Genomic DNA, 72,089 nt, shown 5'->3' with positions numbered 1-72,089 from the left:
CACTCGCTTCCATCATCGACGTGAACCTTTCGCCGCGTTCTTCACCAGCAACGCTTCTGTTGCTGCTTTACCATGCTCTACGTAGCTGTACGTAGCTTTTCCCTGTATCTTCCCCCCCAGGTTGGTAAGGTCTTCCAAAAGGTGGGACAGGAAAACTGTTTCCCGATGTCACCGCGATCAGAGCGCACTCGGTTCGAAACGGGCGGCCGTTGCTAATCGACGGCGATCGCTCGGCGGCGTAACTCGAACAGGAATAATGATAATGTTGGTAAAATTAATGAAATGTAATTTTTATGAATTATAATAATATTCTTATTTATAAAAGTCATCTTAAACTATTATCATCATTAATTTAGAAATATTTGAAACACACGATCGAAGGCGCGCGTGCGCCTGTACGCGATCGCGCTCACCGTGGTCATCCATCGTACAACGCATTGAGCGGATGAGAGGTTCAGCCGTGGGAAATAAATCCATGCTAGGTGTGAAAGGTGCCATCCGAGAATCTTGATACTTCTCGCTGCTATCGCCTGTCGCTAAACGGACTGCTTAACGATGTGGGTTACCTTTCTGGCCCCCCTAGCGGTTGGCCCACCATCAAGCGATGACACATCAAGCTGGGGGTGGAAAAGGATTAAATATCATTAAGACGACTAAGTGAGTTCTACCCAGTATTGGAAAGTGGTCGGTCGGGGATTATGCAAGAATGCCTTCATATACCGCAACGAAACGAATAAATATATCTTGTTCCTCTCCAATTCTCCAGGATGAGCGATATGGCGTAGTTAATAATGTAAACATTAGGGATTGTTTTTAACGATCACTGTTCACTGACACTGCTGCGTTTACATGATTTTTGACCTGCCTGAAACGAGTACTAAGAGAAGTGATGTCATGGTGTCCCGATTGATAAAGAGCTCTTAAGATTTCGCTTCAAATATAATTCTCTGCACAGAGTATTTTCAAAATAAAATATAGAACTGTTGCCAATATCACATTGATTGTGCCTTTCTTCTCGGACAAGGGTCGCATTTTGAACGCTTTTAAACTTAAATAATCAACTCGATTTTATTACTGATTTCCTTGAAACCATACGGAAGAAAACTTCAACAACAACAACCAAACAGATATGCCAAGAAACCCGTTGCTGCACGCACATTTCTCGCCATTTGGCGATCGTGACATCCGGACGATCGATGAGCAATTGTTTTTGTTTGGTACAACTCCTATACGGACTTCGGTTGGCTTGTACTCACTCGACTGCGTCCTTCCACAGCCTCGCATGCTGTGGGACGCCCCGGCCATAGAACACTGCGGCCAGCCAGTGAAAGGCACACGGTGCATCATCTTCCCTCCCGGAGCTGCTGGCGGCCGGTTGAATGTGGTAGCAAAATTTGCATTTACAAGTGGCAAACGCTTCTCTTGGGGGCCACTGGTATCTTGGCGAACATTGGGGACCGGTGACCGGAGCGAAAGAGATTCTCTTATGATTCATCGGTTGATGGGATTAGCTGATGCGATTTCGGAAAACGGTCAGCCGGGCAGGCGCAAGCCACGCACGAATCGCTCAACCAAGCGTTTCCCAAGATCCCTTCGGATCCCGCTTGCGAAAAAGGTGAACGTTTTATTGTTATTAGATTTTCCAAGTGCTATTTGCGCTTGTCATCTTATGCTCTGACCGTGCTCGCGGCCCACCAACTTCTGTTGCGGCTACCGTACGGCCGGCATGCGACATGCGACTGCACGAACTTTGCGGCGATTGGCCGCAGTGCGCTTGGGTGGTCCCAAGTAGGATCGAGCGCTCAGGTGAAGCGGTTTGCGCTTCTTCTTCCGGGTAATATTGGGTCATTGAGTATGTGGACACATCTTCTGAACCCGTCAGCAAACAGTGAAGCGCACGGGGTGAACGCTTGAATTGTTTCACTGTCTATACCGGCTGGACGACTGGCTGGCTGCACGCGCGACTCCTGCATTTTGTTGCTCCCACTCACTCATGCTCAGGGATTTTACGAGATGATCCCTGCTTCAGACACACTTTATATCGCTTTCCTTCTTTGCTGCATGCTCCGCGGCGTTGTGTATCTAAACACGGCTCCAGTGCAGCCGATTCCGTGCTGCAAGAATGCTTCAACAAAGCGGAGTGGCTTATTTGCTAACATTGACCATGGCAAACCGGGAGAATGTGCCCCAAACACCAATTGAATCGCGACGATAGCCTTTTGGCGCCAGATGAAGCAAAGTTCATTGGTTCATCCACACTAGCCGATCGAAACTAACGTCTCGCTTAGCTGTGCTCACGGAGGAACTTTAACCCAGCCACTGTTGCTGGTGTGGTGCGCTATCGTTAATCCACTTTTGGCACGATATTGAACAGAACATGCACAATAAATGTTCTGCTGCTTGATCCCAGCATGCTCAAATTACTGCTACATCGCAGCTGCCCGTTCCAGCCGCCACCATCCACTGTCTGCGCCATTGACACGCCAGAACCGTAACGGAAGCTGGCGATTAAAAGCGGAGGCGCATGATCGGGCCACCAGATTCCAGCAAGAATTGGACGACATCGCCTGAGAAACTGCTACCGAAGTCCACGGGATGTCACTGATTGTCGTACTGTACCCTGCGTCTTCGGATCACCCCCGTCCCGCGACTCTTGGGCAATCGCGTAAGAACGGTCCATAAAATTCCCAACAGACGATGCTCACACGATACGGTAAGGCACACACATCCGCAGCATTCTGCCGGCATCCACTCGGTGCGCAACATGGCAACAAAAAAGTATCAACTCGATCTGCCCGAGCGCCAACGGCCTTCGAGCCACTGTCTGGTGCCTTCCGGGCAAACGGTGCACATTACCCGGTTTCGCTTATCGCAAACAATCTGCACAATCTACGAAATATTGGGCATCGGATTCAAATCGAGTCTAATTAAAATCTTATTAAATGTTGAACGAAAACGTGAGAAAAGTACGAAAGCGAGCATTCGAATTGGTTTGTTTGTATGGGCCCATCGGGGACCACGGGGACCTGAAATCTGACCTCGGGTGATCGAGGTACGATCTCGGTGTCAAAGAAGCCACTGTAAAACAATCAACCAACCCTTATAAACGAACCCGTCAGCACGGGAGCTAATGCTTGTTCCCAGATAAACGGTCCATGTTTCGTCTGCTACCACAGTGTCCTCTAATTTGTGTGTAGGGAGGGCGCGAGGGTACCGAGCCGCATGTATGGAGATAAACGATGGTTTCGATGGTAAGAAGTGTGGCCGTTTCTGTAGATTTTAGTTGCATTTCTCATTGAATTGCTTCGCTGGACGCTTCAGCGAATGTAAATAGGTGCTATTATCGATGTAAAACGATCTGTTTCAGTAGCACTTAGTAGCGAACTGCACTGTGTAGGTGTTGGACTCATTATCGGTTCTGTTGTGGTTTTTGTTACCTATATCTTAGGAGCTTTCTTTTGGTCTGCACGTTAGAATTGGTCTTTAAAATTAATCGTTCCTTAGAAAGCATATTTTTGATATGGGACTTGGCACAAATCCCAAACGAAACTAAAATTAAACTAATATCTTCATAGTAAAAAAAAGCTTACGGAGATTCACTCAAGCATTTTCGTATGCAATACATTTGATTTACTTCCTAATGTACTTGTTTACTTACTTAGTTACTCATCATAGCCTACAGCATTTTTGAAGTCTTTTTGTTATTCAGCGAGGACTCTCTACCCAGCGGAGCCTTTAAGTTTAATTCGATGTATGATCAATCCGATCGAGATCACCGTACAACGCATACACCCTGTGGCGGTTAAAATTCGAATTCGCTGAAGGGCCCTCCAAATGACTCAATTGACCACCGCATACATCTAATCAGAGAAATGACTCCTCCACCGTCCTTCCGCACATACACAGTCAAAAATTCTTCTGCGCGTGAGCATCGAAAACATTTGAGAGATATTTGTTCCATTTGGCTTCTACACATCAGAGGCGTGTGTATACTCATCAGGCGTGTGTGAGTGTTTTGACTATAAATGTTCTACATAGCGTACACAGCTGAGAAATCAGTTTCGCTAATAAACGTAATGTGTGTTTAAGGAATATCTTTAAACTGAGGATTGACTTTTCAAGAACATTCTTCTTCTTCTTCCTTGGCTTCCTTCCTTCACTGCAACCTCGAAAGGTCAGACCTGTCATTTCTGGCTTTCTGTGATTTGATTTTACCCGCGGCAAAGTAGCCAGCTCTGCGTACGGGGAGGCGATCTAGATGGGATTTGTTTCCGGTCCTGCCACGTGAAGACCGGCGCCGTTATCACTGTCCCAATAATTTCCAAAGCATTTCGTTTGCTAGGTTGTATTTCACGCATAGCCAAGGACCTTAAGAACCCTCGTAATACATTTTAAAGTCAAATTTAGTTTGGCCAACTTTAGAATTAGCTCGTTTCATGTGAACACTAACGCAACAGTTAAGAATTGATATGCTGGAATCAATTTCACGCCTGATATTTTCACGTCTCTTTGGTTCGATGTCGTGACGCTATATACCCCAGTTACCGGGGAAGGTGTCTGTTATACGGACTGGAATATCTCCAGTATAGAAAAGTAAGTGACAAGACATTGTAAATTCTTGAGAAAATAAACATCCAGGCACCCAGCAGGAACAAAAGGCCAAGACAGTTATTGAGTACTTGTTGATAATTGTTTATACCATGTTAGGAAACTACGCATGGTTACGCCATGCTAGATTACTTTTTATCAAAAAAAAAACGTTAAATAAATAAATATATTTGGATTCAAAAATAAATGAACTCTTTTAAGCTACCTGACAAATTGATCCGAAACGAGGCTACACTCTAATCAACCCAAATGATCACTTTAACAACCCCATTTTACGTTTCAACAAGTAAAAAAATCCTTGGAGAGTAACGGACAAGAAACGAATTTTCACAAAGTGAAAAAAGGGTAACGAGGTTCTTGGGAGTATGTGCACACGGAATCCAGCAAGCAAACCAACCAACACGACCAAACGCCGATACCAAAGTGTCAGCGATCTTTGAATCCCCTGGAGTGAGAATTCGCCTGCTTTACCTACGCTCGATCAGCTTCAAATGCATCCCACATGGTGTGCAACAGGATTTATGAATTTTCTAATCGATACCACTGATACGATTAACCGCACCGTGCATGACATCGAACTTCGAGGCCGTTCTGTTTGTTTTGCCTCTCTCTGACCAAAATGGTATCGATGAGTTATTGTATTACAAATCATTACGCGATAGGCTGACGGTGTTATTTAGTCTTTTATGTTCGCTAACAAATTACCACTTTGCTTTGCGTCCTGGCTCAGGAGCCGTCTTTCGATGGCAGATTGCAATGAAGTTGCAACAAACGTAACGCCAAAAAAATGGAACGGAGCGACGAGAAGGAAGATTCCAAATCTTCCAGAACTTGCCAAGGGAAGCTGGTGTGCCGTATGCGAAAATGGTTATTGCCTGCACAATGCGACTGCAACTTCACCTGAAAGCCCTGATTCGGGAAGCACTAGACCTGTATCTGTACCCGGTCATCGGTTAACCTGGTTCAAAGTTTGTTTATTTATTCGGAGACTCAGTGCACAATAACACACACACACACCAAAATAAAAAAAAAGAAAGAAAAGGAAAGAACCAAATGGTCCTTCTTGGTTTTGTATCAGATCGACGCATTTGAATCTTCCTTCGGCCGTTATGGGCTCCGGTGCCCAGGCGACAAGCTCGACGAACTCCGGTTGCTCACGGCACAGTCACGATGCGGCAGCAAAACATAACCCGAAAAAATGTTAAACGCAACGCAACACCGACACTGCCCGGCACAAAACCCCTTTCGCACTGCCAGGCGAAGCGAGAGGATTAGACATGTAAGCCTAATCTGAATAATTTCTACTTTTGTCACCTCCTGCTTTCCTGGAAAGGAAACCGGAACGGGATTCCCGGGGATGCCTCGGGATGCCTCGGGAGAAGATATCTCAGGCTGGAATAAGCCCGATAGATGCCCGTAAATACGAACTACAATAACACTGGCTCCTACGGCTCTCCTACGTGAAAGCATCGTCGGTCCGGTCGAGCTGTTTTTCCCCCGATTCCGGTAAGTTCCAGCGTGCATGCTGGACCGAAACCCGCCCGAGTGCACTGGGCCCGCCGCTGCAAAGGAAATGCCCGGTGAACTGTGAGTTATGGGGAAAGATTGAAATCGTCTTGTTTGCAGCCACATGGCAGCCCTGGCAGACCACCGGTGGCAGGAGCAGAGACAGAGCGAGAGAGAGACGGTGTCAGTGCTGCGCAGATAATTTCATGTTTATTTATTTTGCTTACTCATTGAAATGATAACTGCGTGTAAGCCGCCCAGGCAGGCGGATGATGGTGTGACTTTTACCTGATGCGGGAAAGTTTCAGATTAGTGCTGGGTTCCGGACCGTGATCGAGGTGCCTACTGCCCTCGGTTCGGTTGTGGATTAATCGACCGGCAGATGATCCGGAATGAGAATTCCAGCGAAGTGTATGGAAGGAGGTTGGCTTCACGGCCAAATGGAAACTGCACTTGCCTTGGGACGCTTCGTACATTAGTTTGCTGGTGCATTTCCCTGAACGATTTGTATGATGCATTGTTATGGATGACAGTAACATCAGTCAGCAATTTGTGGGCCCATGCAAACCTTATCAAACAAATGATGTTTTACAGCGGATATCATGTTGATCAGCGTTTGAACCGAACGGGCCTGGAGTGCTGGCTCGCTGCCACTTCAAGGCGACGAGTTCTAGGAACCGAAGAAAGAAGTGCCTCACTGCATCACGACCTGGAAGCAGTGTGCTTTATTTGCAAATCATAATGGCTTCCGTGAAATAGTATACTAATGAAACAATACACATTTGCACCTGTTGCCATATCATAATGATCCAACGTCCAGCACCGTGGAAGGATCTACAGCCCCGGACAGTAGCCTCTAGCTCTCGGTTAACAAAATATCACCATGAAACGTATTTTGACAAGACAACAAAACTGATTAACATCCAAATAAAATATTCATTTTGACACCCGTACGATAATTACATTATCCCGGGGAGCTTCAATCTTCTCGCTTCCTCCATTTTCGGTCGAACTGGTCGAGGAATCGAGGAGCCTTTCCCGTTCAATATTAACTGGATGGGGCTAGTTAATATTGACAATATCGGTCTTTTTTTTTTCTTCGTCTCGACAGCAGCGTCCGCCTCTGGGAAGGTCGTCATGCCATGGGGATGCTCTTGTGTGATGACGACGACGACAACGTTTGAACAGCAGAAGCAACACTTTTTCGGGGAGTGGAATGATTGGCTCGCTGTTGAAATACCAATTGACAGTAGCAACCAGCCACCAAAGGGTATCGTGAGAAATTCAAACAAAATCAAGTCACTCGTTCAACAGTTTGCAGCCCAAAAACGGGCATCTCACGGACGACTGGGTGGAACATCTCGTCGGGCTACAAAACCCGAGTCCCCCGAGCCTACCAGAGATGATACGGTATCTGCTGACCATATCTAATAATTATCACATTTTAATGGACAATCACTTACGAATAAATTATTTCACATCAATTTATTACTACCCATCGCTGGTCCCGGGTTTGGCGTGCTGTGTCGTCAGATAAGAATCGACCTGCCCCCGGTAACGGACTTGCGTAGCGCACAGCATCAGAAACGGGAACAAAAGCTCACCGGAACCGGATGATTACCTCCTACTGCGGGGCTGTATCGACTATCCGTAAACAAGTCCGATGCGTTTGTGGGGCTGTCCGTAGGATGGCAAGGATTTCTAAATAAAGCTGTTATTTATAGATAATTGTCTCACTGAAAATGTGTCGCAAATTTATGTTTCCCGTCTAATTGTTCATCAACTTAATGCGACAGTCTCAATGCTAGTCCAAATCCGCGTATGATTTGGATCCTATAAGGCATTGCTGACGTTCTTCAGTCATATAGGAATTATTGGGTGAACAAAATTATACGTAACTACTATGGGAAAGCTATTAAAATAATTCAAACAGTGTGGTTCAAGCAGCAAAACCTACCAGACATCGTGTCTCCAAAGGTGGCAGCAACCCAGTTCAATATTCCTGTTTGTGAATATCTGCCTCGAGCCAGCAAATACCAGTCAACAGAGAAATGAAAGCCACCCCCGGAATGCTGCCTTTGGGTATCAGCATCATCACCACCGGCTTCAATGACTCCTAAAGAAACGAGATTCCTGTCACAAGATTCAAAACATCTCCACCACAAACAAATACATCATTTGAGAATGAAGAAATGTTGACCTATTATGGCAAGTATAGCTTGACAATCCATGGAAGATGTTTGTAGGAAATACAGCAAGAAACTTTGTGTCTATACTTGCTACAATTTTATAGTGTAATAAGGACCAAAATACTGTCAAAATGTTGTTTATGCCGCATTTATTCTAAATTTTGCATTACGGTAGCCAAACGAATGCGCTGTGGGGCAAATCTCATCCAGACCGCCTCCCCGTACAAAAGGCTGAATACTAAAATAATTAAGTCACTGAAAGCCAGAAATGGCAGGCCGAGACCTCTCGACGTTGTAGTGCCAGGGAAGGAAGCCAAACGAAGACTCGATTTTGACAAAATTTCTTCCGTCAGCCCATAGCTCATTCATTCTCATTGTTTCACTCGACATCCAGGCTAGCGGACTTCATTTTTTTTGTGTATGGAACATTATCACATAGTTGGTTCCACATGCCATCAGATAAGAAAGAAGAATAAGAGGAAAACGTCTGAACGGATCCTATGGGGCTGTAATGCTTCACATGGCACAACGGGGGTTCAAATCCCATCTGGATCCAACTCTTCGTGCTATCATTAAGTCTAGTTAGCAATCAATGGTAGGTATAATCTAAGAGGTCGTTAGGCCAAGAAGTACTGAGACAGAGTTCTGTTGTAACTTTAGTTCAATTGGATTTCTATTTTAATTTAAGCCACGGTATAAATAGTAGAAGTTGAAGCTGCAATCACTCGTGTTAATATTTTTTGTACAACTTCATACAAGAATCATCACAGCTGTCATAGTGATTTGAGTGGTTTGTTCCGACTTAACGATAGTATGAGCTTGAAGAAATTTTGACTTTTTTAATTCGATATATCAAAAGACAAAATAAAAATATGTTAGAAAATCAACCTTAAAATAGCTACGGTTTCAGTCTTTCCAGATATTTAAACGAAATTTTCAAGCTACGCAATTCAATTTTATTTTGTATTCTTCATTTACAAACTTATTTACTCATACCGAAACTGGCGCGTTCAAATCATTTTTCTGTACTGCTTCGAATACCACACTCCTCCTAAACCAGGAACCATCCTAAACATACTTGCACAGCTATCGGGCTACCGGGCACAGTAAAAAAACACATTAACTTTTGAGCAATTAAAATTAGATTCCATTGTCGGTAACACCAGACATGTTGTTAAATCATGTCCAAACAATATTTGGGAGAAAAAGCGCTTTGGCTCGTCTGTTCCGCACCGCTAGCAAAAGCTTTCCGACACACCGTTAATTAGAACGTGTGTGAACCGCGGCGATTCTAACGAGAGTAAGTAATTAGTAAGTCACGAATGGCTGTGAACTGCTTCCTGATGCTGCTGCGTCAGGCACCTTGGAATAAGGTTTTATTCTAACAGATCATCAAGCCGGTAGTTTGGCGACCTCTCTTAAACATTTCTAGTGACGTAACGGTCATCGGAGGAGTCTAATGAAATACCCTACCAACGGGTACGGGTGTTTGGATCAAGAGCAGCACAAACGCATCCATATTGCCCGGCCGTATTGCGCCCGGGTCCCTGTTCCGAAAACCTGTCGTACCGTACCGTTCTTGGCAGCTGAGCCATTAGTTGATGGATGATAATTTGAAAGCACACAAATTGGTTTACGAGGATACAAATGCTGCCCATCGAACATTCAATATTGAACTTGTAGGTCTCGCTCTCCGCGATGCGGTATGACGCTGGACTAGGGCGGCGTTGTCGAACTAGTCGAACCAAACTGCAACAAAAAAAGAAGCATTTGCTCATACGTTTTACTCTCACGCGGGTGATTTTTGTTTGGTACTCTGTTTTCTTCAATTATTGGATTTAAGGACCAGGGGAAAAAAAGGGAAAAAATGGTTAACACACATCTCATTAATCATGTCCTCAAAGATTTGTGCGGCCCTACAACCGCACATCCAACACGGATGGAACGGAACCGTGGAGAGCGCGCCTCGGTATGTTGGCTTCGGTTTGCTCGATCGTTGGTTTCGATCGCCGGCCCGTGAGCTTCTCCAGCTCCATAGAGGAGCAAAAAAGGTGTAAATGGCAACAGAATCAGGAACAAATATTGATTTTCTGGGTTCGTTTAAAAGTGCGGTACATTTTTCATGTGTACTGCTGATCATTCGGCTCGCACGGCACTTTCGGCTGCGAGGTGGAGGCATTTTTCAAATTCAAACGCCGTTCGGTAACACGTCAAGGATTTGCGTCAAAAAGGTATCGTGGGAACATGAACTCTTTCGAGCGCTACGGATCGTAGTAGTTCAAGGTGAGTTTTATACATAGATAGGACACAGTTGGCGATCGCTCTACTATTAGGCTAGACACCGTGTACCGTGGAGCCATCTATCGTCCCTTTGATCAGACATTTAGTACAAGACATTCAACACCAGAAGGAGCAACAGCTGTCAACAGTTTGACGAAGTTTGACGCGGAACAATTCGATTTCTCACTTCAGTTTGAACACTACAAACATTTCACGCTGCTTCAAGTACTCTAATTTCCATACATTTGATATGGCCAGCGAACCATATGTTACAATTCTACCCACGATCGCGTCGTAAGCAGTTGTGTTGGCGTATAATGTGGAGCCATACAAAAATCACACCAGCCTCTTAAGGCTCCTCCAGTAAGTGTTTACTTACTGTTCGGGGCAAAAGGCTCGACTCGAAACCTTCATTCTCCAGCCCGAAGTCGGGGCCTGTACCCAAAAGCGCATATAGACTTCTAAAACCTGCCTGCTGGTGCGTGTATGCATAGGCTGGGGGCTCCCTGAAAACATCTGAAGAAACTGACACTCGAGCTATCACAACAGACGCAAACACTTGATCCGCCGAGAAGGTAGCTAGCGTAGCCGGGTTTGCCGTCGTTTGAACGGAACACCCGGGCCCCAGGGTCCCAAAAGAAATCCGTCTCAGTTGGGAGCTGAGGATACTCTACGCCCGGATCGTTCCACTTAATGTCAGACAATTGCAACGTAATGGTAGCACTTTATAGTGCTCAAGCCTTTACCAGTAATGCTCACCGTCCATGCCGGCTGGGAAGGGCGTCGTCCAGTCGCTCGATAGGGCACTGTTATGATTACTCCCGATCGAGAGCTTCCAGAACTGCTCTTTTAATTGCTTCGGCAAACAATACGTTTCCAAGGCGGTTCGTGCAGCGGTAGATTGATGAACGCGACGGTGGTCACCATATGGTGTGCCTCGGGTTCACCGGATTGTCTAAACACTTGCCCACCGTCAGCTACCGATTGCTTGTGCAAATAGAGAGCTTCTTGCATTGTTCGGGGGCCCCAAAAAACAAAACAGAAAGCCCGTACACTCGGTTTAGGGTAGTTTGTCAATGGGTTCGTTTATTTGGTTATCATTTTCTTCCGTCGTCCAACAGGCACTGCTCACTATAGTTTCTTCACGTTTGTTTATCCTATGCCTGTGTTACTTCCATTTTTATGGCTAAACATGGCTTTTCGTCTTAAGCTTTTGCACGACATCAATCCCGAATTAGTTCATTTTGTTCAAGAACGGAGCTATCGAGCTCAAGTCCTCGCAATCCGGAATGGTTTTGCCCTTAAACTGCACGCATGCTTCAGCACAAAGATGACCTTCGAAGAACGCACCGTACATTTTCTTACACTGGGCACAGTTGGTTATGCAGATGCCAATAATGTCATATCCACCCATAAGTTCTGAAACAACCAGAACGAAATTCGTTAGCTTGCACTTCCACTCGTATCGTCCATATGTTCATCACTTACCAATTTGGGGGCTAGCTTCAACGGGAGCGTTGCTGACGACGGCAAGGATCACCACCACACAAACACCAATGAAAACAGTCTTGTTGGAAACCATGTTTGATAGGGAGATTTACTCACTGAACTGTCGATTACTTTCGCAACGAATGCAATGAATGATTGAAAGCTCTGTTGTTGACTGTGGTTCTGTCTAATCAATTCGTTTCTTTTATACTCTAGATCTGTAGCACCACAGATGAATTCAGCTAAGCGTACTAATTACATATCCTGTCCCCATTTCCTCGACTAAGATGAACGTAATTCGATTACTCTAATTAATGCTCCGACAAGCGGGTTGACGTTGGGAAAGATACATATCCCTTCGCTATCGACTATTGGACGAAAGGTTTGCATCACTCGCACAACATCACAGTTCCATCATGACCAACGCAACAGTATTGTAATTGTACAATGTTTAACCGCGATTTAAATAACCAACTTTCGACGAACCATCTCCAGTTAGATATAATGTTTACTTTTTATTTCAATTTCCAAGTTTTTCGGAACCGTGTGACAAGAAACGTCAACTTCCAGCCGATGGCGTGCATATGCCAGTCCAAAACCACGGCAGACAAACTGGCAGCATAAATATTTGATTGTTCGTAACAAAACAGAAGCAGACAGGTTCCACGAACACCGTACAAATTGTAACAGTCAACAGTTAAACTAGCATCCCCGCCCGGGCAACGGCAGGCCAGATCTAGAAGATTCAGCGTGTCAGCAGCTCGTGTACAAATAGGGCCGTCATTTGAAATTCATCGGGGCCCAGATTGGGGATGAAGCAGTCTCATCGCGGCCGGAGAAAAATTGACAACGACGCACCAAACAAATTCAGGTCCAACGTATTCCGGTGGCTGCATGTTTAGAGTCTACACGCACCACTCTCTCAGCCCCCAGGTTGGTTGGCCACAAATTCCAGTGGTTGGAATTTTCGGATGAATTATTAATGATCTTTAAGTCTCCCGCAGTGATGGACTTGTTTGCTCAGAGCTTCTTTTTTCTGCTTGCCCGTGCCCGTGTGTGTCAAACGGATGGTACAATACCGGAGCATTGTGTGCTTTTTTGAAGGTGCCAGTTTTGGTACTTTTATGTAGCGTAACAGTGCGTTGAGGTAGTACCTAGCTAACGGTATATGGGCATAAGAAGATGTCCAGTAGTCTCATGGGAGGTCTAGTTTGGAAATGATTGCCCACATGAGGATTGCTTCATTGCGCGGCTGGTAGTACAGTGACATGATGCCATCGCCAATCTAAATCATGCGCTCGGTGTCAAGCAAAATTCAAGACAAGTCATAACATATCTCTACTTAGACCTTCTTAGGAAAATAAGTAATGGGATTGATTTTACCCGTAGCAAAGTAATCAGCTACGGGTAGGCAGGTACGAGAAGGCGGTATAGCTGGGATTTGAACCCCGGTAATGGTGTGCGAAGACCGGCGTCTAATGCCTGGTTTTTACTCAACATTTTGAAGGATTTTAGAGTTGTTTAGTACGTTTTATGGATCTGTTTATTCTGTCGTTTTATGGATCTGTTCGTTTTATTCCATCAAAACATTTAGTCTATTTTTCCTCATCGCATTTACGAAATAATCAAACAAAATTATAGCTTTAACAATTTCTACCGTTGTATTCATCAGTACTTGGGGCTGATCGAGCTGTGCACCCTAGAAAAGTAATATTTTGGCCACAAAACCAAAGCTCAATGCAATTACTCGAGATATTTATTCTAATAGCTTGAAAATGTAGTTTAATTTGGTTTGTTGTTGCATTACTACCATCCGTTGATAAACAGTCAAAGTGCTGCTATGCTTTTTTCGCACACTTATCCATGCATTATTGGACATAAATGTAAATACTTCCTGCAATGTCTTACAGTGCAAACAGCCCATCACCGATACGGTCTACTAGTTCCTCTTCTGCCAACAGCTATCCTCAATCCCTTAAGCTCGTACCATTTGCTTCCCAGAATGCGGTAGAAGAAGGTATTTTTCCCCTAGATATCAACGCACCCCGGCTTAGAGGGTGGCGCAGAAATCGCATCATAGTTTCCAGCGCGACGTGTTGTGTGCTGCATGTGAGAGAGGTCAAAAGTTTAGCTATCGCGAGCGTCCGTACGGAATGTTTGAAATGAATTTCCAATTCGATTTAGTTCTCCTCCGAAGATTACCTCCCCGCTGGACGGCCGCGTGGAAGCAAAACTGTGCCGACCAGTACCTACATGTAATAACCGTATATAATGTTCCTCCGTTCCTTGATCACACTGTGGCTCAGTGGCCTATGACTCGGGTTTGTCCGCCCGTTGATCGTTCGGGGTTACCATCGCCAACGCTATCCAAATCCGTCCGGGGCCAGCAAAACACATGGGCGTCGATGTAACACACCCTTTCGCGAAGGGGTACTACGGTCGTGATCACTTGTTCGCTCGCCCCGTTGCATCTCCTTCGCGTCAGCCAGTCCTTGGCCGGGTTGGGGCTGAACTTGAACTTCGCGTTTGCCTCGCACCTTTCGCACCGAGCAGCCCAAAGCCGACCAGCCGATTTTCCGAGTTCCGAATCGGCCACAAGGAAGCTGGAGATATAAATAATACTTCCCCAAAGGGGGCATACACCGTGCGTTCTGTCTGTCTGCCGCAGTCCCGATGCGACGACGATGCGAGCAGACAGCTCGTGGGCAGGAATCATAACAAATCTTTCCCGGATTTGGTGAGAACTGTCCGTGCCGAGATGAGCTAGCACGATGCGCCGAACCACTGTCGCGCACCACTTTATCCGACCTTTCAACTGTAAGGCTCGCTAAAAAAGAGAGGCAAAAGCAAAGGAGTGCGTACTGGTGCTGGTTCCAGCTCGATGGACGTACTCGAAGCGTTGCAAAATAAATGAAAATACTAACTGGAACACAAACTGGTGCTTCACGATGGTGCCACCGACACCACTGCCTCAAACGCTGATACGGTTGGTTTCCATTACGAGCAAGCTGCTTCATCAACGGCTGAGAGCTTGACGTTCAATATTTGTCAACCTTTTGGGCCAATCTGGAACCCAGCAACAAGGTGGCCGTTTATCCATCCGGTCGATTCCAGCGGTGTGCGTGGAGATTACGATTTGGAAGCTCTTGATCGAATTTCAATTAATCTGCAAACACGACCACCGTGCTCGGTAAACATGCTTCCAGCGAAGACTCTCAATGACACGCAGCTCGTTGTTATTCTAGCACTTTAGTTTTGGGTAAATCAAACATCGCTGTTCTTTTAGCTACCGTCCGAAAACAGTGCATTGGGCTATTGGCTTCGTGATGTTCTCGTGGCACACGCGTGATTTCCCCTGCAAGACAAACTCTCCTTGTTGTGATCGTTGTTGGTAACTAGATAAGCCAGATTAAAGTCCTAATTATTATGCTCGTGTACAAGGCTCTCTGAAGTGGGAAATTGCTTTTAGGGTTGTTAAATTGACTATTCGTTAGATAGCGCAGAGACCTTGAAATTTAACGGAAACTTTTCCTCTGACGTTTGTATTACGGTTGCCAAACGGAGACGCGATGTTGACAAATTTCCTTTGTTAGCTCAGAGCCTCAGAAAAGATATCAATTTTTTGCGAATTTAAGCAAATGCAATATGATCTATGTGGGTAATCGTGTACGAAGGAAGTCCTATTTATTTATTAGAAAATATATATTGAAAACTTCAACACACACGAGTCTATGGGTCTATGGAAAATGGATATGAAATCTGAGATTGTTTGCATATTGAAAAGTAACACACATTTTGCTCAACTATCCTAGTCCTAGTCTCCATCAACTATATAGACTAGGGAGAAGAAGAAACGACTGAACGGATCAAACGCACAGTGGACCAGCTTGGAACAATGAACTAAAATAGCCTATTTCATATAAAACCTTTATAGAAATTCGATTGGTTGATAAAATAAATTATCATATGAGTCAATTTAAAAAAACACGGAAGTAAATAAGAGATCGAGTGGATTGAGTTCATTTTTTTCCTTTTACCCAAAAATCCTTTCTCTCTGCAGTATCTCTTATCCTTTTCTCTTTATTTTTACGCCATCCTCATTGTTTATCTTCGTTTCCTGCATTCTTAATAACTCTTAGAGAGATAGCTGAAATCAGCAATTCTCAGAGATTATTTTCCATGTTTAATGATGCTAACAACTTGGATTTGTAACATAATCAAAATGAGTTGTGTTACTTTTTCACAAAAAATGCATCTATGTAGCATGACTTTTAACTCTCTATCGAACAATTTTGTGTTTTATAATATTTCCTTACAAATGATGAAACTGGAGCAAACCATTCCGTAAAACTTTTAAAATGTCTAACAATATGATATAGTTCTCAAGATCAGTAAGTGATATTTTTTTGAATATGAATGGAATTGTACAATATCCTTGGTACAAAACATTAACTTGGTTTAGAAATATTTCTAAAATAAAGTTGCCCAGTATCCGCCTATTAGCTTCTGTGTTCGGTGCTAGCCTGTTCGAGGTTTGGCTATCACTGCTGCGGTGCTTGCACACTTTTGTGATGTCCAATTCACTTTTTGGTTTTTGTTGCAGATCAGACCTGATAGACGGAAGGACGATGTCCAATTCCGATCCGACCACATCTGAACCCCAAATCCAGCCATCACATCAATAGAAACAGCAATAGAACCAGATCCAGATAACGCACATATCCATCATCTACACCAACTACAACACAACAACTATCAGCATATAAACCTCGCAACCACCTCACACTCACAACCGAGCATGCCCGGGATAAGGCAGATAACAGAAAGGAAATGCCTTGTTCATTTTTGTGAATTTATAAAAGTCAACACTTGCGTAATGATGGAAATATAAATAAATAAATAAATATATCCGCCTTTGAGCAATATGGCTAAAATGTTTTTTTTAAATATGCAATTGCTTTTATTTACATTGTTAATACACATCATCCATCGTGCAGCAAATTAGATCCGCCAGGCTGACTCCGGTGGGTTGGTCATGTCATGAGAATGACACCGGACGATCCAGCCCGTAAAGTCTTTTTAGGTCGTCCGCACTGACAGAGGAGGCTTGGGAGACACAAACTGAGATGACGTTGTACGTCCACCAGAACGACTAGGATAATCGATAGGTAGATGACGGCGTTGGATCGTTTTAGCAGGCCAAGACCGCTTAGCAGTTGTTGCGCAGGATAGTTAAAATCAGAACACTCATCATCACTTGACGACAGCTTGAAAAGCTTTACGACAGTTTGACTACTTTAACTCGAAGCCATAATACCGATTCACTCGATATGTTAAACAAGGTTTTTTAGAGAGTTTACCAGAACGGTAATCAGCACCCAAGTGTATCCATTATTATGGATATGCAAGAAGAAAGCTAGCTTAATTTAGTTTCACATATAGAAACAAGACTTCTGATTTCCTCATACAAGAAATATTCTTGCCTTTCTTCCAACAAAACAAACCAAATCCTGCGCGTTTATTGCTTCGTTTGACAAGCACTCCTGGAATGGTAAATTCGCCATTTTATCTCTCCTTAAAAAAATCAGGTAAAGCATCGATCGCATCTCAAAGAGTCGCACATTTTTTAAGCTCAATTACTTAACAACATCTTAAAAAAAAAAACACGGCCTACGGCATTCCCGGCCCACGTTCCTGTTTACTGTGCCACCAGACGGTTGTGTTGTCGTTTTACGATTAGCAAATATTGGGTCGAGCCCTAACTGTTTTTTGTTAATTTCACTTTTTTACTATTGTCCTTTCGGGGAAAAATGGTTCTGTTTGGTTTTTGCTAAAAAGTAAGCCCAATGTCGAAGGCTTTTACAACCACGAGCCCTTCATATAACAGCCAGATTCGCATAAATGGCAGCAAACAGCATTCTTGCCCCATTCTGTCTTTACAAGCTTCATTGCAATTTACTTACTTTATTCACTGAAGAACGGCCGCATAGCTACCCCCAGCCTATTGGTTCATCTGTACCGAAAAATCCATATACCACGCCTTGCTTTTTATGCCTTGCCTAGGGTATGCCCGGTGGTATACCTTCCCGCTTCTGTTTACCTGATTATCCCGGGGTTAACTATACCCGTTTGGTGTTGAATTCTTGCTCGCTTTGACGTATGTATGATGTGTGCACATTCGGAGCTGATCAACTTTTAACGCAAACAACCAACAACTGTTATTCCGTACCGCTGGTGGTGCCTCTCTGCCGAACATTCACCGTTCATTCTGCGGGTAGAATGGCCACACTTTCGATTAAGTCGGTATGCGTTTTCTTCTCTCACTCTCTCACTCTCGTTTCTCAGCCAAATTTCTCGCTTTTGTCGGCTTTCTACGGCGGCAATATCTCTTAGCCTGTGGAGGGTAAATTACAGCGAGCCGCAACCAATATTCGGCAGATAAAGATATCCAAACCGAGGCATCGTTCGCTTCGGTCCCGTGATGCCGTGTTGCCAATTAGGGGAGGAGAAGTATTAGATCTAATTATACGTTTCTTTTGTTCTTTGCCTCCCTTACCCGTGTTGCACCGCGTTCTGCCCGGCAGTAGGTAGACACAATAAGTACTTTATTGAATCCCTGAGAACCTGCAGAACTACAACTGAGCCATCATGAATCAAGTATTGATTGAAACTAGGTGCGTTGGTTGAAAGTTCGTTGATGCTAATCATGTGCGTTTTTCTTTTGCTAGAAATTAGATTGTGAACCCGATGAAGTGTACAAACTTCAAATAGTTATTCACTAGGAGCATAAAATTTGTTTCTTTTCATATGAGCAATCAATGCAACTATCTCCCCAAATGAATAATCGAATATTCAATAGAGATAAACAATTTCCACCACAGTCGTACTTTTTAGTCCTCAGCTATTCATCTGTGTCCTTTTTTTGGCATGCAAAGAATAGCGGAAAGAGCAACTCGCCATATCGAGCAAATAGATGCCTGACCATTTAAAGCATTTTCTCATCGTACTCCGTTCAATGCGTTGCGAAACGTTGGCCATCCGATCGTCGCTTCTTCGAGACGATCTTCAGGCAATATGCTACACATGCTAATGATGAGCACAATAAAGCAATAAAACATTCACAACGGTTTGACCATTCACAACGACCAAGCGATTCGATGACCGATCGAAAATGGGTCTAACTGGCCGGGCACTGTTGCCGCCTCGGATATGTTCCAGGATATGTCCCGACGTACCAGACTAAAACCAGGTCAAAGATTTGTCCAACGATCCCGCTGGTGCGATCTACATCGCCCATGGGGAATGATTAGTACTGCTCATAAATTATATAAGGGGTCCTAGTTTTGAGCTGGCCGATGCAAGTCGACCAACGCTCCTCTTTAACACCATGTCACTTGAAGGCGCATCGCAGCAAACGGAAGCCTTTCGTGCGGTTCAGGACACCGTTTCCTAGTCCAAACAGTAGTGTGCCGAGCATCTCTAAGATTTATGATGCAGGTCGATGAGGAACCTCCGAAGCAACCACTGCATCTGCGAAAAAAAGGGTAGCCGTGTTGTCGATTGCCTTCTAACCCTTTTCCATCGGTCGGTGCTCTTCTGTCTCTCTGAGTTTGACTCCGAGTCTACACACGGTGCCAAAGCCAAGCCAAACGGAACGGGACAAAGACAAAGCAAGGATTATCTTTTTATTGCCCGCTGTTTCTAAGTCACACTGCGGTCACCGGGTGTAGCCTATCTCTCCCAGGAAGGCACCAACCCTTTTTGTCCCACATCTTGCTCTCTTGTGGCATTGGTGGTATCCTTTTGGGCTTCGTCGCATTTCTGAAGTAACACTCCGGGAGCGAAGAAGGACAATCCCAAAAGGAAGTTCCACGCTGAAAGAAACGTAAAGCGTTAATCCATTATTACCGCATGCTGTTAAGACAAATACGAATAATAGGATACGGGAAAAATTATAACAGCTATGAATTATGTATATTTGTTTAGAACTAACCGATGATTGCATACGGTTTCCGTTCTTCGGTTTTGCTTTGGACGAGTTTCCCAATTTGGGTTTCGCTTCAAGGTTTCAAGGCTGACAAAAGGTACCCACAACCAAAAAAAAAACATCACGCTGTGTTGACCGTTCCCGTTGTAGTACATGGGTTTGTTTTTGGGCTAGCAATGATTTGTCTTGGATGGTGTAGCCCTTTCATATGCGTTTGATACAGTTTTTAGAGTTTGTGTAGGGGAACGTGAGGACTTCTGGTGTTCATGGAAATTGATGACTTACTTTTTTGAAGAGGTAATACTCACACTGATGTCTTAATTAAGCAAATAATGTTTTCTTCTATTTCTAGTTTTAGTGATCAGTTTTAGCACGTTTGACTCAATAATGACTAAAAAGTCGAGACGCAGTTCCCCCATGAGGTCTCCACACGGACACGGAACCAGAAATCCTCATCAGGACCTCGCTAAAATCATGTATAAAAGTCAGAAATGACAGGCCAAGATCTCTCTAGGTTAAGGTCCCAAAGAAGAAGAAGAAGTTAAGAGTTCTTCTCAACTTTCTGCTCTCCGTCCAACGTTCCAACGTTTGGAGTTCCCTTGGGCCCTTGTTCTATGCCGTCACTTTTCACTCTCAAACCACGTACTGACAAATACTTCACGTAGCAAAAACCGTCACAAGTGGAATGCAAACCGAGGCTTTGTATGTGTTTTTTCACTCACTTTTACTGTTTAAACATTCCTACCAATCCTTTGAGCGGCAGGTAGGGAAAGCACGGATACATAAGCCTTCGCTAGATTAGCTTGCCCACTTTGGACTTTTTACTTTCGTACAAATATTTGTATTTGAACTTCAGGATTCATTCAAAAACGGTTCGTCCCTTACTTCGGTGATACAGTGGTTTAAACGCAATTTAAACTCTTATTTGTAGCTAAGTCTCTGATTCTGTGCTTTCCAGAATAACTGTTCAAACAACTTTTTTAACAGTTTATTTTTATTTTTTGGGACTAAAGAGAGTTGTCGACAGTTCACCTCCATTAAAGCTGTAAATCTGTCCAAATAAAAAACCTAAACAATTCGCAAACACAAAAAACCGATTCCGTTTATGATCCTCGCACGACCAAAAAACCCTTAGTCTGGGAGCCATCAATAAAACACTGGGTAGGATACGCATTCGCATTACCAATTCGCAAACATTGCTCACTGAAACTGCAATGTGCAAATGTGTACCCCCACACTGAGCATGTCCTTGCGCGAACACGCATTCCGCACAAGGACACGGTTTTCCATTTGGATGCCAATCACACGAAAAAGGCAAACGGAGATAGCCAGACGAAAAACGAAACAAAAACCAAAAAAAATTGCAAACCCTTGACAAACAGAAAGATCAACTAAAAACGAAATGCAAAAAAAACTGAAAAAACTGGCCACGGTACCGGTTTGCCCGGTGGTGGCTCTCAGGTACGCGGAAGGCATATTCCGATGCCTGCATTTTTTACTGTATGACCTGCAGCGAAAAGAAGGCGTTCAATAAAATCATCGAGACCCAAAACAAACTATAAACTAATAAAAGGGAATTTGCACTACGCCCGGTCCCGGTGAAATGCTGTGTAATTCCCTAGGCTCCTGATGGCCTAATGGCGGACACCGCAGTGGGAAGCACTGAGCAAACGAAGAAAAAAAAATGGTTCAATTACAGTTTGCGGAGTAAATGAGCGGGCAGAGCAAACATTACGGGATACGAAAACATTAACGCCCGCTGCAATTTTTTGAAGCAGCCAGATGTACCTGTCACTGCCGACCGATTGCCTATCCTAAGCGATCCTCGTGGTCCTTGTGAGTAATGTCATTTTCTTATGAGATTCTTCTATCACCACTAGAACAATGGAAGTTCGTCGCTTGCATAGGCAGTTGAGATTTGAGTTCGATTAAGTGGATCAGCGATCTGGCCGCGACCAGCGATGCCCTGCCGAAGCGGACGACGTTAGAGAGTGGTGGCAATAGCTGAATGCCAGATTCTCCAGATGTTCTGCATTAGACTCCTCCCCATTGCGCACGTGTAGGCTAGCTAACGTGCGCAAGAAGATTGATCACGATTGGTCGCGATCGTTTCCCCTTCTTTAGACCGCACGAACGCTCGGCGTCTTACGACGGCCGTTTTCTTAGCTCAACCGCAAGCTCAAGCGTTGCTGATCTCTAACCTCCCCTGTAAGCGGCAACTTCGCCAGCCCGACCACAGGTAAAAAACTCACACACACATGCGCACACACACACCGGACACAAACACAACGAGAGAGAACCAACCCCGAGCAGTGCAGCGACCAGGCAGAGGCAGAGCTTTGGCCGCGGTTCGCGCCGAGATGTTTTCCAGTCTCAGACAGGGCGCGCTCACGATCGCATGTCAGTCGGTGCGGTCGCCGTCGTTGAAGTTGTTATCGTCGTCGCTTTCCTGGTGGTACAGATTCCCGAGCCCAGCGCGCACTGTTTTTACTTTCGCTGCTTGGTCCTTACCTGTCGTCGTTTTCGACGTCGTGTTCTGAAAGTTCGTTCTTGGAGCGAACCCAGCCGGGAAGGGGTGAAGGCTCTCGCCCCGAGTGCAGTTCCGTGTGCAGTTTTCGGTGCAGTTTCATTCAGTGCAGTTCGGTCAGTGGCAATAGAAGCTTCTCAAGAGCGGATACCTTTTGCCGCTTGTGTGGGCATTAGACGAGCGTTGTCAACGAGTGAGTGATAATCGAAGTGGTGTTGTGATTAATCATACCGAATTCCTGGCGACACGTTTCGAAACACTTTTGTCAGTTGTCGGTGAATACATGTGAAATCCTGTGAACTGTTTAGCCGTATCGTTATCTCCGCAACAATGCGCTAACAATTGAATCCAAAAGCCGTGACCCGAAACAGTGAAGCCGGGATCAATCAAAGATCCTCCCGGGTGCAAAGTGGATCATTTACAACGGTTTTGGGCTTTTTCTTTCGGATAACGAATGATAATTGGTTCCTTCAACAGCCATTCTTCGACTGACACCGGCGGCTAAAGCAGTTCGAACTATAGTCAAGATAACGTGGTGCGAAACGTTGTGAGATGGACCCGTGCCGTGGTTGAAAATTGTTTGTGACAACAGGCCGATATCCAGATTGTCGGCTCGCGCTCCGTGTGTGTATGTGTGTGTCTTTGAGGGTGCGTGTGTTTCGGAAGCTGTTAGCGACCCGGTACCCAGTGAATCGCGTGTGTTCCATTTTGATGCTAAACAAAACTAAACGGTCAAATATTCGGAGCAAACAATTTTGGAGCAATGTTGCGGCTTGATGATCGTTTCCCACATCATCCAACGCGGATGCTTTGCTAGAAATTGTGCTAAACAAGTGATTGTGATAGGCTTCAGTCGACGCGCAGAGTTTACCCAGCTTCGAAAGAGAGCTCTGTGTACACTGCTTATCACGCCGATAACTTAATTGAAGTGGCTTCAAGAATTCTACACCCGAAAACCCCACCATCAGGCAAAGCCAGTCAGTTCAGTCATCTCCCGTTCCCGCACAGCAGAACATAAAGGTGAGTCACGAAAAATTGGTGTAAAACCAGCAGAAACCTATTGTTAGCATTAAGTCAAACACGCGTCAAAAGCACATCAAAAGATTAAGAAGCGTACGCGAAACTTGCCGAACCGTAAAATCCTCACGATGCAACACAATATCATTAATGCAGTCGGAAAACGCAGAACAGACGATTGCAGTGTGTTAATTTCATGTAGCAGGAGCTCAGCAAAAAAAATCTTTAAATTGACCTCTACATCTAACTTGAAGTTGTCGCTCGCTGCAACAACACCACAAAACAAAGAAGAAGAAGAAGGCGATTTTCAAAAGGTGCCGTGCGTTGCAAAATGTTTTTTGGTTAATCACATTTTAATTATGCTCAATAAACCGTGACAAACGCAATGGACACGGTGGAGCTTCTGGTTCTTCCGAGCCGTCAGCTGGCGGTCGAGTTCGGGAGCGAGCTACATGCACAGATTCAACAGGTCGTTGTTGTTGGCTGCTTCCTCTTCTTATTGCGATGCATCTGAAGAAATTAGTTGATCAGGATAGAACGCACCGATGCTCGCGACACACGCGACTGTCAATAAACGTGACAAAAGCACACAGAGAACTCCTCCAAGACTGGTGCGCAACTAAGCTCCGTACTGCACAGGTGAATAACAATCAGCACCTGGTGTCCATCAGAAATCGGTTACGGGTTTTGCAAGCGCTGCTTGCTGTTTGCCCTTAGCTCCCCACACACACAGTGGGGAAAGTGGCTCACAGGGAGGCATCATCCATTAGCCAAGCCACTCATCCGACCGATACGGAACGTGTGTCCACCCTGTTTTTTTTTTTTTTGTGCTGCAGATCCTTCTGCAAGAGGCTAACAGTGAACAGTGAGCCCATGAGATGCAACCGGCCGGGCGTCGTGCGACGATTAATGATATTGCAAAATTGCACCTCATTGTTCCTCGCTGGTGACCCGCGAGCATCCGCACACGCACACAAAGGAGCGTACCGACGACGGAATTTTGCGCGCTGTGAATAATTGTTCTGGTTGGCGTATCGCGATCGCATCGCCCATAAACGCCACTACTAAGTGGTTGTCTTTATTTTGCTGATTATTGCCATTATTAATTCATATCGTTGGTTGATGATAATTTTTCATGCTTACATCGACCAACGTCGCCGTGTTGCGAAATGCATTCAAAGTCAGACGCGCGCGCACTCGGCAGGAAACTATTTGCCAAAAAATTTGACTTTTTTCTGACAGCTCCGGCGGATGATACGGTGCGCTGTTTTCTGGGGTTGTAGCGTTGCGTTTAATTATAATTCCAACACTTCATATGCATCAGAATCACCTACCGTGTGCACGTGGGCAGCAGGAATACCGTGTGGTGTCTGATTTGATTGATGCATCGCCACAGCATAAATCTTCTGAGCGGGTGCATTCATCGTGGGTTCTGCGATAAAGAGCTTACCAGCGGAAAAATTCTATACGATGAAGATTTTTTGACCTTGGAAGAGGACTAAATTTGACTCGTTAAACAAGTGCCATTTCTACTCCCTGCCGAAACTTTCGATACTCTGCATCTCACCGTGTTGCCGTCACAAGAACAAGATAAGTACACATTTCGGCCAACTAACCATCGCCAACCGGCACGGTACAGATCATCCGCATTTGCAACCAGCTAGCAATGATATCGGGTTCGCCATCAAATGTCTGACGACAAACCGGTACGAATGGCGGAAGCGAAAGAGGGTGAGAGAGAAAACGAAACGATTAATGCCCTGGCCTGCGACCGGAGCGCGCTGGAGGAGTAACTCCAGCAATGATCCTCCGATCATCGCGCCGCGGTTACAGGCAACGGAACAAAAGAAAGCCACCGTTGCGCAGACCGGAGGCGTTAAATAGGTTTATTTCCCACGGTTTTTTCTGCCCTATCCGCGCGCACGGAGGACATGTTGGCACGCTTTACGCCTTTCCCGTCTCCCCACCCCCCTTCTACCCTTTTTGTGCCCGGTTCCGTGGCGAGCTCGCGCACTGCACCTTTCGGCGATTCCAGCTACGACGGCTAGCATAGAACGGGGAACGGGTGCAACAACGCGCCTACATGAACATGGAGCTTCGTGTTGCTGGTCATGATAAGTGGATATCACTATCGAGATTTACTTAATTAATAGCAATAAGGCACCTGGGTAACGAAATGATGGATCGTACGGGGTAATGGTATTTACGTGCCGTTGTCAACAGCAGTAGGTGCATAATAGCTCCATAATTGTACGCTTGGCTTCTAATTGTTCGAAATATGTATGCACGGAATAATTATTGTTTTTTTCTGGATTGTTAACACTTATGTTAAAGTTATGTAAATTTGGAGAAATTAAATTTTGGCCATAGCTACTAGGCATAGTAGAGGAACAGAATCTCAAGCTATGTCATGTTACACGTCAACTATTTTTGATATAACTCATGCTATAAGCTTTACCTTGACCGAAGAAGTTGAAGATAGTGAGGCGTATTGTGGACCTATATTGTAGTCGCTTCAAATTTTTCTCTCAAACTCAAACTTTGACAGAATCAAACTTATAATAGAGGACTCTACAGTGGTGAACGGATAAAGCGTCATAAGCAGCAGAAGCTGATGAAGAAATCCGATACTGTCCCGCACTGAAGCTTTAAAGTTCTGGAACTTGAAATCAGTTGACAGAGCCTTGAAATCATGTCTGTGACAAAACTTGAGTCATTTGAGATGGTCACTCAGAATTAGAACTTAGCAACGGCTGCGAATATTATCTTTCCGACGGAGGGAAGAAACCTCTAGCATACCTTTGCAAATCTCTTTTGAGTAACTTACCCAATCCCCAATACCCTGACCTAAAGACTTCTTCCGCTTCGTCGCCCTGTTGACCCCAACGATCTTTAACTTCATACCTACCATTCCTGGCTTAACCGACTAATTAATGTCACTCAGATGGATAGTCAATCCTTTGTACAGAGACTTGAAGACTTTAAATAACTGAATCAAAACCAAACGTGGCTGAGTTGTCAGCTAACTACTGAAGTAGCTCACATTGCCCGCAGTTGTTTCATATGCTTCTAAAGCTACTCTATTTAGTTTTAACTGAAACTTTATTGGGTAGAGAAACACTTACCTTCATGAGTCATTCGAAGCTTCCAAGGAGCATTCCGATAACGTTGTCTATCAAAATCACCAAGCTCTTGGATGACCACATGGACACAACGCTACAAACAAAACCAGGATACGTTGAGTGGAGAAATAGGAATCAAATCAACATCATTAATCAAAATATTTGTTTTTATTGCAGTGAAATCAACCGATTCATACACGCCGCCTCTATCGGCTAACGGTACGATCACGATCGGTAGCCGCCGTGCTTAAGCGCGTATAGCAAAGGGGGCAAACTCGATTGATTTCAGATTACTCCGCGCGATCCGTTGTTTGAAAGCGGTCCGTTGCACTCCTTCTTTTGTTTGTTTGTCGATGGATGCATTATACAACGCGAAGGTGCCAAATTGTTGCTCAAGGGCTCGTCAAAGGGGTTTTATTTACTGCTGGCGAGAGATTTTAGCAAGTTATTAGGTTCATGAAAAAGGCCATACTTCATTTCATCCTTCCGAGCAGAAGACGTACAACCTGACTTCAGGCACTTCACTTGAACTCGACTCGCCTCGCCCTTTAACGTGCACCATTTTCCACAGCACGATGGTTTCTTTGGTGGTGGTGTATGTAGATGTGCAGAGAAAGTTTGACCAGTGCCAAGTCATCAGGTTGGAGGGTTTTTTCACGGTTTAATTTTTATTACCACCTGCAAAGTGCCAAACATTGCAATGTGCGATCGATTTGCGTCGTCCGAACATCACGAAGGGCGTCGGGCGTCTTTTCTTTTTCGACGATACTCGGATGCCACCCGGGCAGCTCCAACAGCAGCTTGATGGCACGGCAAAGGTTGGAGGCCAGGTTCGACGTGGGCGGCGGTGAAAGGGGAAAAAATCTTGCACTCTAATGTGAGATGACTTCACCACACGGACAGAGTCCACAGTGTCCTACTCCTACCGACAATCCGATCCGTCAATCCGCCCAGCATGAGGACGAGTCGAACGTGTTAATTGAACAAAAAGGCTAAGTGAACTGAGAATGTCGTAAAACGTAATTGATTCGAGTCAAAACAAATGAGCTTTCGCTCGACGAACGACAACACACACACACAGACACTCGCATGAGTTCCAGCACCGGGTCTTGAGCGGAGAAGTTGGGTGCCGCACGGTACAGGAGTGCGCTTTATTGCAAGCTTTGCCCTGCGCGAGCTGGCAGATGAAAGAATGATGCCGCCGTCTAGCACCGCACCGCAATTGCCATCGACGAGGAGTTCAGCCCGACCATCCGCAGCCCTGACTCCCAAACAACAACTTATATTTGGAGCAATAAAATCTGAAAAGCCTCCCGGGGAAGATGCCGTGTCCGAAACGGCAGCCAGCGACCAGCCACGGTTCCAAGGTCCCAGAGCACCGAGAAGCTTTGTCGGCACATCAACCGTTCTGGAGCTCCGCACGTAATCCACATTGTTTCTGACGTGGTAGTTCGATTTGTTGGCGAAGCACCGAACCCAATCGCCGGCTGGCTGACCCGTTCGAGTATTTTGAATAGTCATAAAATTCAATATGAATGGCGAACACACCACCGTGCCGGGAACGGAGCGCGGGCTCGAAAAAGGGTTTTTCTGGAGGATGCGGTAATGAAATTATTCTGGGAAATGGTTCGCACCCACAGCTCGGGAATGGTGGAGTCCGTGGATTCTGATGAATAATCGTCCGAAATGAAACGAATAACCGATTTTATATCAATCCAATCGAACCGCTGATCGACCACGGGGTAACACTTTCCTCCAGCTCACACCAGCTCCAGCCCATCCGAATGGTGGCCGGTCGCGCTGATCTTGATCTTCACTAATTGTCGGCCACAAATGAGCGGTAACACCGATTTATGCTGACCGGTGCATGACGGTGCCCAAGCATCCGGATGCTCTGGTGGGCAGAAGCGTCTCATCCTGCAGATGAAATAGCTCAAACTTGCTGTTGTTTAGGCGAGCTTGAAAAAAGTAACTCCTCGATCACTTCTCACCGATACTCGGGATGATTTTGATCAATAAAAATCGTTTCAAAATCGCGTTAACTCGTGAAAATGTTTCAATAAGTACTTCACAATGCTTACGTAGGGATGAAAACGTTTGTAACGAATCGCCCGCTTACGTGCGCACGTCATGCGCTACACATTGATGGCGAGGGAGCTTTTTATTAGGTAGTTCTTGGATGAAGATAAAAAAATGACCTCGTATCGCCACAATCATCGTTGGATCCCGTCATCATCCCTCTGAATGGGAATTCCCATCAAAGTTTATTGGAAACTGGAGTGTGAATCTGACGGCGGAGAACTGAGCATGACCTCATTGGAGATCGTTATAATCGCTGCACGATTCCGAGTCGATCGTCGTCGCTCGGCTTCCATACGCTTACATGTGCGAAAATCGTGGATCGTGTACACTACTCATCGCTGTGTGACGATTTAATTCATAACCGTAATGACTGCCGCAGCCTTAATGCTCCTAATGCGCCCTAGCTAAGCCCTTAGCTTTATCGCACACAATTCGTTCATCTAGCCATTCTCATTAAGCCACAACCCTTAATCGTGCCCCATACGACCAGCACCGTGCGACGGTTTAATTAATTAGAACAGCTTCACACATTCAAAACTACCGACGTAGTCGACCTCGATACCGCCGAACGCGGTACTTCGAAGAGCGAATACGTGCACTTCGTTAGCATCGTACGACAATCGACATTTGTAATCATTGGTTATGCAAGCCACTGCCACCGCTTTTGTCGCCGAAGGTCCTCTAAGGACGAACGCAGGTTTCGGTCTCGGACGAAATGGCACAAACGTACGTGCCGCAAGATGTCCACCGCCGGTTTGTGATCCAGATATTTATCGATTACTGTGCTTACTTACTGTCGTCCAAGAATCATGGACACAAGCCACAAATCATACCAACTCGTTTGCTGGTAATGTCTGGCTGTCAAGCAATATGTGATCTGAATGTGAGTGATTTTATTGTTTGCGATGCGTTGTAAGTGTATGCACAAAGCGTATGAACCACACTATTTGTACGACATGAAGTTAGCATATCAGCACGAACAAACTGTGGCGTAGCCATCACATGGCTATCGTTACATATCGAACACTTATGAACACAGTTGCACTTAAACTTATTTATTTATTTAAACTCGACCCAACACAAACTACAACCATTTTCCACTAATGAACTCTATCTGCCTAAGAAAACTTCTTTTCGCTGAATACTATGCATGGTATCATCCATAGCGAACTGTCGCGAAACTGATTGAGAAGAACACCGAAGAACTATGATTGTCGCAAACTGTCAGTAGCGTCAAGTTGTAAAACCAAGCAGCAGAGGCCACCCGACAGAGCCCCCTCCCCCGCTTCCTGCCCCCTTAATCCCATCCCCCGGCGCTGCAATGAATATAATAACCAATAAATTAATGTCATAAGGTACGCTGCGTTCTGCGTAATGCACCGCACACAGTGCGCACAGGCAAATCAAACTCATCCATACATTGCTTCGATCGGTGGTTAGTTGGAACGATGCGCGTTCGACGAAAATCCTGTGCGCTAGTCGACTAGCGATCCCTCTCGATCATATCTCCCGACCGGCAGACTGTTGCCGATTGCACTTACGCCGTGCACCGTCGACGAAGTTCATTGTGAAGCGGATCGATCGATAAAATAAATAAATAAAATTATACCCCAACCCGGAGCAGCCGAGGCTGTGGTTGTGGGGTATTGTGCTGAAGGACATATGCTGATCATTCTCGATCAAAAATTGAAAAATAAGTTCATTGTTCGTGTTCGAGTCGAGAATTCGAGTACAGTGACGGCGCTCGCTTCGGGGTTCGGCGCTTTACTACTGCCCAAGTCACCGATACGATGAAACCGACTGCAGTGAACTGAACAGTATCAGTGTTTTGTTTGGGTCTTAAAATTCGAACACTTTAGTTTGCATCTAGATGGATCTTTTTACGCAAAGATTTCAGTGATGCACTGCTAGTCCACACTTGATTTGCCATCAGATTTGCTCGTCAGACTGCTCCGAACATGTATTCAAATATGGCAAGATTGTAAAAATTTAATTAGCCATCCTCAACGTGACCGGCCCGGACGTGTGAAGGTTTTCTTTCATCCCGCGATCGACTGATCTTTTTGTGTTTTGCCTCCCCCTCTCTCACTCTGTACGGTTTGATGGTATTTTTGTTTCACATTTTACCACCACACCGAAGCCTATCACGCTCAGCTATTTTTGTTCGCACAAAACGTTCAATAGGTCGGTTGGACGAGGCTGCACACTACTAGCGAGTCAGCAGCAGCACATGCTCATCTTCATGCCTGTTGCGCGCGATTTTTATTGCTATACTTTGTGAATTAATTTATGGCAAGTGGCAAATATCGGTGCAAAACTAGCAGTGGCACGAGCGCCGTGTGGGGGGCGGGGAGAGATGTCGTCCCAACCCGACCCGAGAAGGAAGGAACGACGAAGGCCTCCGCATATCGTGAAACGATTGTCTATAAGGGAGTTGTCGTAAAAAAAGGCACGTACATTGATGTGGCTTGATAATTAGCTTCACTCGCAAAACGAGGACATTGGAGGGTGTTCGGTTCGGTCGTGTTATGCAAAGCACGCCAACAACAACCCGAACCAAAGGCTGACCGTTCAAGTCGATATGGTGCATCTTGACAGTTGGTATTATTATTAACTGCATTTAAATAGTTCAACTATCGTACGTGACCCCACGCTTGGGGAGCATATCGTTCCGGAGAAGAAAAAAAACAACCTCCCCGGCGGTAAACTTCATCCGCCAACCGACAAAGCAGCGAGATCGAGATAAAGTTTTCATTGATTGACGATGATCGAGCGTCGATGGCTATTTTTTGACATAACGAAGTCACCCGAACGGATTGTGTACGCATCGCTACTTGTAATGAAAGCGCCTTTCACGTGTACATCACTCTCGTTCGTCTACAATGTTTGAGAGAGGAAGTCTAAAGAAACGGTTCGGACCGTTTATAACCGCAAACGCAAACCACTATCGGGAACTGCATGTCGGCGATGATGCGCTTCTGAGATAGTAATTTTAAGTCGTTGTCGGCGAATAACCGAGAGCGAGCGAGAGAGATTACGGTGCCCTACCTAACCTAGGTCAGATGATGCAGCAAACCTTCTTGAAGGCCTGTTACCTGAACACGTTGATTTCATGCCTACGGTACGGTGACTTGCTGGTTGTTCTAGTCCGCTTTTTTGCACCAAACTCGCCTGCAGTGGCTGCAATCCCTACGCTAGCCTCTCTCGCCGTCCAGCACGTGCACTTGAATGTGCGGGTGGAAACCGATATCCCTCCCCAGACCAGTCAGAGTAGGAGCCACCATCATCATCGTCAACGATTATCGAGTGCAAGAATTTGAATGATCTAGTTCCCACGGTTTGATTGTAAAGGGTTTTGGGGCTGCAGACGATCGCGAAACGAAGATCAACCTTCGGCGATTAGTTTGCTTACGGGAAAAACCGGGTTTTGAGCAAAGGAAAAAGTTATCCACGCTGACGCCGCCCGCTAACGCTAACGTCGGCATTTCGCGATCAGGCCAAATCGGGTCTAGTGTAGCGCGAACGAGGCTGGGCAAATGGGCGGCTAGTTGCTTGTTCACTCGTTGACCGCTGTGCAGTGAGTCTCTGGCAAAAAAGGGAAGGCGAAACGTTTTAATACATTTGATAGATAATTCTAAAACTTCTATCAGATTTTCATCACGTATTGTCCAAATTTTAGGGTCTTAATCTATTTCTTCGTGATCGAGCCCCACGCACTAGTACTTTGCCCAGTGAAAAACTTACACAACAAACTGTTGAACGTAGCCCTCTATACGTCACATTTCGAACTAATACTACACAAAGGCAAGAAATGTGAACACTAATCGTTTGCGATCCAATTGCTCGTTATATATTTCCTAGATTTGTATTTCATCATGAAGTAGAGTAACGATACCTCATTCGCTTTGTACCGTTCATAACGCATTTGAATGATTTATCATCCGCCTCGATGAAACAGGGATGCGACGTTGCCCCATTTCAAGCATATCATACTGCAGGTCAAGTTTCCAAGATCCTTACCGGTACTTCCATCAATCTACGGGCTGCATAAATTGTAGCAATGTGATCGGCAACTTAGCTCCGAGCCATTTTGCGAGAGATGAGAGCAATATTCAGTTTAGTGCGGCTCAGTGATCCTAAAGACTTCAATAAGAATTAACTAAAGTTGGTTAAAATATTTTATAGCAATACTTTGATTGGACTCCTTCCAAGAATTATCCAACATAAACTACCTATACTAGATGAGCTAAAGTTAACAAGGATAAACAAATGAAGCCTAGGTCAGGTTTGCACCACCTCTGAGCAAAACATGTAGCAGGATGATAACTCAATTGCGTTCAGCACATAATGGCTACGTATGCTGTCACACCGGGGTCTTCAAACAACACCGGTACCACCACAGGCCTCGTTAAGTGCGTGCATGTTCTGTTGAGCAACAGCTTAATTTATCTTGCTTTATGCTCACGTCATAGCAATGTATAGTGTCTGCGACTGTGTAGTATGATGCTGGCCGTGAGAAGTGCAACAGCGACCTACCTTTCGGAAGCTCTCCATATGCCATAGCAATGTATTTAGCAAAAAGGGCCGTAGGATATCATCCGATATATGTGATGCAGCCATCGCTTTCTGCACCCTCAACACACTCACCCTCTTCGTAGTGTCTGCTCGCTCCTGATCAAGATCCAATTTTTTATCTTCAAATCGAGCAAACTCTGACCTGTGAAAATAAAACATTCCGAGTCACATTAAGTCCGGCATTTATCACCTTCAAACTCCGGCACCAGTGCCAGTCCGTTTGGCTCGTTTGGCGTGGCACAAGTGAACTGCGCTCCGGGTACAGCGCACCGTTTGCGGACGTTAATGATCATCGCTGATATTTGAGTGATGATTTTTGTTATTAAACCAAGCACTACAAAAGTCATCAAATGTGAACGCACCTCGTCGGTCCCCTTTCCTGTTCGTTATGTCAAAAAGACAGCTAAAGAGGATGAGGCCAAAGTCGTGGTTATAAAAGCGGAAGCAAACTAGTTAGAGAGAAAGGCGAGCGAAAGGTGAAGACCGCGGTGCGATCCTCTGCGGAAGAAAAGCTTCGTCTGGACTGAGACGTTGGGCGTTGAGACACATGCATACCACCCTTCGACAAGCACACATACACACACACACACACACACACACACACACACACACACACCAACCACCGCTGACACCTCCGCCGGTAAGAAGGTAACGATTTAATAGTTTTCGTTGTAATTATCATGTTTTCCCCCCAAATGCGCACTACGGACGAAAAGCTGTCCGCCCACCAAACAAGCACATTCAATCTTGGTTCCCAGGGCTTATTGTTCGGGTTGTAGATTTGTTGTTTTTTTGTTTGCGGCATTCAACTCGTCACCCTTTTTCTTCTTCCCGTTCTACGAGGTCCCTAATGTTCAACTATGGGTTCGCCGTTATTTTGAGGACCCTCCCCGTACCCGTTTACGCGCTGTTCCTTCCAAGCACTTGTTAGCTGTCCAAAAGCGTTACAGAAACGTTAAAATGTAGTTTGATTTCGTGTTATCAATTTGAAAACAATTTTATTTCTTACGCGGTTTCATGGTCTGTCGTTCGTTTGGCAGGGGCAGGTCCCAGTCTGCACCGTGTAGGGAACAGAATCGATCACGTTCACGCGCCAGCGAAGATGAGTGAAGAGAGAAAGAATCAGTACAAGTTCATCGCTGCATGATGAATCATTGCCAGTGTTTGCTACATTATCCCCAATGGATGTTGGACCTATGTAGCTGATGTGTTTTCTTTTTTGACTTTAACCTCAACACAAACGACTTCAACGGACAGTCAAGCGTGGAACCTCGCTTAAGAATAGTTCTACCGTAGTCAAGTACTTACCTTTGAACTATCGGCTCACCAATAAATGATTCCATTTCGGTGCTTCACTAGCCGACCGACGGCTGATTTTCGTAAGCTGTCAAATGCATGCATTTGCCCGGCACAATCGAAATCGCTGTACACTTAACAAGAAACCGGCACTAGCCCTAGCTGAAGATGCTAGTGTCTGTAGTGGTTGTTTCATCAACAGCACTTGTCAGCCACATAAATGTCTTCATCCGAAACGATCAAAGACGCATTCCGTTTGGGAAAAGCGTTTTGTGCCGCTGCCGGTTGGAAGCCGAAAAACATATTCGGCAATTGGAAGGGCGCTTGGGGCTCTTTAAAAAATGGCACACTTCATGCATAACACTCGATCAAGGTCGTTTGGATGATTGAAACATACAAAGCATCACCACCGGGCTGCTGTACATGTAGAGAAACATTTAAATTGCTCGTTAGTTACGTTTCTTGCGACGCCTCTTCGCCTTCAACCCAAAGCGGATTGAAAATTAATTCTTTTCGGGCATATTATTGGACACTGTTTTCCTTACAATTGAAATAAATTGCATCACTTTCTGGACTGTCGCTAGTGGTAACGTCTTAATAAGTATAACACTGTTTGGTAAACCCCGATATGGTCAGTCCGGAGCCTATTGACCACAAAAAATATGGTTTCAACTAGCGATCGCCATCTGGGTAATTCGGAACGAGCGGAAACTTTCACATACCGAGCTCAAAAAAATACGCAAAACCTTCAAATACACTTATTTATTTCCAGCCCTGCATTTTGCGTTACCGATCGCGGTCGCAGCGCACTTTCGTCCAAAGTAAAGCGGCAACGCGATTTGCCACCAGATTGGTTGTGCAAACAATTTTGTCATTTCATTTTTCAATTACTTGTAAATCATAGTTTATTTGCGGTGCGCTGGTACAAAGGTTACCACCTCCCAGGAAAACCGCACCTGTTTTGCTGCTACTGCTCCGTTCCGCTCCGTTCCGTTCGCTTCATCCGAGGCTCGACAGAGTCAAAAAAGGGTGTTGAAACCCCGGTTTTCCTTCAGACTGACTGCGACAACTACCGTGAACATCGCCAACGATGACAACAACGATTTCTGCTATAGGTGCGCAATTTTCAATTACATGAAACCGCAAAGATCATCTTCACAGCTACTACGCCTTGAACGCGGCGGCGGCTTCTGTCGCACACGCAATGGAAAAATGACTTATGCACTCATTATGCCACTAGAAAATGGTTCATCCTTCGCAATGCTATGTCGCTCAGTTCCTCGGTGATTCGTTCCGAAAGCTATAATTTAGCCGGGCAGAGTTACTACTTTGTTTGTGAGCGTCGTGAGCCCATTGCTACACTGCCGGCGACATTGATGGAAAAACGAGCGATGTAAACGGTTGGTGTGCCCTGTATGGGCACATTTACTTATGCCAACTATTTGCGTCCGATTGAAGTGTTTGGTAGACGTCGAGATCTTTAGTGGTTTTTATTGTAGCACTTACTATTAAAGTGCGATAATCGATAACTGTTTGTATTGTGACATTAGTCTAGAAATCAAGTCAGATCATCCTAACACTTGCCCGGATTTTATCAAAATAACAAGTGAAATGATATTCAAAATCAATCCTTCTCAAGATTACCCAGTGGCAATCGTTTAAATACCGCTGAGAAACGATGAGCTCTATATGTTTCCAGTACGATCAGGCCAAACCCCCAATGAAACACTGGGCCAAAGAGGACACGGAGTAAGCGAAATCATGACCGGCTCCAGCAAGCAAATGCGGGAAATGCGGGTGGGAAAATTAAACCAGGTAAATCACGAATAAGCTGTTGCTCACTGCTCACTTTCTCTAGCAGTACCTCGCACGTCCGCTAGCGCTGGTATGCGGTGAGGATGATAGATTTTCTCATCACTCTGTATTCAGTTCAACTGTTAAGGCTGTTGTGGTTGAGATTTTTAAAACTTTTTAACTATAAAATTTGGGGAGTAAGAGGGAGTTTCTGTGTACTGTTACTGTAACACCGTTTAAGCAATCTATTTGATGTTACAAGTTTGTTGGTATACATTTGTACTGTGATGTGAAGTACCAATCTCCCATCTTGCGCCCGAGGCCACATAGGCGTGTAACAACAGATATCGTTTGATTAATTAGCGGTCGCACTAGAAGACCCCTTCGCCGGGTTGATGTATAGCATTTATAGATTTCCAACATTCAATTTTTTTACCTCGCTAGTGCATGATCACACGGTGAGGATAGCGCGGTATCGGTAGCATGCGCATTAGACGATACTTCTCCAAACACGGTTGACTGAGGTAACGGTATGGCACAGGGTAGTACGGCTGGCTGGCGGCACTTGAATGGGATGCTTTTAACATCTAGACTTGTCAATGAGAACCTTTAGCGAGAGGAAGTACTGTTTGCGCCGTGTTCTGTTTGCCAGCACCAACACGACGAGGATGCTCTAAAGGGACTCTTCTTTGTTTGAAATCCATTATTACGTTTTTCAATTTATTTAGATTAGAACAGCGTCGGCAAGAATGGGAAGGTAAATATGGTTGCATTCGGCTATTTATAACACCGGCTGTAAGCGCACAAGCCGGCGATCACCGGGATGCAAACGTCTTCGTTAATTGCATTTCAGAGAGCCAAGTGGCGACCTTCTTTTCCATCCACTTCTAGTGTTTGTGGCGTGATTACGGGCAAAGCTTGAGCCATTGCACTGGAACCCGACTGTGCGCAGCTCGACAGAGCATGCCTGCATTTACTTCGGCAGCGCAAGAGGCATGCGCGCATGGTGATTCACCTAACTGGTGAGCAGCAAGCATTCTGCCCATTACACCAGTACATTGTAGCACGATCAATCAAATTAGCCTTTGTGTCAGAGTTACAAAATGAACTAGATTAGCTTTCGCCCAGATTGAATGATATACAATCTAGCGAAAATTGGACTCCGGTTTTGCGAGCGATCGGTGAATTTGGATATCCTCACACCGAACGTCCTGGTCCTGGTCGTCCACACGTAAGGTCTGCCCGTCAGCCACAAGTCGATCGATGATGAATGGAGGTGATCCGGCAGCCATGAATTCAACCTGATTAGAGCGTGAAGCTCATGTGCTAAAATTAGTTCAATTATTTAATTAAGCTTCGATTGATGATACCTCCGCGCACGCGATTAGTGACTCGGTTCGGTTCCGCGTACACACCCATGTCGAAGGCGTGCGACCTCACGCGATCCCGGGCGTTCGGCGGGAGTTTCGACGTGCGCTCGCAGCCTCGGGAGTGGCAGCCCAGCACCATCGTTTCACTTTCGCTTCATTCTTTCTTCGCTTTGATTTACATTCAACAATAGCAGGTTAATTGCATAATTAATAGACTTAATGTACAAATATCAACCATTTGTTTACTTCCTATTCTCGATTGTGCCCATTGTTCAGCTCGCTGGTGGCACAAGACCGAGGAGACAGTCTCCGAAACTGCCTCGAAACCGCTCGTGATGCTGCAGCTCGATCGGTGATCGGAGCGATCTACTAGTTGCATGCTAGCGGATGGGTGCTTTTGCCTTCGAACCGATTTGGTTGGGTCAATAGCTCGATCGATGCCAGCAGGTAGGTGACACACCTGCCAACTTTGCCTTAGATTTGTTTCTTGCACTTCTGATCTCTACGAGTGCCACGTTTTAACCCCTCAGTTTACGACGATGAGCTTCGCTGCAAGCTTTATAGTTCACTTTTAACGTAAACCAAGCGTGACGAATTACACTACTTTTGTGCCAAGCTGGCTGAGCTCGTTTCACAATTCTCTTGGCTGGGGCTAGAGTAGAAACGCCTGGGGCCTAGTAGGACGGGGTGCACTGGTACCTGGGCATTGTTATTATTGCGCAAATATCGATGATATTTGCACCAATCTGTGTTCTGTGTGCATTGTCTTTGCTTTGGAGTTGTGTGATCGATCGCAGTATCTCAGACACGCGTTACATATTACATATTCGCTCTCAGGCATAGAACTTTTGTCAATTGACGGAGCACAACACAGCGATCCCTATCAACGACCGTTTTGTGGATCACGTTCTTAAACAGATATCGGGCAAAGATCGCCTCACAGCCGTCGCGTTCCAGAGCATACCGGTGCTCGGTATATCCCCCTCGTCAGCTAATGATTTACGGAACAACGGAACGACGTCGAATTGCGACGAGCGTAGAATATCGTAACGATCAGCAGCAGCAAACGAAACCTTCACTACCGGATGTGTTCAGCTTCCCGCGGAGGCATCTCTTAGAGCAGCGCTGTCAACGTGTCATCAGGCAGAGCGTCGCAACAATGCGATAACTTCCCGCTTCATCTAGATTAGTTGATATGAGAAAAATCATTGAAAGTCACTCGCCATTGTTCCTCGCCGGAGGAGCGACACGCTGCGACACTAATGGACACCTTTCGACCGGAAGGTCAGCCGACGAACGAGGTTAAACAATACGCTGAATGGGAACGGAAAATGTGGTAGACGGAACAAGACGGAACTACAGAACGTTCTCACTTTGCGTCGCTGGGTCCGCTGGGTCGGTGCAGTCTGCCAGCTTCGGCCTGTAACTTCAGCGGTACGCCCGGTACCAGATTGACCTTATCGCGATAAAGTGCTGACAGCCGGTCACTGGGATTGGGGACTTGTGCCGTATCCTCCGCTTGTGTACTTATCACGTCCATGCACGTCGAACGGTCGGATGGTGTTCTCCAGCCTCCCATGAGACGCCCCGGTACTAGTACGAATAACTGCAAAGTAGAATAGCACGAACATGAATGCACTATTAATTTGCGCCGTGAGCACGAAATGGAAAATTAAACTATCACATCCATGACCAGTCCCAGTGCCCGTATGCCGGGTGTGGAACGTTTAGGGTACAATCTTCGCTCGTTCCACCGATGCGTTCCTTGCCACCGCTGATTGCCCACGTGTGTGTGTTGGAGTCAAAAACGAGACAAGATGACCGCATACCTGTGTTCTAATGGCATCTACATGACTGCCAGTGGGGCTGCTCCCTGTACATCTCGCTCGCTTCCAGTAGTAGTATTAACCGAACTCGAACGAGCACCGCAGCCGGATACAATCAAACGAATAGGAAAAGGAGATCAGTTCAGTGGGAATAATAATACGGTAATGAAGAAATAAACACGATTTCCAGCGCAGATAGTTTCTCACGAAAAGAAGTCACAAGGGTGTGAGATTAGATCTTGTGATTCACCCGGAACGCTAACGTAAGCCCGTTCGATACTATTACCAACACACCAGCAGCAGCAGCAGCAGCGATTCCACTACTCGCAAACAGCATTACAGAAGCATTAGCCCAAACGAAGCTCCGATCTTCGATCACTAGAGTTTGGAGCAATCGTAAGCATGTGTCCGTGTAGCTTTGGCAGCTTTGTTGGTGTGAAGGATTTCTGTGTAGCGCCTCGGTGCACGGGGGCGATCCGCGACGACGGATGTGCAAAAGTCGATTGACTCTCCACTAGTCATCGCGCGAGGGCCTTGCATCACCGCCAACCTGGTGGTGCAGTAAAGTCGCGCCTGGATCCCGGCCGCGATCGACGACCCTGTTGCAACCTTTTGCGTAAATGTGTGTATGCGGATATTTAGAGGGCAGACAGCCGCAGCCCCAGGTTCCTTGTGCCTGCGTTGCCCTTTTTTACTTACCGCGGTACCACCTCTCCCACCCGGTGGGGGTGAACTGTTGGCTGCAAGCTCGCAAACGAAACGGAACTGGCTCAAATAAATCAAACTCCACACCGCATGGATGGATGCCACGCGGGCTATAAAACTGCAGTTCCTCCACGCTCGGCGGCGGTGGTGATGATGGGATTATGATGATCTCACTGAGCGAGCTGTATGCTGATGTCGAACCGCCTGTCCCGAACTGCAACACTGTTCTTCCGGATGGATGGATGGATGGATGGATGGCTAAATGGATGCATGGCATCGTGTTCTGTGTTCGTGCGCTTGTTTTTTTGTGGGTCCTCGTGTTTGTGTGTCCTTCGTGGCTGTGTTTATTGGGTGAATATTCAGGACTTGCTGCTCGTAAAAGCGTAAATTATTCACCAGTTATTAAGCACAGGAACACAGGAATGCAAAAAGCGACAATTAACTGAACAACACATCGTCTGAAGGTTTTGTGAAAGCATCCACCAGCTGTCGCCAGCAGTTAGTAGACACTGGAAGAAGAAGCGGAGTACGAAGTCCGACACAAACGACACGGTGCCAATCCGGGGACAATTGCATTGCGATCCTTTCTCCCCTGTGTGATGTACGGAATGGGAGCAGTGGATTTTGGCTATGCAAAAGAATACGCTGCATCATCTTCGATGGGAAGATCGGATTCGCCAATGGGCCAAATATTGGTGAGTCCCTTTTGCGTTGACTTCCTGCACGCCCTATTCTTGTCAAGCAAGTTCCAATCAGACGTCGGTTAACAGCGATGACAAATGGATCGATCTTACCGGATCACCGGTTTTGTGTCTCACCCTAAGCCGTGAGTCGATCAATGCATCATCTGCTGCTCCGGCTAATCGGAATCGGATCAATCATGGTTGTATAATGGCAAACGCGTACTAGTCTCTCGGGAGTCGTACAAGTAATGACAGCCCCGGGGAGAAAAAAAATGATCGCACGAACAATTTGTCATATTTTACGTTGAACGTTGGTAGAATTGGACTTAACAATTACAGATCCAGCCAAGGCGATTTTCCGGAAGGGCTTTTTATGATGCGTCATAGCTATTTGTTACCGTTTTGTATTCGCTGTTCCCGGTGATTGGGATTTCTGCAACAATCATGCTTGCCTGTAGTCTTATATCAGCTGCCGTATTTCTTTCGCCAACTTTGCAAACCCCAGATTTGATGTGATCTTCTTGGATCATATTTCCTAATCTTCTTAACGCCTTAAAGAATAAATTTTATATCAAAGCGATAAACTGCAATGCTTCCTCCTTCCTTCCAAACATTGCACCACGTTTGTTTACATTGCTTACTTCTCAACCACGGTCTGCCCTCGTTTCTTCACGATTTCCGTCTCTCTACGGCTTTTCACTTTCAGCTCAACTGGAGCGCACAGAAAAAAGCTACATTTCAACCTTGATACAGTTCAAATCGGTTAGTTCCGTTCCGCGAGGTTTTCCTCACCATTTGCTTCATTCTTTTCATTCTGCTTGCGTTACTTGCTTAAAGTTGAATGCGTTTTGCGCGCTTTTCTAGCACTCTGTCCGGTTGCTTGCCACACTCTTCCGTGGTTTGTTACGGCCCGGCTTGCTACATTGTTCGCTCGCAAGACAAACGATTTGCCTCCAGCGCACTCCATGATGCGCCATTTGGCCGTACGCCTCCGCACGCCGAATAATACTCCCGGGAATGTGTTGAGGTAGGTCAGGCTGGCCGAAGCCGTCGTGTCGGCCGGGGGGAGAAGGTGTGTAGTAGTAACTTGTCTCGTTAGTGTTCGAATTATGTCAATCTTCTTCACTCCTACACGTATCCAGTACGCGTGAAATCGGCATTGTTTTGCCTGTCCGGGCCGACTTCTTCTTCTTCAACCCCAGCTGACTATTCGCGCCGTAGAATCCAAGATTTAGGATGAAAGAATTGAGCCACCAGATTGTGCACTCGGTTGTATTTCTATAAATTTAGAGAATGGTACAGCTCAAGAAGGGGCAACATGGCCAAGAGTAGGGAGTGTTGGTGAATAGACAAGAAACAAAAAAAGATTCTTTCACGTTTGCCCGATTCTTGTAATGGACAGCGCAACTCGGTTGGTCTCTCGCCTCAATTGAATGCCCACCGGCCGCGCTGAAGCACGTGCCCGTGCACGAACACGAGAGCTATCTGAAATAGAGCGTAGCGCCGAACTGCCACACTCGCGGCCTCGATCGATTGCGCGAATATTCAAATCCAGTCGGCTTGGCACGTTGGCGGAATACGAAACAGAGCACCGGTACAGTTGCGTACCCGAAAAGGGTGCACACCAACGTTTCGTCAACGGCCCCAGCTATACTGCAATGCAATGCCCCAACAGAAAAACAAGCTCAACGCCAGAGGACAACAAGTGGTGGTACAGTTTGGCTCAAAAAAGGACGTACGCTAACCTTGAGCCCGGGGCCGAACCCCGGGATTCACTTCAACTTTAGCGAGCAGAAATTTAATGTACCTTTTCAATTCTGTCATGCTGTGTGCATGGAACTGCATCATGGGGCCCTGAAGTTCGCTCACCCTTTAAAATGCAGTCATAAAATACATCGACAAATTTTTACTTCTCAAAAACCGTGCGGTTTTATCTTGCCGCGCGACTCTCGACACCATCACGGCGAGTGATCGTAAAAGGGGGCAATTAAAACCACATTCTGACAAAACTGTGCGCATTAATGACCGGCCGACCGAGCAAGTAACCGAAGCGACTTATCATATAACCCCACCGTCCGCTTCGTTAGAGATAGTGCTTTCGCATCTCTGATTTAACATTCAGCTCGTTATTGAGGCTTTTATTCTGATAGCCAATACGAAAATACCCTCTGGCGGGGCCTTTTTTTGTTTTGTTTTGGGGGTTTTGGCAGTTTTCGAGGAGAATTGGGCAACAGGTCTTCTGCAGCCGAGGGTCCATCCTAGGCTCATGCATCATTGCACCGGACCTGGTCCTCTAGAAATAAGGCCAAAAACAACAGCAACACCAGCCGAGCGCGGCCTACAATGCAGTGATCGTGATATAAATTTATTCCACTGCTAACACCTTGGAATCCGCAACGCCAAGCGGCGATGACGTCTGGTACGCGCCCCCCCAGGTCCGCCTTCCTGCCCAATATACGCGCGAGATACTACTCCGCAAGCGATGCACGAAAATGAATTATTTTAGCACGGTTTATGACTTTTCCCACCAGCAGTTTATCACGCCTGACCAGAAGGAAGATACTGAGCGGGGTCGGCGATTGCAGGGAAAGGATAATCGGAATTGAAAGGAAGGAAGGCAGCGGCCCCCGCTTCCAAAAAGGTGGGGTACGATTGACGATTGCCGTGCCGTGGAAGGTGTGTGTTCCGTTTATGATAAATAGCAGCACCGAGACCGAGGACGACCGATCACTTCGGCGCGGCTTTTCGTCCGTACGGATGCTTCACTAGTGCGGATTTTGATTCTCGGGCCCTGGGATAAGTGGCATAAAATTTAAATGCATTATGGTAATAATACCGCGCGGAGCAATAAAGCTCATCGAATCTCATTAGAATTCAGGATTTTTGGCATGTCTCGAAGAGATGCTTGCAGTGCAATAAAGTTGAGCGCCCCGAGTGTTGACCGATCTCTGAGAGTTAACGTGCGACGTGATGGTGGTGGGCGATAAGAGGGGCGAAATATCACACCTGTCTTGATTTTCTTGGCTGACTAATTAAGGGGCACATGTCTAAACGCAGCCAAGTTCATTGATAACAAGACACTAGCTGTGGGACGAAGGCAAAGAGCTTTATACTCTCGTCGCAATTATCGCAACTACAAGGCATCTGTGACTTCAAGTAACTGATTTCCCATCAGCTCAAAATCGCGCAAATGATAGGAGAACCATCAGAGACACCCAAATCAACAAATCGATCACGGTACAAGCCTTACACAATCCTTCAGAGCCCATGTTGCATAATGGACGCGACATCACCACTGCCATCTTGCTTGCTGATGTTTGCGCGGTCGAACAGGTCAACGCAAGGTTAAAAGCCGTAAAACTCAAGTATCTGTAGCTCGGTGTGCAAGGGTACTCATTCCTGAAGAGATCACTCTTTCAGGCGTTTCGTTTACTTTTTTGCGCACATTGACGATAAGTCTCCAAGAACTAAGTTTGGCTAAGCTTTTTTTTGTCTTGTTCAATATTAAACTACAGTTCGATACTGAAGCGTTTAGTCTACATTTTGAACACTCACCACTGTTTGACAGGAAGGAACAAAAGGCAACAAGTGGTGAGTTTAATAACCTCCTTTAATACCACTCGCTACAACATGCCGTCTAAAGCAATTAAGTTCACCAGCATCCAGCCCATGCACCAAAGTCTTGGTACCACGCCACACATCTCATTTCCAGGTACACCGTACTGTCGTTAGCGCTTAAACGATTCCAATCTTTGTGGACCAGCGCAACAAATGGAAGCAGCGCACACAATTTTGAACTCGTAAACAGTAAATCATAGGATAATATGCCAACAAACTGCTTCCATGGGGTGGTGTTGGCGTGCAACAATGTTGATTTTATTTTCACAGCTCTGTGAGCGAGAAGATCCCACAAAATGTATACTAATACCATCTCCGAAAGACTTGTCAGAACTTTACGATCGACTTTAAGGACACAGACTTCGAGAATTTTAGTGTCTGTGCTTTTTGGTTATATTCGTTTAGCGTTTGTGCCTCAGAAAAATCGTTCTACATAATAATTGCTTCCATTCTTGTTTTTTCTTCACAGATGAATCAGCAGTGCAAAGTGTGTGGCGAACCTGCAGCCGGGTTTCATTTCGGTGCCTTCACTTGCGAAGGTTGCAAGGTAAGAATCGGGTTCATGATGTATAATAATGGTGGGAACTGCAGCCTCCAGCACTGTTCTACTGGAGCAGTGCCCCACACAAGATCACCGTTGCCGGAAGACACCCAACTTCCCGGCTTTAGCTTACGGCGTTAGCTCGTTCTACTGCGCGGTTACGATCTCATCTCGCCCAAAAGGATCGTCAAAGCTGGTGGTGTACAGATTCGGAGCACGCCATTTGGCAAATGCAAACCATCCACCACCAGTATCTTGCTTTTGTGGGATTGCCATCGGTTTTGAAAAAGGGCCTGATGAATCAGCACTACTCCGCGGGGCGTTGAGTGACAACCGGTTGCTCAATGCCTACAATGATCTACAAATATCACAACGCAGATGCGCTCATCCCATACGACGCCCACATCATGTCTGTCACCCGGCTTAAAGGAATCCAACCCCTCACCAGTTCCCATCTCCAGAAGTTGGACTGGAAAAGTTTAGCAAATCGTTCATCAACGCTACCAAACGCTACAGATCTGTTTTGTCCCTATGGGTAATGGGCCGTCGGTAACCGCTCCCACATGTAAACGTAACCTTCAACAATTCTCATTAGCCCGTACCAGAGTGACAAACTCGAATGGACGGTTATTAAGAAACTTATTAATATTTAACGGAACGGGGATCTACACATGTTCTACTATTAATGGACTGTACGTGAAGTGTAGTATTGAAAAATACGTTATGAACAAAAGCTTAAAGGAAATGCTGCAATGCAGAATGTTGAGAAACAATAGCAACTACTTCGTGCTGGTTAGGGCCAATGCAGGCATGAGTACGCTAAAGGTCAAACCAGCCGGACGGACCTAAATCGAGGACCTTAGCTGCTGCTGATGTGGGCTATTTCATAAATTTCAGAGCTTCTCAATAGCTTGCGGCGGATCTCTTAAAGATCGCGGTAGAACCCGATGCATTTGCACTAGCACTAGCTGATAGTACATGGATCCGTCCTGTCCATTGTCGCATCCATTGCATGGGGTGCGAAGAGGTGGTGCGCGAATCGATCGGATTGATCGCTATTTTTCTTTATAAATTAAATTACCAATGACAAATCTATCGTAGACCTGAATTAAGCAATAGCCATCATCATCGTTTGATGGGAGTTGCGCTTGAAAAAGCAATCAGTGTAGTGTACCTGCTGTGTGATTCCCACACAATGAGTGACGCTCACGTATTGCGGCTTCGGCACCCTTAGATCAATCACGGTTAATGCACACAGGGCGCAATACAATCGAATTGTTTGAACGGGATCTGCTCACGCGACGGGATCTAATTACATTCGAAATATTCATCGTCACTGGAGATTGTGGGTTGAATATTGCTCAAAACGCTCTAATTTTGAGGCATGCATTAATGACTGTGTGATAAATAATAACTGGATTGAATGGCCGTTTATAGGATAGGTATATTAAATCATTTAAGAAGTTTATTGATGCATCTTTTAAATCTGCAAGAAATTCTCATACGAAGTTCTTGAAGCAACCCTGAAAATCCAACCTGAAAGTTCATTACTTCAAATTGCTCAAAGAAATTGCTTGAGGTCTCCTCCCATCAATCAGCTTACTTTCGTGCAAGGCTTACTATACCCGCTAAAGCACCCGACGTTACGACTGTCAACCAGATAAATTTCGATACATCTGTCTGTCTGCCTCTATCTGACAGGGTATGATGACAGAGCATTGTTGGTACCCAAGCACGCAGTATCGCTTGCGTGCCCCGTTCCGGTAGCGCATGTCTCTCCGATTGTTTGCAATTTTCATTAAGCAATCGAACAGAAAAACAATCATCTAAGTGCTTATTTTCCACAAGACTTCCGTCCGAAGCGGCTACTAAATTATCGTGCAAGACGCCGACTGCATGGACACATCACATACGTGCGCCTGGGGTAGGGATAAACAGCTGATTGTGGACGTTTAAATGCACATGCACTTTGAACGTTTTGTTACAGATTGCTCAATTGCGATTATTGCTTGCAACACATTTTCATGTGATGTGTTTGCGTGCATATTTTTCAAGGATAGGGTCTTAACTGGTCATTTATGCTTGCAAGGCAACCGGTACATATTTTCTATCAAAAATTGAACTAAAAACCTCAAAAATTAAATAGGTCGTCTCAATATGCTTTTTGTATTGTTGGTGTCGCTGTGCCGACATCCTTATTAGTTATAGCCACTAATAGGTGTGAATTGAAATTTTCCAGTGAAGCTTTTCGAGAAACTCGATTCGTTGAAATCGCAAGTTTTACACACGGCCGGCCGTTGTTAGACCTGTGGGTGGTTGTGAAAATGTGGAATGCGTAGAGCTGTTAATCATTCGACACCACATTCCACCGAATGTATTTTCCAAAGGCGAAGGCCTTTGGAACATCATGCCGGTCATGGGAGAGCGACGTTTCGTTGACGAATGTCTACAAAAGCCGAAAAAGAAACCCCCATTTCTGGAATGCCAGTTTATCATATCGCTAATCGCGTCTTTCTATTCATACTCTTTCCTTTGTCCTCTCTTTGATTACAGTCATTTTTCGGCCGATCGTACAACAATTTGTCCTCGATCTCGGAGTGTAAAAACAACGGCGAATGCATCATCAACAAAAAGAATCGAACCGCCTGCAAGGCGTGCCGGTTGCGCAAATGCCTCATGGTAGGAATGTCCAAGAGCGGTTCGCGATACGGGCGTCGATCGAACTGGTTCAAGATACACTGTTTGCTGCAGGAGCAGCAGCAGGCCGCTCAGCAGCAGGGCAACCACCAGAAACCCTCGCAACCGGTAGGCATCCATGCGGGAATGTTTCACGGGGGCTATCCGCACGGGATGTATCCGCGCCCGCCCTGCACCAAGGAGGAGCTGATGCTGCTCGGGCTGGAGGAGTACAGCAAGCATCCGTCGGCATCACCATCAGTCAGTTCGCCCGACAGCCACAACTCGGACAGCTCCAACGAGATCAATGATCGGCGAAATGCGTTGCTACGGCAGGGCAAGCTTCACGACTCACCGATCAACAAGGATCTCTTCCTGCCGCTTCCGTTCGGCGGGCTACCGCTCATGCCACCGCCCGGCTTCTTGCCTTCGTCTCATCTGATGTTTCCCGGGTTCCATCCGGCGTTATACTCTCATCCTCAGGCCGGACTGCTGAAGCCGGCCGACACCCACCTAACGCTGCCAAGCTCTCCTCTGGCCAACAACAACAGTCGCTTTACGCCAAATCATAACACCGATCAGAATATGCATCCTGCGACCGTGCCCGTCCGGGACAATGGTAAATCGCCCGACTCCTTCTCCAAGCGCTATATTCTCGATCAGGTGCTGGAATCACAGCGCTGTCCAAGCAATGGCACGACGGGCAGCGATAAGGATGACCCCGAACCGGAAGAGGTGGTGCCAGCAACGATGACTCCTCCACGATCTCCCGTCGTATCAGTAACGCAGTCCGCCCCGATAGTTCGACAATCACAGACTCCATCAAGCCATCCTAACCAGCAGGACAACCCCATCGATTTGAGCATGAAGACGGGTAGCAGTTGCACGTCGGCCGATGAGCGTAGATCATCCCTTTCCGGTGCAGAGTCGAATGGATCGGACGATGAAGCTAATGGCGATAGCCGACCGTCTTCCGGGATGGACAAGTATAAGTGTACCGTCCCCAGCACGCCAGCTACCGTTGTTGCCAAAAATGCGTCTGCCACCACCAACAACAACAACAACAACAACAACAGTATCAGCAACAACCAAAATCACCATCAAGGCACTACTCTTCGTCACTCGCCCCGTCCGTCGTCGCTATCGCCATCGTTACCGGCGCAGCATCACCGAGCGTCCCCGATACGGTCGGAGTCTCCGCGGCACTTGCAACATCATTACCAGCACCAGCACCACCACCACCATCATCATCATCAGCATCTTCAGCAGCAGCAACAACATCGTCAACGCCACGTTCTTTCTCATCACGGTGGGAGCGGCAGCGAATCGGAGCTTGAACCCGAGGAAACCGAGTACGATCGTGAGGTGAAACGGATGAAGCTACAAGGCACAACACCGTTGGACCTTACCACCAAGGTTTAAGGGTAGCCACCAAAGTCTTTGGAGACAGTTCCCGTTCCTGCGCGACGCTGAGACGGAACACGTTGGTGCAATGTTTGTGTAGAACTGTGTGTAGAGTGTGGCGAAGTGAGATGAAGTAATGATTGATTAGATCGGTTTGTTTGTTTTTTTTTATTATTTGCAACGTTTACGAATACAACTTCTACACCCGTCGGTGTGTTGGAAAACAGTTGCCAGTTGCCTAGCATTAGCACAGTTTTGTATAGTACAAGTGAAATAGCAATCGGTTTTAGCAAAAAGCATCGTATACTGAATATCAAAAGCAGCAGCTGCAGAGCATTGATTCGCAGTTAATTACCAAAGATCGACAACGTGTCGATGAAGATGTTCGTGTTCGTGGTTATTGTAAATATTTTACAGTTTTTAGTTATTGCAAAACGGACACAATGGATGTCCAATATTATCACGTAGTTAGCTCTTAGGCAAGTGTGAACGAACGCAGTTTTTGAAATGCAATCTGCACAAAAGGGAGAACCCCATGACAGTGCAGACAATACGCGGTCTTTAGTTAGGAAAATCGGAATGTCTTCGATGTTTTTGGGGTTGTTGGTGGAACGAACCTAACAGCCCCCCGGAAAGCCATTCGCAGTGATGTTGTATGGTCACTCACTGTACGGTAGCCGATCAACGACGATATACATTATCAATGTGCCAGTACAGAACGCAACACCTATAGATTACCAGAGTCACTGTGTAGGCAAGGAAACTGTGGTCAGTATTAGTTTTGAATCGATTTGAGGACAGATCAGACATCCAGATTGGAAATATCTGCCTTTATGTATCATCATATCACTCTGTACATACAAATATCCGTTTATCCTGTTCCGTTTCGATGTGCTGACGAGACGTTGGCAAGAAGCTCCATACACTAAACCTAAAAAGAACAGCGACACCATCCGCCACAATCGCTGGTAACTGTTGGAACTCAGTGTTTATAAGCAAGCCCCGTAAAACCGAGTGTATACGGATATTTAACGCCAAAGCTGCTACCGGAATTCCTGTGCCACAATCACTCCAGACAACAGCAAACAAAAAGAGAGACAGCTTCTGGGTGCTACTCAAACAGGTTTGAGACATTGGAACGCATCGGACCCGACAATGTACTGCCGAGTGTCGATTAAAAGCATACAAATTAACGGCCGCTTTTCTTTCAATATCATCATCATTTTTCATTCCGTCTCGCAGGATTCCTCTTTCGTTCCACGGACGCTTGCTGAGATGCGAGCATTCGGGATAATACATGTATATCGTTACCATCGCTCTGCATCTATGCCCCCTTTTTGCCTGCTGTTTTCTTGAACAGGGGATCCTCCTTCTAATAAAAAAGAGATGAAATGAACTTCACATCGGTTCGAATAAATCGTGTGAATTGCTTGCGGGCATTGCATCGAATGCATTTGTTGTGATTTGCAGTTCGACATTCGCTGCACAACTTGCTGTCACAACACTTTCTTTAATGGGCAGTGGTAGTACGATTCAGTACATTAGGAAGATTCTTGCCGAATGCATATGCTCTTTGAAAATTTCTTTGTCAATTGTATCCTCGCTCTACAGGAAAATTAAATTCTGTCTAGAGTCCTGCACCAGAATCTAATCCTCCTCAAAAACCTCAAGGTAATAGCAGCAGATAATCCATACACACACACACACGATCAAACAAAAGCGATGAGCCTAATTTATTGTACGGAAGGAACTAGCTGATCCTATTTATGATAATCTTACGAATGCCCTACTACCGTCGGCATTTGTAAACAGTTGGTGTGTTACAGTTTATTTAAGTTTTTAAGGTAAATCGCAACTGCTCACCCCATAATGGAATTACGTTCAAGTGTGCATGAAAAACGTGCGTAGTAGGATAAACAACGTTATCTTTTAAAGCATGCAATCAAGTCCGTGTTGTGGTAACTTAATTTTTACATCTATTCAACTATGCTTTCCTTGAAATGTCTGTATTTTAAAAAGGCATACTGTTGTGCATATCATTAGAGCAAAATAACACTTGTATTAAATAAATTCAAATTCAAAAAAAAAAGAACGATGCGATTCTCGTTTTGTGACTTTTTAAACCATCCGAAATATGAATATGATCATCAAGGACCGTTCTAATTATATTAATTATTCTTTTATTTCCGATTATAAAACTATTCCTTTCGATACTGATACCAGGTATAATCAAATCCAAATGTGGCAAAGAGTCCTCAACTTCTCAATGTTATATATATTTTTTGTTTTTGTTCAAAAGTTAAAAACTGAGTAAAAAAAGGCTTTGCAAAAAAAATTTGTTTCTTTGGATCAACAACCTCCAGAGGTCTCGGCCTGCTTTTCTTGGCTTTCTGTGACTTGATTTTATCCGTAGTAAGGTAGTCAGCCCTATGTACGGGAAGGCGGTTTAGATGGGATTTGGCTCCGTTATTTTCTCGACCACCGGACCGCCAAAATATTGGTGCATAAAAATTCAACAAATCAGTACTGGTTTAATGTGGAAAAATAGATGTAAAAGATGCCCAAAAGTTTAAAACCAACTTTTGTCGATATTCAAACTTGATCACTAGTGCTATTTTATTGCATGCTTTGGACATACCTTAAGAATGATACAAGTAGACTTAAAATCTTTAATCTCTCGATCGCTCGTCTCGATGAATCAAATGAAAGTTCTATTTTTCCAAGGTATTAAGTTTTTAACTTAGTCGATTTATTGAAAATTGGCACTATTACCTAAATTTTACGAAGCAAATACTTTAGGTGGTCTTATTTTATTGTTAGTCACTTTAACTGTGACTTCCATCTATTTTGGAGCAACTAAAAAATTAATCAAAGTTTGATTTCTACTCAGTCTGTTATTTTTTAACTAAAATTTGTTGAATTTTTAATAATTCTAAGCAGTTTTCTTATATGTTGGGTATAATTATGGATTTTTTTTTTCATTTCTGGCCTGGCCATATTGTTTAATACTAATTTGACAGACATTTCCTCCTCCAAACCGTGAAAGAGCCCCTTCTACCGGGAGTGCCCGATTGGTTTATGGAATCGCATTATCATTTCCGAATTGATAGCATCGAAACAGACACCTCTACAAAAAGACGTCTAGCAGACGATTAGATTGCGTTCGGCCGACTTGCTTCGACCGACCAACCGTTTTGCTGCCCTTCTCAGGAACATGATTACCAGGGCTCTTCACAGGTATTATTTCAAAAATAAACTGTCCATTTTTTTTTTCTTGTAACGTAGGCAACTGTCAAATTAACCTTAACCACCTAGAAATAGTGTTTTACAGATAAATCATTCGTCATCATCAGACATTCGTCAAATATTCATGAAAACAATTTTTCATATTCTAAGCAATGTTTGATTTGAGCTTTTGGTACCCACTTGCCCCATTTACGCTTTATCCAACGCTCTAATCGCTCATAGCGCTTCCAGACTGAGAACACCACGAAAGGAAAAACCCACGATACATGCACAGGAAACATCCAAATGAATGTTTTCATGCACGTTTGCCCTCCATCCCGTACGCCCAATGCCCAACGTACGACCGAACACTTAGAGAAACTGCCAACGATAATAAAGGGAAACGACCGTTACCGGACTGGGTGGCATAGGTCACACGATATCAGGCCCTCGCTTTTTGGAGCAGTAATCTACACGGTGTGGTTTTGGTTGTAACACCACCACGGTGAAGGTGCTTCTCACGCACTTTGCGACATTTGATGACCCGTCGACGCTGGGGTGCCCACAGATCGAAAGAAAGATGATGTCAGTGCCAACGATTTCCTTCCCTTCGTGTACAATAAAATAGTATTTATCTCGACCGTACGGTTGCCCGGCGCATCGTACTCATTAGTGGTTTAATTTCACCCATTTTCATTATCGAAGGAAGTAATGAAACACTTTCCAATGGTTCGGTTGAAATCCCGGTTTCGTGAGGACTGCACACGTACACGTAAGGGCGGATACTGTTTGCTGGGAAAAAACGAAATATTTTGAGAAGTTGAGACCTCAATACTTCGATGCTTAGTGAAATGAGTTTGAATTTGTGAAATGTTTGTTGTCATCCTCAGTGAAATTGTGCTTTTTTTATGAGCATTGCCCGAGTAGATGCAGTATAAAGCTGAAAATTTAAATTTCAGAGCAGTTTTGACTCATTGTAAAATGACTTTTCAAACATTTAAGAACTTATTTCTTTGAAACTATGCTTTATTGATTTACTTTTAAATATATCACAAAGCTTTGCAATAAATCAAATGCAAATTTTTGTACAGCTGGTCCTTATTCTTTAAGCCACACACATCACATAGCTAAAACGGGGTCATGAGCCTCTTTTACACACGCTCGTTCTATTCTTAGCAGAGAATTGCGAGATCGTAGAGCATTGGGGCGGTCGGGTGGCCGAGGCGATAAATGGAATCCAAATTAAGGATATTGCAAAGCCTCTTTCTGGCAGGTAATTCAAAGTTACTTTCACTTGTTTCCTAAAAGTAGTTCGAAGTATCAATCGTCCAAGACGAGCTTCAACTGTAGTGAGGTTGTCGCTGAAAATGCCAAGAGATTGGTGCAAGTTCAAAGACAAACACAGTGCATGGCTCATTTTGAATTTATCTGTAAAATAGGTATTGTCTATATCGATTACCGGCGATCAGCAGATAATAAGGCGTGCTTAGCCAGTGGCCATACATCCAGGGAGGTGAACTCACGTTATATGCGATTGATTTTTGGACTGCATCCTGAGGATTGATACCATTTTTTCCTGGATTCACATCTTAAAGCATCTTTTTTTCGTTTGGTTGTAGAGGCTTTTGATTTCTGAGGCATATTCGCCGCTTTCCAGTTTTTGGTTTACATGTAATTGAACAGCTATTGTCATTATGACTAAAAAATTATTTTAATCCGATAAAACATTAAATTGTGGTTCACGAGATCATCCCGTGGACCGATGGTGTGTTTGAAGGAGCAAAGTTTCGAGGAGAGTTCTAGGTGTTTCAATGTTGGGCGATTGTACTGGTGGAGTGGATGGCGTCTCGGCGTGAAAGGGAATTCGAAAAGCCCCAAAAAGTAGCCCTTGTATAGCTGGTATATCATCAATTAATACTGTTTAATATTACGGAGTCCAATTTTGAATAGGAATCGTTTTATACCACGTATTAACGTTATGGGAATACCATCGCTAAATTCCAGCAGATTTGTGAATTTTTCAGTGTATTTGTACTCACATTACATTAATCTGAACAAACAGGATCCAATCACTCACTTTGCTTTTAAACCTATAAACCTATTCAATTGCTGCTGGATCACTGATGACGAGTCATGCAAGCAAAAATAAAGAGCGTGAAAAAATACTTTAACCTCGCACCACATTCGCTGCAACTTCAACTGAATAAGTATCTAATTTGTGATCATTTAAAATCACATTGTGAAAAGTACAACACCCGCCCATGTATAGATGAATTCAAACACTAATTGATTACACCCCAAAACATCATCTTGCCGACACATCTATCAGGTGGAAATTGGCCTTCCAGACGCGTAGCGTCTTTTTTTTTGGGAAGGCTGGCCTGTCAATGTGGGAATCATGTGGAGAATGAATGAAAGAGAGAATAGGATTGCGTGCGTCCGGGCGCATCTCTATGTGTGTGTGTGTTTTCAAGAAAGACAGATCCACAACAAAAAGGCCAAGAACAGCGTTTGATGAGCGTTTATAATCCGTGGACGCCTTCGCGCCTGGTGATTGCGGCCGGAATGCGGAATTGAACAAACTCGAACGAATAAGACCATCGCGCGACCAAAGGTCAGATGATAGATGCGCACGGAACCGCGACTTGCGGTGGAAGTCGAAATCACTTTCCTCCGTGTGACCACCCGTTATTCGAGGTTCGTGTCGCGCGCGGCTTCACCTTCCGAACTCGGCATCAAGCGGAGACCCCAAAGTGATGGAATAGCTGATGAAAAGGAGGAAGGAAAAGATCGGCGCGTACGGTGGGTAACGTTTCTGTATCGGGCACGTTGTTCCGCAGATTCATCATGTGAGGCCGGGTGACTCCGGGTTGATGGTTTGCGTATGCCCCCAGTGCCTTGTCTGATGACTGGCTGTTGTTCCGACTGGCTGTTTCAAGACATCCGACCAAAACCTAAAACGCCGGGCAAAATTATCAATTTGCTAGGGGAACTTACTTTCCGCCGCACTACTTCGATTTGCTTCCGATCCTGTCCTGTGCTGCCCGGCTGCATCGACTGTCAGCACAGCGTCTAACGTGGCTGGGGTTCGGATCAACCCGAGCACGCTTGTGTGAACATACGCTTCTTCTGGGCGAAATTGCCATAAATTTATTACAAATGAAATGAAACATAAATTTTCCCGTGAAATATTGATCAGCACGTATCCATCGTGCGGCGGACAACCCGAAGTATTGCACTGCCTCCACTGATCCACGGCCAGCAAAATCGAAGCGTGAATAATATCACAACCAAGTGCCAAGGACAGGCAGGACCCGCGTCGAAAGTGCAGTGCAGCAAGTGGAGCGATTCGCCGAGCCAGTGTGGGAGTTTTGCACGTGTGCTCGTCCGCCATCATGTGTCGCACATGCACTTTTCTCCCACAACACGTTACAAATCTCACGCGATGAAAGCTCAGCAGACCCCGTTTGCCCGCGCTTTCGAGGAAAAGCTGAACTATCGTCCCAGTTATTGAGGGCTTGCGACCGGATAATTTTTGTTTTACCCGTGCATTCTGGGCAATCTAAGCCAGAGCCATGATCGATGGTTAGCAAGGCTCTGAAATAGAATTGGATCTTCGGGCCTGAGAATCGAGATCAGTTTCGCGCGCGCGCGCATTTCGTGTCTAGCGTCGACCATAAAGTATCAAAATCGTAAGCGGCGTGAAGAGAGCAAAGTTGAAACATAATTCACCCTCATTTCGTAATAAATTGCGCTCAATCGATCACGAAACAACTGACCGGTTCTGCGGGACAGGTCGTACAGTCGTGCATTTCTCGGCGTGCCGGTTCTCGCGCTAGAGGCCACAGTGGAAAATGGATCCATTTTTATGATCGGCTTTTGCTTATAGAACTGGAGCAGATAATTATTGGACCCATAAATTGTAGGGAAATTGTTGACCCTTATCTACCTAATATACTGAGATTTTAACATAGTTCGCTTGCTCTTACATCCACCAAATAGAACAGAAAACAGACCCTATGTCCCTCGTCCCATTTAACATTCAGCATTCGCACAGGAAGTATCCAAAAATCCGTTTACTCTTCTGCCGAATGTAAACGCGCCGGTCCAGTTAGATAATTTCCTGTGTAGCGTAACTTCAATCGGTTTTCCCATCGTTGCGAACCGGGCAAACGTTTCGACACAATAAATTATTGGATTCAACTTAACCGAGGAAAAAAGTGGTTTAGTTATTAATTGATCCATTACGATTCAAATGCTCGGTGGTTTCGATGATTTCCTTCCAAACAGTAGCCAATAATACCATCACTCAAGCTCCAATAGACCTGGGCCTTCATCGTAACGTTCAGCATCCAACCTCCCATCCATCCACCTTAACTATAGCATCCGAAGCAGACAAACGAAGAGGCAGGCCATCGGTGTGGCATTGAGCGCTCCTCAAACTTCTATGAATGAATCTAAAATTACTGGTTTCGTTGATTCTTCCTCCATCGGTACTATCAGGTGCCGGTCGCAAGCTGCGATACGTAGAATCTCAAAGAACCCTTTGGCAAAGAGGCCCTCGACCAGACGAATGCGATGGACCTTCGGCGATGCGATGCGAGGGTCTGCGCGCTTCTGTGCGATCTCGATTTTTTTCTACTTCGAGCCAAACAATTTGGCTTTATTGATTTTTAATTCGTTGGGAACCAAGCCAACGAATTGTAAGAATTCACGGTTCAATTAGATAATCTATTGTTAAATATAGAGAATTAGTGCTCGCGTTTTCTCCCCCACATTCTGTGTTGGGAATTTCGTACTTAGGACGTGGAATGGGAGCTTTTTTTGTTTTGGGAGATCTAGTCAAGCAGCGTTCCCAGTGTGTAGCGAAAGCCCGACAGCTGATAGGGTTGAGCTGTTTAGGCAGAATTTAGCGTGCCGTAACGGAGGTTCCATGAAAAGTTCATCCTGGACCGCAATCTTTAGTGGTTAGTAGTGAGATGCAAATTTTTAACAAATGTTTTCAATAAGGTGAGATTAGCATACTCGAATGCTTGGGATCAACTGAACTAATTAATTCGAATATTATCTGAATATTAATAACGATGTTTTACAGAATGATCCAATGAAATTTTACCGAATTAATGAAGACCGGCGCCGCTCCTAGTGGTTTATATTTCTTTTCTATTAAGTAAGCTAGAAGGATTTTCAACTACTTGTCGGGAAATAACAACCTATCGTTAGTATTTCATAAAGCTAGTTGTTGCATTTTGACTCTAGGACCACCTCTTTGTCACATGCATTGCCCTGAGGTAGAAATCAAATTGGCCATGTGGCATTTGTTTGGATTTTCATGAGCGAAAATTTTGGTAGTAGCATTCTAATTGAGTTTGCGCATTAATCTTAGGAAACTAAGCAAACTATACACGTCATGTTTTAATGCTGAATTCTGTTATAATCCATGGAATATAAATTTTTGTTATGTTATTCACTCATCCTTCTTCTTTTCTACATTAAGTTTAGCGCTAGATGCTGCACAAAATGCGAAACAAATATAATGTACCTTGAATATACCATTCATTGGTAGTATGCTAGGGCTATACTTATAGGGATTAACTCTTCCAGTTCCTTCTTCAAGATGAATAGTTGAGGCCACATTCATATCCACAACAATTAAGACCGATCATTGCAACGATCTATGCCCACATTTGGACCCGCAAAGAAACTTTGGACCAGCTCTAATTACGGAGCTACGGAGCGTTCATTCTCATGGTGCTGCCTAGTTAGATACGTTTCATCGATTCCAGTGCTTCATTAAACGATTTTGCTTCAAGGGCAACAGCTTACGGTAGCAATATAACTGTTTACCACCATTTTTACAGCTTTTTTAGCTGAGCCTAATGAATTCTTCGCGCCAAGTAATTAGCTGCTCTGAATAATTATTTTTTATTCATTCAAGTATTAATTCCAATAAAGTATCGCTTCATGTTATATTTTACTTGCATATTTTTCCAATGTATTCTGATGCCATTCAAATGAATTATTTAAATAAAATTAATAAATAAATAAATCAGAACAGGTTGACTTTATACATTTTTAAATTTAATATATAACATGCAATCATTCCATTCCAAAATCCATCTCTTCCATAAAAAAAACCTCACACAGTACTCCCATCACCTCCCTGGTAATGAAGATGGATAGAGCATCTTCACATGCCACCACTTCTTCCCTAAGCTGCTACCAGTCTTGACTCGCTGCTCGCATAATGTCGTCGCTTTCAGGGGAAGAAGCTACCGCTTTCAGCAGTTTGCAGTGATTCACCACGCGTTCGACGCAACATTTCGATACAATTAAAACTATCCATCTTTCGAAGGCATCCAGCAGGTCCAGGTTAATCGATTTTCGCTGGTGAACAGATTGTTCCATGCCGTGGCGTCCACCGCCACCTTCATTCGCCACCAATCAAATTATGTTTGGCGCGCTGGATGGTCTGGATCCCTAAGTGCTCGGATGCTGAGCGAGAAGAGAGCGCCTAGCGGCAAGGCAGTGTTTACGCTTTTCCTGTAATTTAGATAAAGCTTCGCAGTTCACACGGCTCGTGCGGCTCGCCCGTTACGGAGGGAAGGAACCAGCGCGCTCCCATCCGGCTACCGAGCCCGTAGTCGAGCTTCAAGCGCGTCCCTCTTCCGATGGTCCAGTTCTCCGGTCGTCATTGTGGCGCGTCCGCCACAATTTCGGGGTGAAAGGGAAAACCTGTGAGAACGTGAGCAGAATTCGGCGCAGCATGTATGGCGTGCATTGCTCTTGATTTCGGTAATCATCCACAGTTCGGCTATAATTTTGGTTCTTCCTCTAGCCAAAGTTAAACGTGTAATTATCGCCCCCATTGTGCTACGATCTGTCAGTTGGTGCCTGCGGTGGGTGGTAAAATACAGTTCACGACACAGTAAACGGAAAGTAATAGATGGAAGCTGAAATTCCATTGAACGTACCACATTATGCTGCAACTGTTTTCGATATTATGATTTAACTTAATAATAAAATTGAAAACGTTTCTGAATGCGACAGAACTCATTAACGCATTTTTTGTGGTTTAATGAATGAATGAATTTTGGCTTTGGATTTTTTTTGACAAATCTGTCTTACATTCCGTATAGCATGTAGAACCTGTATAATCATAACCTTTCCAACTTTTACAGAGTTGTTTAAGTGTGTTAAAAATGTCATGAAAGTGGCACCGGTCTTAATACTGCAGGGCCGAGTTTTCGATACCATCTAGGCCATTCTGGGTACTGATTATCCAGCTACGTGGAAGAAGTCTAGTGAGACATTAGATGGCCAGCATTTCGAGTTGTTAAGTCTAGAAGAAGGAGGTCATCTTAGTTTTGCAATGCTGAAGATGATACTTATTCCAGCTGGACCTGCACTAACCTAACGTAAAGATGTATTTAGTAAGTATAGACAGAACACAGAACGAAGATCTCGAGGGTAATGAAGATTTGAGCAACGTGAAGGATAAGGTTTTTGGGCTTGATGGTTTGTCAACAACCATGAGAACAAAGTCCTCCGAAAACTATGGTGACAAAGAAAAGATTATGATGTTGATCAAGGCTTATCTTGAACATGGAATCGCTAGGCTCTATAAAACAGTTCTGACATAATGGACAAACAGAACAGACCCTTGAACTATAGCGATCCGAGAGCCATCTGTGAGTCAAACTCAGACACTACTCACTCATCGATCAAGCTAAAATTAACCTTCTCTTGGAATTTTAAATGTTAATAAACCTAGAACATATAAATAATATACTTAACATATAGCAGGACGAACGTAACTTACGCAGCTCTTAAACGCACGTTGTACGTTGTACTCAAATCTTGTTCAGCAACACTCTAACGAGGAGCTTGGACTAAACAACCTCTGCGGGATGCATGTCTATGTTGAGCCCAGAGCCTAGATAAACCCACTTATTAAAATACTGCACTAATTATGAATAGAATATGTTACGAATTACGATTAAGAGAAGATCTGGAACGGTAATCAAGCTAGGTGTGAAGATCGGACGCGTCCATCACGTCACTATACGCTCGCATAGAAAACCTTGTAAATGTAATATCCGTCACAAAACTGTAGGACTAAGGATAGTCCTTCACCACACAAACTTCAGGTGGAAAAGCATGTAAAAGTAAATTTTAAATATAACATAAATTTTATTGATGAGCTACCCGTTTTAAAGAAGAATTATCACCATCAAAAGCTAATTAAAAACCGCATGCGGCAAATTAGCAAATAAATTACACCAAGGATGCCAGCAATGGTAGGTCGAAACATCGCGAGTTTGTAGTGTCAAGAAATAAGAAACAATGTTAGCTGCCTCGATGGCTGTCAGGTTATTTAGTAGAAGCAGCTTCGGACATTAACACTACAGGATAGGAGTCCAATCCCATCCAGGTCATTCTCTTGAAGCATAGGATTCACTGTCTGACAAATCACTTCAAGGCGGAAACGATCAAACACGTGAATAGTAGAAGGGAGAGTGACAGAGAGATCAATCATCCCAAGTTTGGAGCTAATGATCCAATATTAAATTGTTTTCAATATTTCCTTTTATCGATTTCGATTTCTTATTTGACAACTATCCCCTTTCGGACAGGAACATTTCGAAAAAAATATCCCCATGGCCCAATTTGTATCATTAAGTTTGAGTGTGCGAGATCCCTAAGCTCACCTTTTATGGCCGCCTGTGCATTACATTCGCTATCCTTACTTACTAGTTGACACGGAAAAGGAAAACGCGTTGGAGGCTCAACAACGCTTCACCATAATTTGATTGCTGATGATGGCAAATTAGACTAGACGGATGTGAGCGGCTGGCAGCGTCGCTTGATATACCCGGTTTTCGCGATCTTCACATTTGTCTGTCTGGCAGATTCATCCAGAAACGATAGCGAGATGCTTCAAATGTATCAAAGCTTGACACGCGCCCATAGCCCAACCCCGCTAGACGGACCGGTTGCTTTGGGAATGATGACTGGCAACCGTCCCTTAGGACATCCGTAGCCTACAAAGACAGCTGAGCCAACAGGGAACGGATGGATGGTGATTCATGCGAAACTTGCTACAGAAACCATTGGAAAAGCGGCCTACACACACGCGTCCGAAATCGTGCAGATGGATTGGTTCTCATGAAGTGTCTGCCGCTGCTAGGGTGTGCGCTTGCGCGATGCTCTTGTCTGGTCTGCTGCAAGACAATTACCGCGTCTCGTGTTTTGTGCGCGGGCGGACAAAGATGATGACTGTTAATTTTATGCTCTACACTTGTGTTCGACGGTGCAAACACACCACACCGGCCGCCAAATATTAAATTGATCCTCACCAGGGTGCATTGAACGTCAAACATCAGATGATCGTTAAGATTCTCCAAACGTTTTTTTGTTTTGTTTTGTTTTTCTTTTGTCACATCTTATCGTTTTTGCGTACAAGCTACATCACTTGCTTGCAAAACAGTCTGTGCCTTTTACTAATACAACCTTTCCCCCGTTAATCATCATATTTTCAAATAAGGCCACCGTTGTTATAACTGTCGAAAACAATCATCCGAATCGTAAATAAAATTCCATATCAACCGGGTGCACTACTACTCCTATCCACCTTGTCAGCGCACCGAACCACATGGAGAGTGTTCGACATTTTATTGACCTGGCCACCAATAATTGCTATTGTCATGGCAGAATGCCAACAGACTGATGGATTGAAGTGCTGCCCAAAAACCCATTACAAGATCACCAAAAAGGAAAAAGATTCCACATCTTCATGACGCTCGTCTCCCTGCTCCCATGAAGATGGCACAGTAGAAAGCTGTCCGATGGCCCTTTTGCGTGGACATCACGGAGGAAACTTTACGCAAAATTAAAATGTCCATCACAAGTGGATGTAAATTTGGTTGCCCAACTCGTACCACCTTTCGGTGACATCGAACTCGAGCTCGCCTCTGTGGAGATACCGGAGAACCGGTACTGGACGGAAACCGGCGGTGTAAAACCAGTGAAGCGGTCGTGTATAATTGGACATTTTTTGGGAGGGTCATCGAAAAACGGGCTCCCCAAATTGCTTAAGTGAATAATGTTGAAAGTGAAAGAGGGTAAAGTTGAGTTGAGTTTGATTGACATCTTCATAAAGCTGGAGCTTAAAACGTGTGTGCAGGTAGGTCTTGGGACTTGATGCCAATATGGATTACATTCGAGGCGTTTAAGAGTGTGTTCGAAAGCTAGATAAGAAAAATTAATATGATTTACCGAAACTTTACACTGAGCTGAAAAAAGCAGCAGAATAGAGATGACGCGACGTGAAGCATTTTGGAACAAGTGGAAACAGCCACAATGAAGCGATTTGTATGCCAAGATGCTAATCTTGACGAACGTACTCAAAGGCCCAAATCAAGATGTCCAAGGGTAAATACCAATTCTTTGAACACGCTCATATCTCAAAAACAATACCTACTGCGGCTAAACGATACCCTGACGACGTTAATGCGCTAAAACTACGGCCCAGTCAAGGCAAATCGGGTGTGTAACAGGACACCATCTCATAAAGTAGATCAAGAGCTAGGAATCATATTCTCCCGGGAAAATATGTCTATCATCTTATAAAGCGCGCTCAGAGAACGAAATAGACATTTCCAGCATAAGAACTATCGAATGTTGATCATTCCCAGCAGGTAATAAGAACTGGATAACAAACGGAACGACTGAATCGAGAGCGAGAGAGCTTTCAATCGCTGATGACATCCACAAAATCGACGATCTGACACCAGCTAAGCTAGCTAGAGAGGTTTCCTACTAGGAAATGGTTTGGGACACCCCAAAGCATAATCTTCACCACGCACTGCTTCACAGGCAATGGAATGCAAAGCTCGTGCGCTCATTTTCACTGAAGTGGAATTCATTAATAGTTATAAATTATAAGAATTATCCGTCGAACGTTCCTGCGCGCAAGCATTAAACAACATTTTATACGACAATATGACACTTGGTCGTCGACGTTGGGCGGACGGACAAACTATGCTGGCATTTACATTAGAAAGACCCAGCTAGTGGACTTTCGATGGATATTATAGCGTTTCAGAAAGATTGACTTTATTATGATCCATTTGGGCGATGTTTTCCCGTAACCTAACGAGAGTGAATATTATGGATATGATGAAAAATTAATAAACACTTGTCATTGTAGCCATCGCGGGCAAGCAGCAACTTGAATAGCATCCGATCAATTCCGGATTTTCGACACCACTCCCTCGATTTACCAAAGCGTAACAAATCATCGTCGTCGTGATATCATTTCACATTTCAATAAACCTGTCATTTTATGCACATAATTTCAGGACCCGTTCTCGCAACGGCATAACACACGAACACACACAAAAAGCGGCTAAATTCGTGCGCGATGGACCTGAAACTAGATTTCGTTCAAAGCTTCTGCGACATTTGCTAATGTTTCACCTGTTTTTTTCTTCTTCTGTCTCTCAAATAAAGTGATTCAGCTTTTGTGGAATGATATTTTGGAATCAGCTAATACCGACTAACGCGACTCCACACATACCACAATCAACCGTCGGCAAGGATCACCAACTAATAGTATCGGGGCCGAACTGTATTTGCCGAATGGGCAAAGTTTATTATAAATATGCCACATAAATCACATCAACGGAAACCATTAAAACTAATCGATGTAGCTCCGAACCTGATAGCGATCATCACCGTACCACTCACAATCGGATGGCCGGGCGCGAGAGATGGACTCGCTGTCGCTCAATCTGAACCTTTTTCCTTTTGAGCTAGCTTCGCCTGACGATCCGGCCCACATTTGTTAATTTATGCGCGACTTGCGTTAAAATACTAAATTGATCCAATTTATAATCGAGTTCCCAAATGCGGGCACCCAGTCGATGGGATTCGCTTTATCCGAGGCGAAAGGTGAAAAATTAAGCTCAAAGTCCTCCCTCTCTCTCACACACTGTCGGGCTCGGGTGTTGAACAAGCAAAGTACCGCGGTAATCGCACGTTCACTATTAATTACCCATGATCAACATCTCCGCCGAACGACTTCATCACCGGGTGAACGATTTAAATAATTGCTTACAAATTGATTTGTCTCGTTTTGCAAATAAAATATATTAACCGACAACTGCCCCCTCGGGGGCACTCAACACGATCGATGTCCAGCAGATGAAACAGAAGTAAACGCGTTGCCCCTGTCATAGCAAACGAGCCTGCACGAGTTCTGCCCGCAACACGATTCCGGGGACTCGCTCAGGAACTCGCTTTTACGAGCCGGAAAACTTTGCATCTCCCGTTCCTCACATTCCGTGCCCGGCTGACGAGCAACAAAATATGACATCAAATTCTGCTAAAACACTCATACAACGCACCGGTACGTACGGATACATTATCAAGCCCATTTCTCACCGATATGCTGCGCGGCGCTGCAGTACCGCGTCGCCGACAAGTTGACCGCTGCAGCGGTTCTAGCCACTCGAGCCTACCCTATTCTCGGACTAATTCCTTTTCCATGCGAGAGAAACTAATGCTGTCCATGCTGCGTTTTTCACAAGGGCTCAACTACGATCAGCATACGAGCCAGGGCATACGCAAGACAACAGGTAGGAGCCATTGGGAGTAGCGGGAGTGTGGCTCCATGCCCATTTCCGGGACGCCTTCCACCTTGGCCGCATCAGAATGCAATTATCTGCACCCAGTGCGCAGCAGTTGCTGAAATGAGAGATCGCACTTCATTAAAGTCGCCAAAGAAATAACACCGACCGGGAGCAGAACGGAATCGCAGAATGGGTTCGGCTGGTACGCGGCTGTGAGAGGTCCGTACGAACGCTGGACCGAGCCGAGAGCTGTTGGTTTTGTTTATTTTATTTTAATTTGAATATCCCGCCTCACTGAAACCAATAACACAGAGTCCTGGAACCATTGGACGGCAGGGAAGCGCGCTCTGGGCGAAATTTATGTTCATCGATCCCGGTGAAACGATTCCACGGCATTCGGTTTCACTGGACGCACACAGCCTATGCGGAGGGGATCTTGCATGTCTTGGGCTAATATTTAACGACACCGAACTCCAAGTGAGATGTTTTCAATTGCGATTATTAATAATGCTCCAATGAGAATCGTCCATCAAATTTTCACGCCAAACAGTTCGCTTTCTTTCCCGACGTTGTGGTGAACAGCTTTTCCCGGGCCAGGGCATTTAGTCAACGAGCAGACAAAAGGGCTAACTTATTAGCTTACTAGCTTCTAAGTGGGCATTACTTTCCGTGACGATAATTGCAACAATTTCTCAGCGGTCGATAGCTTGTCGAACTTTTGCTGGAATCAGCCGCGAAATTAATGTCTTTACGAGGAAAATGTTCCCCCAAGCATGGCTTTTCTTTTTGAGAATAATATTTCCGTAAACCTATTTATGATATAACCCAATTAGATTTGCGCTATTGACTATCGTCGTCCGGTACGAAGATGCGCACTATTTGGCTGTGTTTCGCTAGCTGTGCCAGTTCTAAATCCTGTCCACACACACACACAGGCCGTGTCTAAATCATCGACCAACAAAACGGTCCGAACGTCACCGTACCTGCTGCTGAAAGCTTATTTTCCCACATTCCTATCGGAACATTAATACCGTTCGACTTATTGGAAAACTGACCGGTCGGTAACCCTCTAACTCGTTTGCAGCACGATGAACAACCCCCGGCACAAGGTTGGCCCGTGTGAAATGTGCGGTGCATGGTTGGGAAGATAAAAGCTTCCTCGACAGCTCCAATATGTCGAGGTTTCTTTGAAAACACATGAAAAATATTGATAAACACATTTTAGCACTGGTAAAAGGCTACCCAAGCGAACCGGGCGGAACCGGTGCCCCGGCCGAACGGTGAGAGCACGGCCAACCATCCACACAACATCATATTTAACACTTGAAAAGCTTGACTAATTTGTTATAAACATGAATCACTTGTTTCTTTGCCTTCTCTGCCACCTGCCGCACCAGCGGGCCACGGTCCGAAATCCGATCTACGCGATCGGCGCGATGGCACCGTGGCACTGCCTAATCGGCACGATCCCACAATCGCACCAGTATTCGAAATATTTCATCATAAATAAGAAAAATAATTGCATCGCGCGAGCGCGCGCGCGACCACTCTCGCTTCTTTGTGTTGGCTTCAGCAGAACGTACGCGAACGCCAGAACACCATCCCGGCCACCTCGTAAAGAGATGAGCCCTTTATCATGTAAATATGTGTGGTTCCGCGCGAACCGATTGCGAACCGACTGCACGTACACTCGAAGAACGCAAAGCGGGAATGGCCCGTTGTTCGTTACTGCATCCCGGACAACTAGCTTGCCCGTTGGTGCCGCAGTCCGAAGGTGTATTGTTGGGAGGGACGGGCAGTAAGTAAGGCATACTCCAACCATGTCATCACATGCCTCAACAACGCTTCTTACATTAGCCAAACAAATGGCGAAACTAAACTATTACAATGTTCATTGAAGCCACCACAGACCGGCCCCACATCCTGGCCGACCCCTTGCGGCCCGGTCCGGCCCATTTTATTTCCAATATATTTATTTTAATTGACGTTCATTTGATTGCTGAATCTAACTTTCGTTGGCAGATGCAGCTGTAGTATAGCAAACTGCAATAACCATAGGCCACACCGGCCACTGGTACGAAGGTTCACGTAATACGCGTACCCCTTTAATTAGACAGCGGGCGGGCGCCGAGTGTCATCAGCCTCGCGCATATCGTTAACCTGAAAACGTGTTCCAAAATCACCATTTGACTCCACCTTACGGAGGTCGCCCATGATGCGCGATCTATGGTGGTTATAAAAATAGTTGACCATCTCGCGCGCCTTGTACCAGGGATCGGCAAAGAGCGTCCGCTAAATTGCGCTCCAAGGACCCAGCATCGTATCATTTATCAATGCAGGGTATGCGAATGGCTCATTACACTACACATGTACCCTCGTTGAATCAGTGATTGATGTCAGCTTGAGATTTGAAAATTAATTGCATCGTAAAATACGGTCAATAATGTTTCGCTCTCTTGCGCCCTCGGAGGATGGGGGCTCAGATAATTGGGCTCAAAGATCTAAAGCATTTTTAAAGGAACAGATTACAATGCAGGAAGCATTGGTATAGAAACTTAAATTTAAAATGTTTTGAGTGTTCCACTATCCTTAAAATGTATCTAACTTGTGTTGAAGCAAGATATCTTACCTTATCTAACAAGACTTGATGCGTTCTGGCACCAGTCTTGTATCAGTCTGTTGGTATGATCAGCCCACCGGAACATTGTTTAATTTGCTGCACGATAAGAAAGTGATTTTACAACTCAAAAAGATCTTTATAGCAGCAGTTGCTCTATAATCCTGCTTTAAAAGATCATTCAAAAATCATTTCTAGCTTTCATGATCAGCTTTTCAAAAGTCCTTGAATTATTTTTACTAAGCCTCAAACCAATGATATCCTTTTCAAAATCTGCTCCTTTTAGATCGCTCTGTATCTCTTCTTCTTCCTAACGACCTCTAACTCTTAAGTCATGCCTGCCATTTCTGGCTTACTAGACATAAAAATACCACATAGTCGGAGAGTCAGTCCTCACTACGGGGAAACGGTTCGGATGGGATTTGAGTCCCGGTCATGCCGTATGAAGACTGGCACCGTTGTCGCTCCTACCACTGGGCCGCCCCTTTAGGTAACGTCTGCAAATGATGACTTGTGATGTGTGTAAATTGATATATTTTCTTATATAGTTAGCAAGCTACTTATGGACATATTAGTCTATTCAATCATTTATTTGTTTATTTCTTTAGTTACCTGTTTACAAATCTGCATTGTCTTGATGTCGTATGTAAAAGTCTCTTGTGTCAAATTTGTCTTATACAAAGCTGTGATGATGGTGACAATTTGATAATATTGAATCAGAACGAATCTGCATAACCTCGAGACACACGCACTATTATACACTTTGGGTTTGACCAAAGACTGACTTGTGCTCGACAAGAGGTGATCTCTAGCCTGAGGTACTAATCTTATCTTCTATAACTCAAAGTTACATTTAAAAGTAATGTTTGAAATCATACATCTCCCATATCGAGCCTATGCGAAAGATAGGTCCTGTAAATCTTATATTCAGCTTGGTATTTATGTCTCTATGGCGCCAGGTAGAAGCGTGGACGGAAAAGTAGTCATCCGGCTCTTACAATTTTTGCAGACATGAATCGTTGGTCTTTATCATTCTAATTTTAATGATGAGCTAACAAAGGATTTAGGATTGTTCAATTTTACTCCAACTATATGTCTGCATGCCATCTTGTCCTTAATATGCTGTAAGTAGATGATTTATACAGTAGTTTACTTTCAGTTATTGAGTCCTCTCTCTCTGATAGTTTTCAAAAATCTCTTAAGACGATTACGGAAAGGTATTCTTCGAGTAAGACAAGCTGTTCAGCCCATTTTTTGACCTATCATCTTTATCATGAAAACTAGTACAATATTAAATCATTAGTAATCGATCCTGGTTACCGCAATATTTCACAGATCAAGCCACAAAAATATCAACACCTTTCGTTTTTTGTAGCTATATTCTACCAAATAGAATGTAGAGAATCCAATTTTCGTAGGTTATCACCTCAAGCCATAATGAAATCTAGTTCAGCCTTTCATAATAAAGGATACCATCAGAACGAGGCGTATCTCTCTGTTCTTTGCGAGCTTCCTCCCTTCTTTTTTCTTTATCCTTCATGAAGTTCTTTCACCAGCGTAACAAGCCTCACAGAAAACCTGATGTTCCTAGTTTTTTATTCTAAATCGCCCACGATGCGTCAAAGGTTCATTACCGGTACTATACTTCCCTTTTTTCCTGCGCCCCCAATGTTCCCTTCTCCACAGTTCCCCGTTAAAGTGCATAACTCATACCGGGCCTGTTAACAAGTCCAGGCTTAGAGGTGAGGTTTCTCACGGTTTTCCCAGGCCCGGTGATTGCTTTCAGGGCAAGCAAATTTTTTAATTGCTACTTACGGATAATTTCCGTTAATTTCTTCTACACACGCTCCGCACACAGCTCCCATCTCTGTCTATCGTTCGCCCCTGTTCCCGTTCGCCGCCCTACGGTAGTGCCGATCGCTTTGCAGGGAGTCATTCGGGCGCCCCCGTCGGGTTGTTGCTGATCTTTTTTACGCCCAGCGAAAACCACCGCTCCGAGCAGAGCCACCTGAGCCTGGAGTCTTTCATCTGCGCTTCTAATTAAATTTATAGCACTGCTTATCATCACAGGCGATCGATTTCTTGCCTGGTGGTGCCAGAGCGCACAGACTCTTTCTACCCTTTCGAATTTCCCATCACCGCGGCCAGTCTGGCGCTCACCAAAAGCAGCGAAAAAAAAAACTTTCAATGATGCATCTGTTTTTCGTTTTACGTCGTTTTTGTTTTTGTCTTGTTGTTTTTGCATGCACCCAAACATTTAGCCCCAACGCAGGGAGCGCATCGTGTTTCACCAAATACCAATAAGCCACCAGAGAGCTACCAGCGAACCGGTGCTCGGTCCCTCGCTTGCTTGCTCGCTCGAAAATAACTTGATGACTGTAGCAGCCGAACTTTAAGGTTCATGTTTCCTGCCTGATTTACTTACCAACCGCGGAAAATGATTGGTTCCAAGCGTTTGGGGCAGTTGATCCATGGTTTCACAAATTAGGAGCCTGAATGCACCAATTAAACTGCATGTAAATCTTACGCCTTACCGCTTTAAGACACATGCAAAGCCCATCAGCAACCGTGCATCAATGCCGATGCACCACACTTTTAAATGCAAACCACTGCAGGTCGCTCGTTTTATGGTTGTCATCAATTTGTTTTCCTTTCCCGCCGTGTCTCACCGTCCCTCCATGGCACCTTCACCACACCTCCCGGGCTACGGAGTTGCGCCTTGGATACCGAAAGCCATATGTACTTCGTATGTTCAGCATAAATTTCAAGCACCAGTTTGATATTTTGAAATCAGTTTATTAAAAATTGCAGGGGGTAAATATTTACACTGTTATTTATATTATTGTTATGTGCGCTGCTCGGTCGCCGTGCAGCCGAGACGTTCTCGCTCGCTCGCTCGCTCGCTTCCCTGTACAAAGCATCCCATTTTACCTGAGCACCGTGTTAGCCACCGCTCGTTCGACGGAAGGCGTTCAAGAACAGCGCTTAAGCTGGTTTACGATGTAGTGCACGTTAGAAGGCACGGGAAAGTCTTCCGCGCGGGATCTATCCGATTTCCTTCCACCGAAACGGAATCGCATTTAGGAGTGCTTGATCGCGCGCGCACACGCCCTTCCATGCTCGCCTCTTCTTCGCCCGGTGAAATATGAGAAATGTGTTCTCGCGTAGAAACGCGAACACAGCGTCGCGAATATGAAATATAGACTGGCTGGAAGGACCGATATTCTGCTCTGTTTCCATTTACCTCCAAGTTCATCCACCAAAGGTAGCATGCACACTCACACACAGGCACACGCACAAGCTCATACTAAAAGGTTCGTCCCCGTTTCGGAGCAAGCTACGCGTAGCCACCTTTTTACGAGGCACAGCTCTGAAACCTGGGCCCAATGGTAGTTACTGACGGGCAGAGAAATTGAAAAATTTAGATTGAAACCTTTGATAAGCGCACAAGTTATTAATATAAGTGATCATATATTTGTTTTCGCGGAATCATTTATGTTTGGTTTGTACTTTGAAAGCTCTCCGTAGCAAACTGGCTAACTTTGCGATTTCTTCGAGCTTTAGGCGTATACCTGCACGAATATTGTTTGTAGATGATGGTTTATATTAGAGCTGGTTAAGTTATGGACAAGTATCGATCCCCCCGATTCACTAAAACTAGTTTCGAAAGTGACAGGGACCTCAACAGCTACATATTATCATGTCTTCTATAATTGACAGTGAGCAGGCGGGTTGGCCTTTCTTTCAGATTTAGAATCAATCTTACTGGCATTTAAAACCTATTGCGTAAATGGTTGGTAGGATACTCTGACGAGACTTCCAGCCATTAAATTTTATTCTTGGACTTGAATACAATAACACTTGCGAGTATACTATAAGAAATTTTCATTCGTGTTTATTTTTTTACATTTTGACTTTTTTCCTCAAGTGTCTTATATTCCTTTTCCTATCGACCTGCTTTTTCTGTCGTCCGTATTTGGATTCTGATGCAATCTAGTGCTAGATAGCTCTCGGTCCTTGATCCGTCATTCGGAGGAGGAAGCTTTTATAACTCAATTCAGAACATGGCAAACATAGATGAGACAGACAGCTTTATTATGGGGCTCTCCTATGTAGCAGAAGCTCATCAAAAGATCGAGTTAGCAATACCAAACCTCTGGTTAGAGATTAACGAGATAAACGAGAGATTAACTATCAGTGTTTGTATTTACGCAGTAGTGTTTACACATTTGAAGTTTTTCAAAACTTCACCTGCCACGACAACAACATTAATGTTGAGTTAGCGCAAGAGTATCGGCTACCAACCGTTCATACTACA

The 72,089-nt window shown here is 44.9% G+C and overlaps 2 protein-coding genes across 2 annotated transcripts; one reads left to right on the top strand and one right to left on the bottom strand.

Annotated features, from left to right (window-relative positions):
* Positions 1–11,652: 11,652 nt before the first annotated feature.
* LOC118507925 (eclosion hormone) lies at positions 11,653–12,234 on the bottom strand. Its single transcript, XM_036047228.1, has 2 exons — positions 12,072–12,234; positions 11,653–12,002 (listed from the first exon to the last, which is right to left on the bottom strand). The coding sequence occupies exons 1-2, from the start codon at positions 12,163–12,165 to the stop codon at positions 11,818–11,820; spliced, it is 279 nt and encodes a 92-aa protein (XP_035903121.1). The 5' UTR covers positions 12,166–12,234; the 3' UTR covers positions 11,653–11,817.
* Positions 12,235–22,423: 10,189 nt separating this feature from the next.
* Positions 22,424–51,383, top strand: LOC118507386 (knirps-related protein-like). The gene is made up of 3 exons (XM_036045839.1): positions 22,424–23,605; positions 45,143–45,220; positions 47,768–51,383. Exons 2-3 carry the CDS (start codon positions 45,143–45,145, stop codon positions 49,310–49,312), a joined length of 1,623 nt encoding a protein of 540 aa, XP_035901732.1. The 5' UTR covers positions 22,424–23,605; the 3' UTR covers positions 49,313–51,383.
* Positions 51,384–72,089: the final 20,706 nt, after the last annotated feature.

This window comes from Anopheles stephensi, chromosome 2 (genome assembly GCF_013141755.1).
Source record: "Anopheles stephensi strain Indian chromosome 2, UCI_ANSTEP_V1.0, whole genome shotgun sequence".
Classification (NCBI taxonomy): domain Eukaryota; kingdom Metazoa; phylum Arthropoda; class Insecta; order Diptera; family Culicidae; genus Anopheles; species Anopheles stephensi.
The sequence above is the reverse complement of the archived record's forward strand: the minus strand, read 5'-3'. Positions and strand labels throughout refer to the sequence as shown.

Excerpts from the sequence above, each read along its gene's own strand:
- LOC118507925 (XM_036047228.1), bottom strand. The coding sequence starts at position 12,165 with ATGGTTTCCAACAAGACTGTTTTCATTGGTGTTTGTGTGGTGGTGATC. Across the intron at positions 12,003-12,071 it reads TGAAGCTAGCCCCCAAATTG|AACTTATGGGTGGATATGAC; the intron begins GTAAGTGATGAA and ends TGGTTGTTTCAG.
- LOC118507386 (XM_036045839.1), top strand. The coding sequence starts at position 45,143 with ATGAATCAGCAGTGCAAAGTGTGTGGCGAACCTGCAGCCGGGTTTCAT. Across the intron at positions 45,221-47,767 it reads TCACTTGCGAAGGTTGCAAG|TCATTTTTCGGCCGATCGTA; the intron begins GTAAGAATCGGG and ends CTTTGATTACAG.